Here is a 72089-nt window from a genome sequence, read left to right as displayed (position 1 = left end):
TACACCAAATTTGGGAAAATGGTAGGGTCTGGTACGCAGATCACGCTTTTGTTTAAATGGTGTAAATCCCTCCAGGAGTTGCTGAGAAAATTAAAGTTAAAATCAATGCTATATCTATAAGAGCGCACGGGTGCGCGCACCTTGCCGTGCACGAGCTTCATGCTGATTGGCTGCCACTGTCTGTCAACACTCTAAAACAGAAATTGTTGGCAGCCATCTTGTGCCTCGGTAGACTGAGGCACAGGAAAGCAGAAAAACCAAGGTGTAAAACTCAAAAAGGGGTCAGGGTAGAAGCACCCTGACCCCCTAGACCTGCTCAGGGGGTCCCACAGGGACCCCCAAGGCAAACATTTTATTTTTTATTTTTTGAAAAATCGCGGGGTGCCATTTTATGATTTGATTGTCCAAAAAAAAAAAAATGTTTTGCCTTAGGGGTCACTTACCTCCCTTTTATCATCCTCAAATCCCCTTCCCTCACCATCTTTCCATTTCTTTTACCTTCATTCCCCTTACCCTACTCTATGTATCTCTCTTTGTCCCTTACTCTCCTTCCTTATGTCCATCCTCACTCCCCTTCTGTCACTCCTCCTCCTTTACTTTCTTTTCCATACTGCTCTTCCCATAATTTTTAATTTCCCTTAACTCACTACCCTACCTTTAGACACCTTGGGGCAGATTTACAAGCCCCTTACACCTGTTTTGCGCCGCCGTTGCGTCACTTTTGTGACACAGCGGTGGTGCAAAAGATGCGCCATGGTGTGGGCTATTTACAACGTGACGCATCTGGTTCCGTCATGGTCCCGCCCGTTCTTCAGAACGTCAGCGCAGGCGCGAAATCAGCGCCGCGCAGGCGTGCCGGGCGGGCCATTACGGAACCACTTCGTCACCAGCGCAGCCCACCCGAGGGCTATGACGGAGCGGTTCCGTCATAAGCGTGGGAGGGGTTAAAGGATTGTTGTACATCAAACAGCCGACGTCCATCGTATATCAAGAGAGATGAAACTATGCACACATTCGACCACAATTGTACAACACACGGTATAGTTTGGAATTAGCATTTACAAAACCTTTGAAATTCACTGAAAAAACCATAGGTTTTAAACCCGTTATAGTTAGGAAGTAGCATTCAAAAAACCTATGAAATTCACTGAAAAAACCATAGGTTTTAAACACGTTATAGTTAGGAAGTTGCATTTAAAAAACCTATGAAATTCACTGAAAAAAACATAGGTTTTACACATGTTATAGTTAGGAAGTAACATTTACAAAACCTATGAAATTCACAGAAAAAACCATAGGTTTGACACATGTTATAGTTAGCTGGATATTTTACTCATATAAAACCAATGAAATTCCCCCGTTATAGTTACTTCAGCTAACTATAACTCACGCGCACGCAATGCACTGCTGATGACTTCATATATTGCATCACTCATGACATGGTCAGTGACATCACTCATGACATCACTGATGACATCTCAAATGACATCACTGATGACATCATCCTTGTGGAACAGTGGCAGACCTTCACTCACCCTAATATAACCTTTATTACACACACTCAAAAATAGAAAATAACATTTTCAATACAATAGCCATACCAATGCCACTTAGAACACACCTATTTAGTAATTTGAAGATCTATATAAACAACCACTTATTCATCAACAGACATATACAGTCACTCATATATTATATATAGTCACTCATATATGTATTCAGTCACCATATGTTCTTATACACTGATACATCCTGATCATCCTGTTACACACCGACACTCAACCATAGAGTTACTCACACATAACTTATATGTACTAGTTTAAAACATATGTACTTATTCAGAAATACACTATTAAAACAGTTATTCATTCACTTAGACAGTCATATATACACTCATACAGAAAAAAACAAATAATAACCTATATACCTACTCACCACACACACTCACTCACCCATACAGTCCAGCATAAATGCTGCCTACAACACATACAAACAGTAAGTCACTCATTCATGCATCTATGCACTACGTAAGATCTCCCAACGAAGCATATTGACACTTAGACACTCAGACACTCCAACTAATAATCAAACAAACAATAACCTATATAGACATTATGTATCACTCATATAGCTACTCACCAACACATGCAGCCACTTACACAGAAACTGAGAGACTGATACAGATATGTATATATTTAAACATTACTCACTAACCCATGTACTCATTAAGATATACTTAATCAGTCAGTTATACAATCTATTTTTCACCTAAAAAGCAGCCATTTATACACTTATATACTCAATTCTTCTTCCATCAACCTTCAGATAAACATATATAAAACATTTAATTTTCAGAACTAACCCATTCACTGGATGATGTCATCAGTGATGTCATGAGTGATGTCACTGACCATGTCATGAGTGATGTAATATGTGAAGTCATCAGCAGTGCATTGCGGGCGCGCGAGTTATAGTTAGCTGAAGTAACTATAACGGGGGGATTTCATTGGTTTTATATGAGTAAAATGTCCAGCTAACTATAACGTGTGTCAAACCTATGGTTTTTTCAGTGAATTTCATAGGTTTTGTAAATGCTACTTCCTAACTATAACATGTGTAAAACCTATGGTTTTTTCAGTGAATATATATATATATATATATATATATATATATATATATATATATATATATATATATATATATATATATATATATATATATATATATATATATATATATATATATATATATAGTTTTAATTCTTTTTATTAATGCATACACAATGAAATCATAAACACATACAATAAAAACACTGGGTTGCATCTTAACAAGCATTACATAAAAAGTATGTCCTCCTGATCAAAGAAATACAACAAAAATAGCAGCATACGGGTTTAGGGATCTTCCGACAATGCCGGAACGTCAGGTACGGCAGGTGTAGCGCATATATCCCCCCTATACACATTCCAGGGCCCCCAAAGGTTACCCCACTTCTTGGGTCTCCCCTGGCCACATATACCGCCCGCTCTCTAAACATACACCATTCCAGGTCTTCCATCCATTTCCCAATAGTAGGCGGCTGAATCGCCCCCATAATTGGGCGATATCACGCTTACTAATACCGCATGCCATCGTGGCCCACACCTTTCCGTGGGACGTAAGGTCCATTGGATCCCAAACATTCAGGAGACAACGCCGCGTCCTATGTGAAATATTTAAAGAAACTGGTGACCAACCCAAAGAGGCTGAAACAAAAATTCAATCAATTATGGTTTTGCATCTCCTGCCTTTATATGTTGGTGGAATATTCGATTTAGAGAAATTAGGCATTTTGTCAAATGTAAATATTACACCATGAGTGTGTAATAGACCATTCAGTTCAAGACCTTCTGGGGAGTGCCCCATATGCAGTCCCTCTGCAGTCGTGCATGTTTGCAGACTTTGCAAGTGTTGTAGAGAGTCTGCACAAGGGTGACAATATAAATCTCCTGCCACGATAATATTCAGCTGGGAGAAATCTTCTCCCCGTAATGAATGAAGGGCGTCACTTAAAGCTTATAAGCTTGAAGGACCTTGCTTCTTCCGTTTTGCATTATAAAAATTAATTAGTGTCAATCGTAGCGATTTTCCCACTACTAATTTAAGGCACTGGAGTACTTTAGAGTCCCCCTCAGTGGTTTCACTGTCCCGCAGTGTTAAAAGATTATGAAAATGATTAGGCCTCCACTTGCGCTGCCTACTATGGAGCCCACAGCTGGTAGAAAAAAAGGTCTTAAAAAAAAGGTCTTAAAACCCTCAAAAAAATATTTTTTTCAACTTCCCAGGCTTCCTGGAAGCAAATAATGTTAAAAGATCTAATACACAAAATCCACCTATCATCTGCAAATTTTGCCGCTAGACCAGCTACGTTCCAGGAAACAAAACAAAACAAAACTGATTATGGTTTAAATAAGGGATTATAGGATCTTCAAGCTGGTCAATAGTCATATTAATAGGTACCCCGCTGAGGTAATGTTCTACATGTTCACTGGGCAAAGCCTCCAAATCTGCCACATCCTGTGAGAGAGGCTTTAAGGGTGGAGGGCTATCATTATACTTCTGCTGGTATTCTCTGATAGTCAAAATCATTAAGGTCCGCTAAGGGGGATAAGGATTAGAGATTGCATGCAACCCTCCCATAGTACATTCTCCCCTGCCACGGGCCAAAAGATGATCACTACTTCTAGTGGTTTGAGAAGGTCTATCAAAAAAACTGCGGTAATGGTTTAATTTCAATTTGGTGGGGGAAATACTGGGATTAATGCCTCAGAATGTTTTGTACCATCCCAGGGTATCTAAGAGTAATAATCACACCATCTCCCTCAAACGTTTCCTAGAAGTTCCTATCCAAGTCATCCTCCTGGCCATCAGAATATGTCTATAATCTGCTGCATTACAAATGGTATGTCTGCCTAGCCAGTGAGAGACTTTGTTACACAAATGGTCCGTGCTTTCCTGGTTTGGGGAGCCGAGCCCTGGTACAACTGCCAAAACCAGGGCGTATGGGCAACAAGCTGGGTGGAGATTAATAACTGGTAGACACGGACTATTAATAGAAGCTAGGGATTCCATTGCTCCGTCAGGGATATCTGACAAGGAGCGCTGGCTGTTAGTAACTGGCTGGTTGTGACATGCTTAAGAATGAGTAGGTCGGGAGGAGGCATTCAAGCGATCAGGCTTGTGGCTTCTTGGTCCCACTACCATAGGTTTATAAGTATAGTGCTGATCTCTATATTGATAATCAGAGGGGGGCACCTCAATACTTGAAGCCTGGACCTGTGGGGTTGGAGAGGGGGAAACTTTGTATAAAGTGGACAAACCACTTTCGATTCCGACAAGTATGTCTCTGGAGTCTGATATCAACTTTCCAAATTTGTCCCAAATTGGGGTAATTAATCTGGTCAATGTGTCGATAATTTCGCACGTGAAAGTGTCCCAGAACTCTTCTGTGTCCACCATTTTACTTCTTACATGTTCCTCCCCCACCGCTTTTCGAATGTTTTGCATTTCATCAAGTTTTTATGGCCTTGTGTTTCCGCATGGGGGCTAGAGGAGCCTCCAGATCCATGCCTACCGGTGAGGCCTGGGTTTCCTTACTGTTATTGGAGCCAGAGATGAAGATGTTAAGACTGGGGCCATCTGGATCTAACAATGCAGCCCCTATGTTGCCCATAGAGGATTTCCCTAGATGATAATAGGGATGAACTTCCTGGTCCTACAGAGAGCCTCCTCTATGCCCGGTCAATTTCCTTTTAAATGACCCCCACCGCTTTCGCAAGAAAAGAGTCAATAGTTGTTCGCTTTGGGCCACTTGGAGTTGTAAGAGGTGTAGCCTTCTTTTTCCCCATTTTGCCAAATTACGGTGAACCCAAAAAAAACAGCAGAAGCGTGGGCCCAGAACCAAGACACTTTGCAGCGCTATATGATCTCTTACTCACTGCTTGAGCTTCTTAGGTCCTGGAAACAGGAAAGCGTCCTAAATCAATACAGCCGAGCAGGTTGAAGGGCTGATAAGTTCCCAGGCACCAAAATGAAAACCACAAGAGTGGGCCCAGCCCAGCCTCCTCCAACCACTGACGGGTGGAGATAAACCCGCTCTTGGCCCGGACACGCCAGGGCGCTTCCCGCTCAGCAGGAGCCCCAGATTAACTAAATACGCGCCTCAACCGCAGAAGTGCTGGCGTCAGCCACTGAGGCTTGTGGCAAGTGTAGTTCTGCCCCTCCTCGCTGTTACCGGGCGTCCCGCGCAGCAGCAGTTCCAACGTTGTCTTCGTATTTTTGGGTTTGTTTCCAATTTTACTGATGTAGCTGAATAGCCTGCTTGTTCATAAGTTTCTGTATACTTTCTGCGGCAAATGTGCATTTATATACACCTATATCTAAGTTTTGTACTTAATGCTGTTGAACAATTTTCTCAAGAGCACTCAACAAACAGACAGCCTACTGTTCCTTAAGACTGACTTCAACAGAGTTTGAATGCACGCTGGACCGACTGCCTTATACTCTGGCACTGAATAACCCTGTAATTGTAAGTTATTTAGATATTTTTTAATTAATTTTTAATCGTAATTTATAGTTTTGTACTAATTTATTTCCATTACATGTTATTTGCGGGTGGTTGGGTTCGTAAACGTATGAGTAAGAAGTTAACGAAGTAATAATTAGTAAACACGTTATTATTAATTGCTATTTAATTTTTTAAATCATGCAAAATATGTAATATTAATTTATTTTACTTATATTGTACTTGGAAGATGCCAGGTTAATTAAGTAATTATTAAATAACTATTAATTTTTATTTGTAAATTCATTATTTAATTTAATTTTATATATGTAAATTATAGAATGCCTATTTATTTATTGTATTTTAGTTGCTGGATGCTAGGTTTGTATGGCTCTAGCTTGGGAAGTTTATTAAGTAATGAACAATGAATTATTAATTGTTAACAGTTAACAGTATCAGGAGCTGTGTCCTTCAATGCGCTCCTGTGCTGTTCGCATTGCTTATGCCAGCGGAACAGACTAACTTGGAAAGTTTATTAAGTAATGAACAATGAATTATTAATTGTTAACAGTTAACAGTATCAGGAGCTGTGTCCTTCAATGTGCTCCTGTGCCGTTCGCATTGCTTATGCCAGCGGAACAGACTAACGTCAGTCAGAGCTGTGCGCATCCAGAATAAACAGCCGAGAAGTCACCCTCCGCGTGTATCACAGTGTACTGTGATATGCACACTTGGGGTATGAATTTAACCCGTTTTTTAATAATATTTTTGCTGTAATATTTATTTATCATTTTTTATACCAATATTTGACACTGGTGCATACATTGCAGACAAGCAAGACACTTTTACAGTAACATCACGAATTGTAGCATCATGTGTGTATATGTTTTTCACTTTATTGTTTACAATTTGGTTATGATTTGTCCACTTCAATATGGCCGACACTTTAATTCCTTTTATTGATGCAGTCCATCATTGATATCTAATACATGGTGTATAAATGCATTTCAGTACTTGCTCTCATTTATGTGAACAAGGCTGCCTGACGGCCGAAACGCATGAGGAAATAAATCCATTTGCTGTTTCTTCGTATTGTGTGTCTCTGAGTGCACACCTCATTTCATTTTGTGCTATATATATATATATATATATATATATATATATATATATATATATATATATATATATATATATATAGATAAAACACATCGAAATGTTTGTGTTTATATAACTATAGGTTTAGAAATTGTATTAAATATTAATGGAATATATTTATTTTACAATAGACTAGCAGCCCGTCCCGACGTTGTCCGGGTATGAATTGCTGCCGGCCAGTAGTATATTGTTTCGTAGGATTTCGTTTTGATAGCATTTCTTATCTGTGACAGGCCTGTGAAATGCTCTGATTCACAGTGCACTGTTGATGCACTTAAGAGTGCGCGTTCAGTATTGTGTGAACTCGAGTTTCCCTACTTTATTTTCCTTGCAATATTATATAGCGCGCACTCGACAACATGGCATGAGCACAATTTACATTACAGAAGAACACATTCATTTGTGGTTGTCCCACCCCCAGCACACACCCACAGCACAATGCAGACACGCCCACAAGGGACTACTTTGCTGGCACGGTTCTTTTACCTTTTAAATGTATATGGTGGGCGTCTGCATAGCCTATGTCCTTCTGCTGCAAGGGCACTTTCCAACGCTGTATTGAGTGTGAAAATTGGCGCTGTAGTTCCCGAGTTTACCTTGCCAAAAGGTGTCTGTTCTCTCTTTATAATAGTAGTATAGATTAAATGAATATATTAAAATATTCACCATGTACTATTTTAAGCTCTATTTGTATTAAAAAAATGATATTTATGTCTATATTGGAATGATATTAGTGACCATGATAGTTTTTTTCCTGATGTTTTGTGCTTACTATTATAAGTATAGGAGCACAATATTGTGGAAAACAATATTTTTTCAATGATATTGTTTACCATAATATTGTCTCTGTGACCCTCTGTAAGTACTGTTCCCAGGGATTAGTTTAACATGGTGTGCAGAAGCAGATTTCTGAAATTGGTTTGGTACACCTAGCACAATGCCATGAATCATATGCGAGAAAGAAAGCTGCTACCAGTAATTTAAGGTTTAGTACACTGGTTTCTCCCTAGCCACTTCCTTTTTATTTGTAAAGCATGTAAATATATTAGGCGTTCCTTGGGGCACAACATTTGAGATTTGCGGTTTAAAATGCAATACTGTGGTTGTAATCCCTTCATTATACAAAATTACTGCCATCCAAGCCACAATCTACTATTTCATTGCCTTATTCTTAACACTACAATGTCATTTTATAACATAACAATCATAATAACATAACAAACATAATAGCAATAATAACATCATAAACATAATAGTCTTGTTGTCCCTTACAGCACAGTAAAATGTTTGTCATTGTGCATTTATAAAACTTGTTCTCTGTTTACTGCATATAAGAAAGAATTTCAGTAAACAGCAGATCTGCCAAAGACACATTTATTTACGAACAAACGAGAGAAGACCGCTGTCTGCAGAGCTGTACAGCATACAGACAATTCTTCTGACAAGACATAGATTTTGTGGCATATTTGTACATGAGTTTATGATCAGCTCGTTAGCAATCATCAATGTACACATAATTTTGAGCTAAACATTATACAGGTGAAGAGGTGTCTTATCACAGATAAGAGCTTTCTTTCTATTTCTCAGGGGTCTAGTATTTGCTCATCAATAAAATAAACAGTGCCTGCATTTCTTGAAATATGTGTGAAGTGTCAAGTCTGAATATATCTTTTTCTTTCTCCTTCTTTGCTGTCATTGCAACTTACACATGCACATGAAGGGGCTGATTAAGATGTGGGTCGGAAAAACCTCCGACCTACATGGTAGGTTTGCATTCTGACCCCCAAATTATAATGTTGGCGGTCAGAGTGTAAACCGGCTGGGGAAACTAAGTGGGTTCTAACACGCTCAAGGAGCCCGACAGCTAGTCAGAAAGGCCACATAATCCCTTTAGGAAGGCGTTTCTGCATTCTGGATTATGATGGCACTATCCAACAGCAGTTCCATGTTGGCCTTTCCCTGCACCATTAGGTAGGCACTCTGGCAGGGATGTGTAAATACTCCTATTTCTCAATGGGAGTTTGTGCTGCATGCGGTTTCCGCCCGCAGCACAAGCTCCCATTGAGAAATGGGAGTTTGCAACTGCACCATGTGCTGTCGCATTGTGATATGGTGTGCAGAACCACACAATATGGTTGGTCTGTTCTCACATCGAGGTGGTGGCTGACATCGTAAATAGACCCTAAGTAGAGGGTGCGCAATCTGATTTTGTGCCCAGCATATTATCTCCACTTCCACATTTTACCCTTGTTGTGCTATGAAGCACTATCAAGCAATATGACCCATTCCATATATTCCGTAACCTCTCACTCCACTTGTGTTCCATCATTTCTTTCAAAGACAACAGTTTATTTTCTTTACATGGCATTTTGGTTCTGCAACACGCTTAGCTTGTTATGTATGGGAACTGGGCAATACATTAAGATCCATACTTTTATTGTAACCAGGAACCCCCAATCACCATAGAGGAAATAGGAATCACTCCATCAGTCCTTCGGTATAATGGAATCTCCAGTTTGTCCTTCTCAGTGAAGTATCCTTCTGATACCTTTAAACTTTAAATAATGGTTGATGATGAATGAAGGTCATAGCCTTTAAATTTGACCACAACCAATCCTTTGTCCTCCCAACTGCCTCCCTTATTTGACTTTGTAATTCTCCTTCCATTTTTGTGTAAAGAGTGAGGTGTGATAGGAATTTGCAACACTGTCTTAGTAATTGGCCCGGGTGAAAGGACAAATGAATTTCGAAGCACAAAGGGGACCTTTAGCTTTAGGCAAAAGTCATCCAGTACCTCGTACACTTCCTTTAATGACCACAGTCTTCTGTCTAGGAGTCCTCACAGTATGTGCCATTTCCTAATTACCTCAAAAGGGTCGTTGATGTATTTCAAACCTAGGAAGCATTCAATACCAGTTCTTTTGTTTCCACAACCTCAGCTTCCATAATAAGCCAGATGGATGTCAGTGTCAAGGCACAAGTGGAAATGATGGTGTACATGCTATTCCCCAAGTGCAAAAGATAAATAAGCGGTAGTTGCTCCACCAGCATGGTGGTGAGGAAATTTGTACCAAAGGTTACCTCCAAGCCGACGCTAGCTTCAAGGATGGCCATTTGCCCTGGACGGTGACAGGTCTAGAGAATGTGTAATCAAGCCATTTCCCTACATGTAGCCTAATGTGACCTTTTAAGCATGTTGAATTGCATGCTCTGAACCAGGTCATATGGTACTAGGTCTTCGACCAATTCTGGTTGGAGGACGGGAAGACCCCACCCCACCCCACCAAGATTGCAGTTGGTCTCTTTCATGGAACAATTGAAGAAACCTAAGGTTAAGTTTCCCATCATTAGTCAATCCACTAGCCTTCTTTCCTCATAGCATTTCTCCTCTGGCTAGCAGATCCTGATTGCCATCACCCCCATTCACTTCCTCATTGACTGCAATGGTGTTCACAGTGGAGCTGGCTGTTCCAAACACTCCCCTGTTAAATCTTCCCACACAGTCCACCTTGCCTAGTGGGTATCAGTAGTCCCCAACGCCCCTCTCATTCTGAGTTTTACTCAACTTAATAACTATGAATGATGTGAGGAATGTGATACACCTTTCCGCTCCTCATAATTCTTCTATTTAAGGAGTTATTTCCCAATCCTTCCCAATCCTTGTCTTAGAGTGTCATTCATGAGAATACTTCTTAACCCCATGTGTGCTTCTGTCGGCCAATGGCCGTCCCGCGCACTACCTTCGTAGTGCTGCGCATGTCCGTTGGCCGACGCGGCCCTGCCAACACTCCGCTAAACCGGGGCGGAATTGCCGCCGTGGTTAGACGGTTAATGTCAGAACACCCCCCACTCCTAGTTTTCACATATAGATGGAGTGATATTCACTGTCTTCTTTCATCATCCTATCACTTTCATTGCTCTAATGTATTGATCGTTTTCCCCTTTAGCAATCTTAATGTATCCCTTCTCCTGGGTTTGTTGTCCCATGTAAATCGCCCCATACCATATATGGTCCAGGCTGCTCAGTATAAAAATCTAAACAAATAATAAAATAAATGATGCAAAAGTCTCTGTCTACATTCCTCCCGCACTGCATGGAATAACGCTTCCAGCTCTTAGTGAGTTCCTACTCGATCTCCCAGAGGGGGAACTGTTAATTGAGGGGGACTTTAATGCAACTGTGGATGGTACCCTGGACCGGCACACTGCGGAGGCTCCTGCACCCAGCATATCCCGCCTTGGGAGTTTCATGGAAGCGCTCTGGCTGACTGATGTGTGGAGATGGTATCACCCCACGACGCGACAATTCACCTTCTGCTCTGGGGTGCACAATAGTTAATCCAGGATAGACTACTTCCTTGCTTCAGCGGATTGTTTAAAGAATATTGACACTATAGAGATAAGACCCAGAGGTATCTCTTACCACTCCCCAGTGGTACTGCAGTACACATACCACCACACGACTAGGCGACGTACCTTCCCCATCTTCCCTGGCTTTTTACAGGTCCCACAAATCAAAAAAGCCATCATCTCTGCGACAAAACACTACTTCCTAGAAAATGCTTTGTCAGTCGATTCCCCAACCACTTTATGGGAAGTGTACAAAACGGACCTCAGGGAGGGGTAGAGAGCGAGGCAAGATGGCGGCCGCGTAGGACGGCCGGGCAGCAGTGCGACTGGAGAGACGCCGGCTAAATCGTTATGCGGTAACCCGTAACCGGGATTAAAACCAACAACTACACGATCATGCAAACTCGTGGTTTGTAGTCGGAACATCTTAAGGATTGGATTGGAAAACACAGAGAGACTAAATTCGCCGTATGCCCCTTACCTGCTATCGGCCGCTCAGGCGGCTTCTACGGGAGCTTACACAGACCGCAAGGAGGGTTACGTCAGGAGGCGTAACAGGGGCAGGTCTGGTCGCGGAGCTCGCGGAGTTCGCTGAGTGGAAGCGGAGCTCACGAAGCGGGCGGCGCTTGCTCTGCAGGTCCCGGCAGCAGCGTTTGAGATCTAAGCGGACGAGTGCTCAGGTGCAAGCGGAGCATAAAGAACTACAGAACAAGCTGGAAGCAGTAATAGAGGCGGAGGAAAGCGACTGGGACAATGAAGCTAGCGGTAAGGAGCAGTTTGGGGATAAGGAGAGGAGAAAAGAGATTATGGCTCCGAAAATGAGTGCCAGCGCCAAAGCAGCTGCAAAAAGAAAAGCTGCTGCTGAACAGGCAGAGCTACTGTCGGAAAAGGTGGGTGATGGAACTAAAAGGAAGAATCAAAGCTTAATATCCCCAACTAAAAAAACAATACAGCATCAAGGAGAAGCTAAAGCTAACCATGGCACTACCCCAATCTCCAATATCTTTCAAAAGATAAGCAAGGACAAAGAATCTACTGGTGAGGCTTTGGAGGCAGAGTTAATAGAGAATGATAGCCCGAAGGGAAAAAAGATGGCCGCACAAGACTCAGCTTTACCGGTTCAGATGATTGATTCAGCAAATAAAGAGGGGGACAGTAACGGGCAGACACAGGTAGTGGAAGGAACTGAAACTACCACTCAGACTTTACCTACTAAGCCTACTAAGCCTGTACTAGATTTAGATATTGAAATTCCCATCCAGGAGCTGGAAGAGGAACTGGAGGAGGAGCTCATTGAGAATGCAGAAAACGCAGAAAATGCAGAAAACGCAGAAGATAAAAAAGAGGTCCCTAGTGAGGCTTTCTTCTCACTCTCAGAGGGGGGGGGGTGGTCGGATGAAGATGAGGGCAGCCTGGATCGAGAGGATAGTGGTTCAGCCACCGATAGCGAACCTGACAAGGAAGAAGATATTCCTCCGACATCTGCGGGAAAGTCCAATATAGGGTCAAGAATGTATGGACAGAGACGTGATCAACCTCAGCGTAACCCCTCAGTGGAGAGCCCTGGAGGGGAAGCAGCTCAAATGTCTCTTCTGGAGGTAATACATCAGGAAATATTGGCACATAGAGAAGAGCCCCGACAAGAGAGTCGCAAATCACAGGCTGCAGCCAGGAAAATACAAGGAGCGGTAAGAAAATTGGCAAGAGTATGTACGAACCTGGGAGAATGCGTTACCAACCTTGACGAAAGAATTGTCATGACAGAAGCTGAGACGACAGCTGCCTCTTGCAAAGTGGATCAACAAGGCGAACAGCTGATTGATGTGCAGTGGAAACTCGAGGCGTTGGAGAATAGAGCAAGACAAAATAATCTCCGCATTCTTGGGATACCGGAGGGATCAGAAAATACGGACACAAGGGCCTTTGTAATAAAACTTTTTGAACATGCTTTCACTGAGTTGAAGGGATGGGATTGGGCGAAGGAGATCCAGAGGGCACATCGTATCCCCGCCAAAATTCATAAAAATGCTAAAGAGGGAGACAAACCCAGAGCGATTTTAATATTTCTTGGTAATTTTAACCTGAAGCAGGCAATCTCAGAAAAGGCAAGACCGGACTCAAAAAAGAATGTTGATGGTTTTTCCTTCTTTGTCCGACCGGATTTTTGTCATGTTACGGTGGAGAGACGCTGGAGACTTAGACAGATGATAAAACCGTTTCAGGATAAGGGCATGCAAGCATATCTAATCAATCCGGCACAGTTGAAAATAATTAATGGGGGGAGAACCTTGTATTTTTCCTCTGAAGTTAAAGCAAAGGAGTATCTAGATACTCAAGGTTCCTAGGTCACTCCAAGGATGTGATTAGACAGAGGCTTGGTGGATATAAGTAAAAGGCCTTTAAAATTGGGACTTAGTAAGAATTGGCGGGGGTGGAATGGTTGAGGACTGGGTGCTGCACAGGTTGTTGTTGTGGTTGTTGCACAGGTTGAAGGAGATAAAAGGGTTGCAGGTTCCTTGGTGGCTATCATTTGAATCTCTTCAGTTAGCACTGTGAACCATCACATGCACAGACCGGTTTGTCTGAGCGCCTCTAGGAAGGGGGGGAGAGGAGCGGGGGGCAGAGGGGCTGAAGGGGAGGAGGGGAGAGGTTGGGGGGAGGAGGAGAGGGTGGGGGGGTGGTGGTGGGGCGTAAAAAGGGGGGAAAAATTTTGAGATGGAAAAGGGTCCGGTATTGGTATGTGGTAGATTCATGGATATAATCAGGATGGAGGTAAAAATTGACAATAATGTCAGACATTAAGATATGCACTATCAATGTAGGGGGCCTAAATGATTGGAAGAAGCGACAGAGAATGAGTCAATTTGTGAAGTTTAACAATATTGATGTAGTCTGTATCCAAGAAACACATCTACCTTGGGCGAAAAGGAAACTACTGAATATCCCCGGTTACAATTTGTTAGGCTGCTCGTCACAAACATCTACAACAAGAGGGGTTGCTATTATGGGGAAATGTAATTTGGGGGGAGTGAGACGCACTAAAACAGACGGCTCAGGTAGATGGGTCTTGGCTGAGCTAGACCTTGGTATCACTTTATGTGTAATATATGGTGCAAACGATGACGACCCAGCAGTATTTGATGAGATGGAGGAGGAACTGGCTAATTGGGGTACCCCTTTGGTGTTATGTGGGGATTTAAATATTTCGGCAAATTGGAGGCAAGCAGGCAATTATATGGGACGTAAACAGAAGGTATATAGAGCATTAAGTTCTCTCCTAAGGTCTCATGGTCTGTCAGATGTATGGTCTGAAAACGTATCTGGAGACCCGGGTTACACTTATTTTTCATTTCCAGCTCAGAAATACTCTAAGTTAGATTATTTTTTTGTCTCTACGAGTGAGTTATGCAAAGTTAGAATTACTAAGTTACCAAGAATAGTCTCGGATCATAACCCCCTGATAATGACATACAAATTAGATAACATACCTAAGAGAACAACTAAATGGACCTTTGAAAGGAAACTTCTAAATGATGATAGATTTGTTAAACATATAAAACAGTGGGCAAAGGAGTTTTTTGAAATAAATAGATATAGCTCGTCTAGGAATGGGGTATGGGAAGCTTTTAAGGCAGCTTTAAGGGGGGAGACGATCAGCTGCTCCGCAAGATTAAGGAAGGAGGATAGAAATAAGCTGGAAAAGCTCCTCTCAGAGTTAGCAACATCAGAGAATCGGCACACAGAGGAAATAGGATTAGGCAATGACGGGAGGGAAACAGCTAAAAATATGGTGTTGATTAAAGGGGATATCTTAAAAATATTTACGCAAAAGGAAACTAGAGCTTATCAGACTTCACGAGCTAAAAGATATGAGACAGGTGAACAAGCTGGTAGAGCGCTTGCGCTGCGCATAAGGCAAGACTTTAATAAAAATAATATCCAGAAGATTGAAGAGAATGGAATAGTACATACTGAACCAAGAGAGATAATGGGGGTCTTCCAGAGATTTTACCAAAAATTATATGATCAAGAGGGCAGTTGGATACCATCTAGACAAGACTCTGGAACCCCCTACCCAGTATTAGAGGAAAAAGACAGAGAGCAGCTGGAGAAGGATATATCCCTAGAAGAGATCAGGATAGCATTACAAGACCTTGCAGCAGGTAAAGCTGCAGGCCCAGATGGGATACCTATCGAGGTATATGAAATTCTTGGGGAGGAAATCCTGCCTATACTTCTTGATCTTTTTAATGGAATAATATGCTCAGGGAAGATTCCAGACTCATGGAAACAGACTAACATTGTGGTCTTCCATAAAAAAGGCAAACCTGAAGAAAACCCGGGCTCCTATCGGCCAATATCTTTGATAAATGCGGATACCAAACTGTATTCAAAGGTATGGGCAAAGAGGATGGGGGGAATCATTGGCCAACTTGTCTCTCCTTGGCAGCACGGGTTCGTCCCAGGGAGAGGTACGACAGATCACACCTCGCGGGCAATTTCATTGTTCGATGTGACGGCTGCCATCGGGGGGGGGGGGGAGATGGCCATGATTCTCCTAGACGCTGAAAAAGCCTTCGACCGAGTGGTCTGGAAATTTTATGGGAGGTGCTGGTTAGTAGGGGGTTTGGAGGAAAATGTATGAAAGCTATAAAAGCCATGTATGTAGATCCAGTAGCCCGAATTACAACTATGGGACTACAGTCAGATGAAGTGGTAATTAGGAGAGGCACTCGTCAGGGATGTCCTTGCTCCCCTATACTCTTCGCTCTTTACATTGATCCATTAATATGAAAAATCTTAGACTCAGATCAAATCTCCCCGGTTATAGTAAATGGACACTCAACTAAATTACTGGCCTACGCAGATGACTTGGCAATAACAACTACCAACCCGCAGACTGCCATAAGAGAATTGAGTCAATTAGCTAAAACATTTGGGATTCGTTCGGGATATAAGTTAAATGAAGGAAAAACTATAATAATTAGTACTAATAATATACATAAGGTTGATCGAAGCTATGTGGAATCAGCAGTTTATCTGGGGGTGAGGATCAACGCGAATGTGGAGAAAATTGTACAAGAAAATTATGTACCCCTGATTACAACAATAGATAAAGAGCTAAGAAGAATAGACGTTTTACACTTATCATTAATCGGAAGAGTGAATGTTCTGAAGATGTCTATGTTCCCAAAAATTCTGTACCTTTTCCGAGCCATACCTTTGCTTGTAGAAGAGGGTGTCCTCAAGAAATTGGAAGCGGTTTTCTCACAATTTGTATGGCAGTATGGGAAAATCCGTAGATCTCTGGCTCGACTATCAGCACCATTGGAGGGCGGGGGCTCGACTGCACCAAATTTGAGGCTGTATCATTGGGCCTGTCTAATATTACAAATGAATGTTCTGTTTAAATATGATGATAGTGATGTATTGAATGTCGTAGATAGAACTCCTACAATATACGAATTATTAGTAGGTAGAAAAGCCGTGGGTTTGCTTACTCGAGAAATAAATTGTAGATATTTTAAAAGGGGTAAGAGTAGAGTGATGTTGAGTGCCTGGGGCATATGGAAAGCAATAATGAGATATCTGAAGATCCCGAAAATTAATAGTATGATAGACATTTGGCATTCAAATCCTTTTGTGCACCTCGGACAGAATAGAAATAGTAAGATATGGAAGGAAGCGGGGATTAAGTGTCTGGGTGATGTCATGGCGGAGGATGAATTATTGGGTTTTGACGTGCTTCAACAAAAATTTGGCATACCAGCTAATCAATTGTTTTTATACAGACAGTTAGAAGAAACACTGAAAGCTATTAGACCTAGGATTTTAATTCAGGAGCTCAATCCAATTCTGAAATATGTGATGAATGGCGGTAAGAGGATAAAAATTGGTTACAGCTATCTTCTCCAGGGTTTGGGGGATGATATTGGTCAAATCGAATCAGATTGGGCGGAAAGAATTGGCGATTCAGATGTAGATATTGACTTTACCCTCGCAATGAATAAAAGGATTCTAAGAGCTTCGAATTTAAAGGCACAACATTATAAGACTATTTTTAATCTATATTATACACCTGCTAAGTTGTATAAGTGGGGTAAGAGGGATAATGATAGATGCCCCAGGTGCGATCAAGGTCCAGCAGATTTACCACATATGTTTTATAATTGTCAGAATTTAACTCCTGTTCATAAAAAAATTGAAAGATTTTTAACGGGGCTGTTAGAGAAACAGACCACTCTATCCTCTACCATGGTTTTGATCGGTAGGGATGCCAGTCTAAGGTTAGAATATGAAGATGAAGCTTTTATTTTCATTTCCATGGCTGTTTCGAGGATTTTAATTTCGGCTGGATGGAAAGATCCTGTAGCCCCTACCTTTCAGTTGTGGTTAACTAAATTGCTGGGGATCCATAACGTTGAGGAATGTTTGTACGACTTTAAAGGAAGGAGGATGAGGGAATTGGGTATTAAGATATGGGCTCCGCTCAAAAATTGGAGAGAAATTAGATGAATAAGAACTTAAAGATCAAGCTAAGATATTGAATCTATACTCTTATATACTATTGTATGTTATAATTTCTGGTCTGTTTGAATTCCTATGAATGTGTTTACATTATGTTATTTTGTATTTTGAATACCTGAACTGTATCTTGTTAAGTTATGAATTTATGTGATACCCGGAACCATCTCAATAAAAAAAGAATTAAATTAAAAAAAAGGAAAAAAAAAAAGAAAAAAAAACGGACCTCAGGGGACAGGCCATTGTCTCTGTTGCGGGCACAAATGGGAGAAACAGCAGGAACTGCATGATCTAGAACTAGTTGTACATGAAGCTGAAGCCCAACATTCTGAAGACCCAACACCGGCTGCGTCCCAGAAATTGTGTCTTGCGCAGCAACAGCATAGGGCATTTCTTGAAGACCTGATCAGGTCGCGATTGACGGCCACCCAGCACAGGATATATGAAACAGGGGACAAAGCAGGGAAGTTTCTGGCGTGGCTAGATAAAAGGGAACAAAGTAATAGGTGGATAGCAAGGATTCAGACAGAGGATGGACAAATTACAACAGACCCCCACACAATAGTACACACACTGGCACAACATTTCAAACAGGTATATACGCCATCCTCTAGGATAACAGTAGAAGAGGCATTGTACTATATAAAAGATATCAACATGCCCAGGCTCACCCCTGACGCAGCCCTCACACTTGAGGCGGACCTTACGATAGAGGAGCAGCAAGTGGCAATCAGGACATTGCAATCGGGCAAAGCGACGGGGCCTAACGGCATCCCTGTTGAGCTCTATAAGAAGACGGCGGGGACTATTGCCCCACAGCTACGGCACATGTATACTGACTGTTTAGAGCATGGAGAGTTGCCGCTGGATCAGCGAAGTGCCACAATAGTGGTGGTACCCAAGCCGGGAAAGCCAGTTGAAGAGCACACTTCATATCGCCCAATATCTTTGATTAACGTGGAGGCCAACATTCTTTCCAAATTGCTGGCGATCAGACTGACACCAAACCTCACGACCCTGATCCATCCGGATCAGTCCAGCTTTATCCCAGGCAGAAATACTGCACTGAACTTGAGGCGCCTGCACAGCGTGATGGCACGTATTCCATACCTTCAGGAACCGGCGGTCATACTCTCTCTGGACGCAAAAATGGCATTTGATATGGCCGAGTGGCCGTTCTTGTTCGCGGTGCTTCAGCACTTGGGCTTTGGCTCTAAATTCTGCGCATGGTTCCGTCTCTTATACGCCAAACCAGTAGCTCATGTAGCGGCTAATTGGCACATCTCCGACGATTTTCCTCTGACACAGGGCACCCGCCAAGACTGTCCCCTGTCCCCGCTGCTTTTTGCGCTGGTACTTGAGCCATTGGCATCGTGGATTCGGTGGGAGCCAATGATAAAGGGTATCCGATGGACGGGAGACTGGGAAGACTGCATCTTGCTGTATGCGGACGACATCTTATTAGAATATCACACTTCCCAGGCGTTCCATACTGGTCCTCCTGAACATATGTGAACACTTTGGGTGGGAGTCGGGTTACACTATCAACTGGTTGGGGGACGTTGCCGCTAACACTGTTGGGTAAGGCAGTGCTGTTTAAAATGATGGTGCATCCTCGTTTTGTGTATGCACTGGAAAATACGCTGTTCCCAGTGCCTCCTAGCTATTTTAAAGCCATAGCAGCCCAGGTCACCAGCCTGTTATGGGGACAAAAACCGGCACGCATTGCGCAAGCCAAGTTGGTTCGCGGGTGGTACGATGGAGGGATAGTGCTCCCGAATATACAGTTATATTACTGGGCGGCGCAATTGAAAGTAGGCAATCAGTGGATACACGCCCCCCCCAGGCAAACCCGGCATTTAAAGCAGACTGGGACCAGGGAATATATTGTCTGCCCTCAATGACAAGACACAAGCCAAGCTGCTAATAGGACCCGCGAAACATACAGTTACTATATGGCATGCTGCACAGGTTAGACTGGGCTGGCACGGTATAATAACCCAACTCACCTCCCTCTGGGATACAAAACAACTGGGATGGCTTAGAAATAGTAAGGGCTTTGCTCAGTGGGACGCTATTGTTATTTCCATGGTGGGGGATATGTGGCACAAAGGGAAAGTAGTAACATTTGAACGCCTTCAGCAGCAATATGAATTAGCGCCCGCAGAACTCTTTAGATACACGCAAATAAAACATGCTCTGGCAGCAGCTTTGCTACCAGGTACCGAGGTCCCGGAGGCTTCGCCTCTCGAAGATAGATTACTCACAGAATGCATGCATAAGAGGGCCACGTTGTTCACTTACCATAAACTAATTAACAATCTTCCAGATCCCATAGCAACCCTTAGGGTAAAATGGTTGCACGAGCTGGGTGACATTGACGACACAGCTTGTCAGGAGCCACTAGCTTCGCCGATGGAGGTGGGCATTCCTTCCCGCCTTCGGTTGCTACAGCTTAAAATTCTACATCGGGCCTATTACACCAGAGTCACCCTGTATACAATAGGTAGAACATCACACCCATACTGCCTGCGGTGATGCGGGTACCTTTTGCCTTACCATATGGCACTGCCCGAAGATTCAAGAGTACTGGGCAAAAGTGATGAGGACGATATCACAATCGACGGGGTGTCGTTAAAGCCAGAACCCAGGAGATGATTATTAAATATGTGGTAACCCAATGACCTTACACACCCTGGGCAGGATTGGGCCACGCTGGGGATAATGATTGCTAAACTAAATATTGCACAGAAATGGGGAGCAATGGAAGTGCCGACACACGCCGCATGGAGTAAAAAACATGGGCGCGACAATGGTGGCAGAAAAAACTGTATTTGTCAATCGAGGTTTCCCTAAAAAATGGAGCAAGATCTGGGGGTCCTGGAATATATTCAGGGGTAATATTTGTGAACCACCGGAGGAGCAGGCTGATGAAGGTTTGGGAGATGATTTGTAGGGAGGGTGGCGTTTGCAACTTGTGGGGTTCTGTTCTCGAAAATGATGTTTTAATTACCAATGAAACAATGTACTGGGTGTAGTAAATCCAAATACACAGATGTAGGTTCCAAGAAGGTTTATTCCAGAGGAACAGCTTAACAACCACAGGTATGGAGATAGGTCTTAACAGCTTCAGCTCCACAGCAATCCAGTAGAAGTCAAGGCAAAACATTCTGAGAAACATAGAGTAGTTCCAAATGACATATGATAATTCCAAATGACATAGGTCATGGAATACCACACACCTCCCCCCTTTTAAAAAAAAAAATGAAAAGAAAAACAAAAGGAAAAAAAAAAAACAATAAAAGTAACATATGAGCAATATTGGTTAATACTTAAGATCTAACATAATCCTGAACTTGGAAGGAACACATTTGACACGCTCACTACGTCTTAAGGAAGTCTCCTCAAAGTCAGCATTCAGCGAAGAATTATCAATTTCTACAGAAGAACTAGGTAAAATGTCAGAATGAGTCCCTAGATTAGAACTATTTACAAATTTATTCTCTAAATTGTCATATACCTCATGTGTTCCAGGAAACCCATTTGAGCTATGGTCTAAGTGGAACTTCTCAGTAACAATAGATTTTTGAGTGGGAGGAACAAGTGTAGTACTGGTCTTGCATAAAGAGATTCGCCTCAAGTTCCATATTTTACCTCCTTCCACCCTGACAGCTTTGCTAAAAATCTCAATGACCTTGACAGGATCAGACCATTTACATACCCTCCTGTGTGGAAGTCCACCAGACTTTACTCGAACAAGGTCACCAATTTTGATACTACAAGAATTGTACTTTCTTTTTTCAGAATGTTGGATCATTCTTTCTTGGTACTTGCCAATTTTATCCTTCAATTCCTTAAAATCTACTTCGTAAGAAGAGTTACTTCTTAGCCACCAAGGTAAAAGCCTAGAACCTGGTTTCCTACCACGTAATAGTTCAAAAGGAGACAAACCAGTCACCGTATTGGGAGATAAGCGATAGGTCAACAAGGTCGCTTGAAGCGCTCTTCTCCACTTCAAGCCACTTTTCACAGCCAACTGGCAAGATTCCTTAATGACCCTGTTGAACCTTTCAACTTGGCCATTTGCCTGTGGAAAGTAATTTGAAGTTCTCTTGTGTTTGACACCACAATTACTTAGGAAATCTTCAAACTCCTTACTAATGAATTGTGGGCCATTGTCCGAAACAAGTTCTTCAGGTAGACCTTCTCTAGCAAAAATTTCATCAAGAAATTCAATGACATATTCTGAAGAAGTTCTCTCAACAATCTTCAATTCAGGCCATTTAGAGAAGTAATCAATAAGAACTAATGCAAACAACTCTTTTCCCGACTGGTAGCTAAAAGGTCCAATGATATCAATGGCTAATCTACGCCAAGGGCCATTGGCATATTCAATGGGAGTTGTGTCAACAGATACACTCTTAACAGACTTGTCGCTCAGAGAGCAGGGAGAACAATTCCTGACCCAATTATCCACCATGGCATCGACACCAGGCCACCAGTAATGTTCTCTGATCCTCCTTTTAGTAGTAGACATTCCCATGTGTCCCTCGTGTGCTAATTTGCAAATAGTCTCTCTTAGTTTCAAAGGAGGAACAATTTTATCAGATCTAACAATAATGTCTTGTGACAACATCAAATCATCCTTAACTTTGTAGAAGGATGCCAACTCACCAGAGAGTTTCCTCTCTTCAGGCCAACCTTTAATCAAGAAGTCCTTGACCTGAATTAAGACATGGTCATTCATCATAGCTTCAAACCAGTCTTTCTCAGAAAAACAGAAAGAACCTTCTTGATTCAAGATTACGTTGACATCAGCAAGTGAAAATGCAACATCGCAATCAACATTTTTACCAACAGTTACAGTTGCAGGAAAACGTGACATACAGTCTGCATGGACGTTCAGACGTCCTGGAACATACACGACCTCACAACGATATTCTTGTAGCTTGGCCGCTAACCTTGCTAAGCGAGCGGTAAGTACCCTACCACCACCAGCAGATAACATGGTGATCAGTGGTTTGTGATCAGTTCTTAGAGAGAATTTAGTTCCCCACAAGAATTGTCTAAAATGCTGGGATGCCCAAGTACAAGCTAGTAGTTCCCTCTCAATGGTTGAGTAATTTTTTTCAGCATCACGTAAAGCTCTAGAGGCATATGATACTACAAACTCACCAGATTTGTCTTTTTGCATTAATACAGCGCCTAAACCTACATTGCTAGCGTCAACATAGACGATACATTCCTTACCTACGGAATACGGTTTCAAAAATGGGGCCTCTACTATTTTGTGTTTCAGAATTTCAAAAGAATCTTGTTGTTCTTTTTTCCATTCAAACTTTGCATTCTTTTTCAGTAAAATCCTCAAAGGATGTACAATGTCTGAGTAGTTTTTTACAAACTTGCCATAGAATTCGGTGAGGCCCAAAAAGGAAAGGAGTTGCTCTTTAGATTGAGGTGCAGATGCATTCACAATACTCTGAACATGATTTACTTTTGGTTTGATGCCATTGCTCGAAATTTCATGGCCAAGGTACTCTACTTTATCCTGCCTAAACTTACATTTAGTGAACTTTAATGTGAGTCCCTTAGATTTGATTTTCTCCAAAACAGAAAATAAGTTCTTATCATGTTCAATGCAATCTTGCCCAAAAATCAAAATGTCGTCTTGGAAGGCTATGGCACCCTTGCATTCCATTAGTAATTCTTTCATTAGACGCTGAAATACAGAAGCTGCACTTGCCAAACCAAAAGGCATGCGAAGGTATTGGAACATACCTTCTGGAGTGACAAATGCAGTCAACTTCCTGGAGTCCTCATGTAACTCCACCTGATGGTAGGCACTGGCTAAATCAATGGAAGAAAACACAGTGGCACCAGAAAGCGCAGAAATAAGTTCATGTATGTTTGGTAAAGGGTGTTTATCTATCCATATTTCTTTGTTAAGACTGCGAAGATCCGCACATAAGCGCAATTCGCCTGTGCTTTTAAGAGAAATTACAATGGGCGAAACCCAAGGGGAGGATTCGATGGGTTCAATTATATTCCTTTTGACTAAGTCATCCAAAATTTCTTTCAATTTGGGTCTGTAGGCCAAAGGAACATTCCTCACTCTATGTCTTACAGGCAAAGCATTATCATTCAAGATGATTTTGTGTTTGAAGTCTGCATATTTTCCTAATTCATCACTAAAAATCTCAGGAAATTTCTCAAGTACTAATTTAGTGAAACTACTGTTGGATACATCTACTGTTAAGTTCACCATGGAATCAGTAATAGACTTTTGAAAACGAGGTTCATCAACATAGACTGGAGGATTAGCATTGGGATCTAATTTGATTCCTAGACAACGTTGATGAGGCCAACCAAGAATGGATACACCTTTAGTGGATACATAGACTTTTCCCATCATATCCCAATTCTTAAAGTATAGCTTAGCCCAGAAAAAACCTTCTAAGGAGATTCTTTGTCCCGTGTAACCACCAGGGTAAATGTCTGGACTTAATAATTCTCTATGACTCCACAATTGTTCAAAAATATTTTTGCCGATAATGGTGTACCAAGCACAAGAATCAGTAAAAATCTCTACAGGTTTACCATCCATAATAATAGTACAAGAGGGGAATTTTTGCTGAACACATTCATCGACAGAAAGTATACAGTTCAAACTGTTAAGAACCTCCTCTTCTTCAGGAGATATGTAGTTAATTCTCTGACCTGATCTGCATACATTACCAAAGTGCCCTTTTTTCTTACACTTTACACAAATTTTATCCCAGGCAGGACAGCCTTTGTAATTACCCACATGAGTGGAACTTCCACATCTGTAGCAGAGAATAGTATTCTTTTTGACAAAATTTCTATTGTCATAGGAATTTTTAACAAATTCTTTTTTAAAATTAGTTTTGTTACCAGAAAAACCTGAAATCGGCTGATTTTTGACAATGGCTACTTCAACATCAGGAATATTTGTTTTCTGATTTCTCCCTCTTATTTCGGATACGAATATTTCTGAATGTTCTATGCCTTTAGCTATGTTCACTACTGCAGATAATGTGGTTTCAGTCCCTAACCAAAGTCTCTCTTGGATCTTTTTGCTCTTAGTCTTCATCATTATTTGATCCCTAAGGACTTGTTCGTAAGATATAGTTTCGAATGCACAGGTGCAAGCAAGTGAACGTAATGCTGCCACGTAATCTTCAATTGTTTCATCAGGTTTCTGCTCTCGAGAATAGAATTTGAACCTTTCCATTACGGTGTTTATTCTTCTGCCGAATCGAATTTTCATTTGTTTGGCAGCTTTATCAAACACATCCATATCACCAGCATCATCTAAGGGTGGTAAGTTGTCGAATTCTTTAATTCCAGCACCCCCTAGACAATGTCTCAAGAGAGCGAGTTTTCTTTTAGCAGAACAACCATCTTTTTCTAATACTTCTACATATGCAATGAACATGGGATACCAAAGATCCCATTCTATTGAAGGATCACCTGCAACTTGAAGAAAATGAGGAGGAGCAGAAATATTAGACATTTGTAAATACAGATGAAAATAAACAATATAAGTAATTGAATTATCCTGAAACCTGAAAAATAAGAATATTAGTATAACTGGTGTGCAAATCACCGTAGTAATGGATTTGCTGAAAATGTCGTTTTTCTCTGTAAAATGAGGATTTGCTGAAAATGTCGTTTATTCTCTGTAAAATGACTGAAGTCTTTGCTGTTTATTCTATTGTAATTCAGAGTATATTTCCTTAAAGATCGCTTAAGAATGTGAGAAGAAGCAGGAATGAGTCTTGAGTAACTTTGAAATGTTACCGGTAATCGCGAGGAAATTACTTCAGCCCTTCACCAATATGGCCGCCAAGAGCGTCACGCATGCGCAATGACGTGCGCAATGACGCGTGTATCCCAGGATGCAACTGCGCGTCAATAACAATGGCAGGGCGAGGAGACTCGAAGAACGCCTCGTGAAAGAAACGAACTACGAGGTTCTCGAGGTGAGTCTCTTTAAAAATAAACAAGCAGGGAAACGCACTCCCGTGTAGGAAAATGAGAAAACGTGCAACAAGTATTTTCGGGTTTGTGATGCCTGGAACACACCGCTCGATAGGTGCGGTCGAAAAGGCAACAAATCGAAAGTTGGTAAAGTCAATGAAAAAAGAAAACTTACATTTGTTCACGTTTCTCGCGTTTTCATGAAACAGGTCTTCTGCACAATTGAAGTAAAAGTCTTGTCTCACGTTTCAAAATAAGCAGGTATCTCACACTGAGGATGTAGATTCTTTAGAGATTGAAAAGGATAAAAAAAAAAAATGACCAATCCAGGAGAAAAAGAAGTGAACGCTGTTTCCTTCTGAGAACTGGATCCCCAATCGTCGCCAGCAATTATGTAGTAAATCCAAATACACAGATGTAGGTTCCAAGAAGGTTTATTCCAGAGGAACAGCTTAACAACCACAGGTATGGAGATAGGTCTTAACAGCTTCAGCTCCACAGCAATCCAGTAGAAGTCAAGGCAAAACATTCTGAGAAACATAGAGTAGTTCCAAATGACATATGATAATTCCAAATGACATAGGTCATGGAATACCACACTGGGACTGTAATTTTGCTGGTTTTAATGGATATGTATGTCAACTGGAAGAATTTTGCTTTGCTGATGTTGCTTATAATAAAAATATATTTTTTTAAAGTGTAAATAATACAAGAAAAAATGTAAATTTTACATTGTGTTACGTTGTTGACACCATATATATTTTTAGCAAAACATGGCATTTCGTGTTATGCAAAACGTTTATAAATGCTGACAATTTTGCAGTGCAGACATATGAACCCAAGGAAGGTGAGAAGACGACAGCCTCAAGTGTTACGGACATTTCCAAACCTTGCCCCCATGGTAGAACATACTTCATACAAGAATTGACCAAACAACTTAGGAAGTACCGAATAAGATCTTTTGGGAGGACACACTCAATACTGTTTCACATACAACATGCATTTTTGTAATATGGAAGAAACCATGTTTGCACTGTTATGTATGATGCGAACACAAATTTGCACAAAATGGATCCTGTTTTTGTAACAGCACTTGATACCCTCATGGGTGATTAATAGGACTCTACAAATCAATTATTTCAACAATACTCTGCAGGCAAACTTTCAGACACTGGAGATTAAATGATTTGCCCAGAATCACAGGATGTTGAGCCTACTCCGAGGTTTATTTGGTATGTATTCAACCACTTTTCAATAACTGCAGGCCACTTAAGTGCCTAACATGCTTCTACAGACTTCCATTAAGTCACGCTCTTCGGAAAACTGCAGGTTACCCTCCAAGTAATATGTTTGTCTCCATTCTGGTTGCGATCACCCTCTTAGGACAGCGACGACGAAGTGAGAAGCTGAGGTCGTGAATCTATCCAGACTGACCTCGACAAACAGAAAAGCCATCCATGTGGACTGTGCCGTAGTATTTACATTTCCCCCACATTTTCTGTGAATTATTACGTAAAACCACGAAGTCCTCCGAGAACTTGGTGTCACAGCAGGAAAACGTTCCCTGGGTTAGAATTCGCTCGCCATATTGGATTGTCTCGTTCGCACCTTCACTTCCGCCCGTATCCCCTGCACCGCTGGTCTAGTCTTTCTCTTTCGTTGTAGGCGGAAGCGGAAAAGGCGGGATGATGAGGAGGAGTGGCGCCGTGCAGTGAGGAAGAAGCTGGGCGCGCGTCCTCCATTCAGCTCGTGGGCCCCACTTTGTTCGCATTCGAAGACCCACGAGGAGAGAGGCCCGTGTGGGAGGCCAGGTCCGCCGAACACCGGCGCACGGACGAAAAACGTACCTCTCCCAGAAGGACACGGAGCGGAGAGCAGCCGCGCACAGGTGCGTGGACGACGAGACCAGGGCGGAGCTAAGGCCTACGGCTGACTAGACGAGCAACCGAAGCACGCGGAGCCCCAACCCTCGAGAAAGAGAGACTGCGCCGAGCGAGAGACACGGTGTAGACGCCGACGGGGTCCAGAGAAGGAGTGTTGGAACAAACCGGTCGGAGCAGGTGATTGAGCGCGCGCACGGCCGCACCATCTTCCCAGACCCCCATGCGAAAGACCGGCAAGGGCCTAGGTGAGCAGTCGAGCCTGCCGCTGAACAGGACTGAGGGTGCGCAGGGGCGGAGTCTAGGCCACAAGCCCTGAGGTAACGAGCAACGTCCGAGGCAGAGAGCGGGAAAGCGCTTTAGCCGTTGAGGGAAGAGGCATTTTCCTTGACGCCAGTGCGCCACCTAGTTTACCGCCTTTCGTTAACTCGAAAATTAACCGCGGTTCCTGGGCAGTGAACCGGGGAGGGTTCTCAACAGGAAGCGGTGTTGGGAGAGTAGTTGGCGGCTTTAAGAGATCGGTGAACTGAAACTGTGAGACAAAGCAAACCGGCATTGAGATTTAAAGCGGAAGAAGGGTCATGAGACTTTGAGACTGAGCAAGGGGTGACCGAAGATTTAAAAAAGAATAACAGACTGAGTAAAAAAGAACACCTAATTGATCGTGAAAGGGATCAAAGTAAGAAATCGGATCCAGTTTGACCAAAAAATCACGAGACTGTTGTGAGAGGTAGAGGAAAAAGTTTGTAAATACGTTTCTATAGGAGTGCAACATGTCACGTTTTGGGGGGCGCTATTCCAGAGATGAATTTGGATCATCCAGCAGGCAAGGAGGGCGTGAACCGGATGGCGAACGCAAAGTGTTTGTGGGTAACCTGGCTGCTGGTGCTGGCAAGGGTGAGGTAGAGCGTGCCTTTCGTTACTATGGTCCCCTGAGAAGTGTCTGGATTGCTCGGAATCCACCTGGATTCGCCTTTGTGGAGTTTGAAGACCCGCGAGATGCTGAAGATGCAGTCCGTGGCCTGGATGGAAACAAGGAGATATGCGGCTCCCGTGTGCGAGTGGAGCTGTCCTCTGGCCGACCCAGACGGTCTGGGTATGACCGACCTCCAGCCAGAGGCGGCTTCGATCCTTCCGACCGATGCTATGATTGTGGCGAAAGGGGTCATTATGCGTATGATTGCCACCGTTTCAGTGGCCGACGTAGGAGGAGCAGGTCCAGGTCTCGCTCCCATTCTCGATCCAGAGGCAGCAGAAGGCGTTCCCGCTCACGCAGCAGGAGCCGTGGCAGGAGAACCAGGTCACCATCTCCTCGCAGGTCCAGATCGTCCCCCCGCAGGTCCGGTTCGGCTAAGAGATCAAGATCTCGGTCGCGGTCTGGGGGTCGGGGAAGAAGCAGATCTGTTTCCAGGGGTAGAGGCCGGTCTGCCTCCCCTGCCAAGAGCCGATCACAATCCAGATCGCCAAGTCCACGGAAGTGATTCACCTCGCCCATCATATCTTTCCAAACCCCTTCCAGCAGTGTAACTCCCACCCAAGAAATGAGTAGCGTTGTGTTAAATCGAATGTTTCGAATAAAGTTGTTTTTGTTTACATTATAAAAAGATTGGACCTCGTTTACCCCAGATAAGCTAATTGCAGATAATACATCACAGGCTGTACGAAAGGCAGCCAGATTTTAGTTAAATGTTAATACCACATTATTTCATTTCTCACCCAGTTAGGTCTGCTGGATGATAACAGGCATGGAGGGTTGTGACCGGGAGCATGCGTAAATTGTTCCCGTGTCGCAGCAATGGACATACCGGGACATAAGTTTTTTTTTTTTGTTAACTGTAATTGACGTGTCCATGAAGAGAGATCTGTCTTCATTGAAAGTTGGGCGTAATTTTGTCAGTGATTTGGTCTTTAGCAACGGCTCGTTCTTGTGGCACGTCGCCTACTTTGGTCATCTAAGGTGCATTCATAGTCCTGTTTTCTTCCCCCCCCCCCCCCCCCCCCCCTTTTTAAAATTTTGGTTGGACACAAACAATTTGGCTTTTGGGCTAGAACATTACTTCCGTGGCGGTGATTCTGGGTTGTGACTGAGCAAGTCTTGGATGGTGCCTTAGCAGTTTATGGGCATGGTAGGCAGTGATTTATTGTGGTTCTTTAACTGTTATGTGGCGTCATCTCCATGGCGAGGCATTGATTAAGGGATAATTTAGTTAAAAATATAGACTTACATGGGTGTGTATTGCTCGCTGTTGGTAGCAGTTCATCTATATTTTCTGCTGTGGTTGTTGACACGAGGGGAAATTAAGACAATGCCCATGTTTGGTCCACTGTAACTGTAGTGGGATTAAATTCTGGACACCTCGAGTCAGTGTCTACTGTTGTGACCGGGTCTTTAGTTCTTTTGGCACTGCTAGTAGGGGAACATGAGGTTACGGTTCTTGGTTAGGTTTGGAAGCTGTTCATTTGATGGAGTGGTTAGTGGATAGTATGGACAGACTAGCAATTCTTGGACTCTATGCCACAGTTCTAGGAGCAAGTCATCCGAGCTCACAGAAATTTTGTAACTGAAGAGCCAGCTGACGGCAATGTTATGGTATCACTCTTAGGTCCAGGATATATTTGACATGGATTATAAAGAAAAAATGCATTACACTTTGCATCAAATATTCGGAATATTTGCTATCTAGAAAATTGAATAAAAAGACTTCTCTGGTATGAAACCTAACTTACTTCAACCCCTAACCAGTGCCCTAACTTAATGTTAAACCCAAAACTGATTACAAATTAGGCCATGTATGTTAACCAAAACCTCAACCGCAGTCTTAACACTGACCTGAGCTTTTAAATAAAAAAACCTCTCGAAACTTAACCATGTAACACTGACGTATGAGAATTTATTATTTAGTGTTTATTGGGTTTTTCATTTTCTAATTTTCTTGCTTCTTATTCATTGGCTTGCCTTGTTCTTTCCATGGTGCATAATCTCCTAACATAATTTTGATTGCCTGACTTCATCCCATTTCTTCTCACAGCTAGGGAACTATTTTTCTTCGAGTGCTTGTGGTGTTCAACTCTCCCATATGTGTTGCTTACCCTGCCCCATCCACGTTGCTCCGCAATTGCTTTAACTTGTCTCCCTCATTTGCTCCTTTTTAGGTCGAGCCTGCAAGGTCATGCTCCTTCGCTTGTGGGGGTCTTGATTCAGTAATGGACCTGGGACCCCCACTAGTTTACCATTCTTTGGCATCATTGTTGCTATTCTTTTTTGCCTTCTCATTGGTAAGTGCTTGCCAGGTGCCATTTCCTTTACTTGCTGTGGTGCATGGACCAAGTACAGATTAATTATCTTTGCTTAGTGCTCCTCTGCTGCTTTCGCTTGAATCCAAGTGCTATTTCTAAGCTATGGCTTGGTCGACACTGTCTGCTCCATAATTATTTTTTTTTAAACCATATTTAACCCCACCCTCTTTCATGCCATCCCTGTTTCTTTTAAAAACCCTACCATGGTTTATTAAGTAAACACTCTACAACCAGCTTTCTCCCATGTAGGTTGCTGCCCATGTACCCCTCTAAGCAGTTAGTCTTTTGTCGCACTGCTCCTCCTGTCGTGTTCTTCAAGCAGCCCGTTTCTGCACCCCGTCCAATCCCCCATACTTGTCGATTCCATCAATGGATTCTCTGCATAGTTTTTGCAGCCACATCATCCATGTCACTGGCAGCTCTTGCTGTTCCAACTGGCTATTCCAACCGCTGCCTATGATAAAGCACCTGTCTGCCGATCCCCCTTCGGTCACTCAGCTCAGTAAGTTTTTCTTATACCCTGGGACACCGTTCACACATTGCGTCTGCTTTAAACATCCCAATCTGTAATAAATGCTCTACGAAAGGTCGATCGCTTTCAGTTTTGCCATTGCCTGCCACTAAGAGACATCCATTGCAATGGGTATCTGCTGTTATGAAATGTAGGGCTGACTGGGGGAAAACTGTTTAGTGGGTGGAAATGGCCAACAGAATGCCACAGCAGCACAAGTGTTCATTTCACTGCTCTTTGAGGCCTGCGTCACAAATCTGCTGCCATTAAGTACTGCTCATAGCACCGTCCGAAACGCTACTGTCACTGGCAGGGCCTCATGATTTTTGGAATTATTCAGTAGCCGTGTCCAACTTGCAGTGTCCAGGTTGTACCCGTGTCTGTAACATGCGAGACAACTTGCTCCCAGCCCATTTTTTTATTTTTTCCACAGAGCGTTATTCACTGTACATTTTTTGATATTTTCAGTATTTTAGATCCACTTCATCCTTGGTTTAGTTACAAGGTCCATGGCACAGCATAATTTTTATTTACGTGCCAGTGATCCTATTACTACTATTTACTCGCTTTCGAGGAATCATGCGCAGCACCATTTATGTGAAGAGCTTTGGGTGAGCAGTGCTTTAGTGACACCCTTTACTGCGCCAAAGATCACTGAGTTAATAGTGTGTGCATGGCAGGCGAGCCTTAAGTGCAGCCATGATTTTCCTTGTACATCATTGGAGTAGCTCATAAGAGACAAGGGTGCAGCTCTATTCACTCATTTGTAGGTCCAAAAGCTATTGCATAGTACTATTCATTTTAATTCATCTTGTCCCGTTCATGCAAATCTGGATTTTGTGAGAAGAGTGCTCCCTTAATCCAGCCCTCCTAAACTGGATATGTGTGGCACCTTTGTCAAGCAGCAGTGCATCCTCTGTCTAGCACGCAGTGCCTCTGTTTCATTTTTCAGTGGCTATTTCTAAGTATCATAGGATGTCGGGGTGTAAAAAATACAGCAAACACACCCTTCAGATCCAGAACTATTTGGCAGGATCCTGGACAGTTCAGCTGTCAAAGAAACAAGTCTTGAATTTCTCAATTGCCAGTTAGCCTTATGCTACCTGTTTGAAGAATGCAGCCTGAAATGTCTGTCCTGATGGGCCATACTAGTGGCCTGCCTCCCCAAAAAGTAACTTTTTGTGGTCCAGCGGTTGCAGGAAATCAACAATATGAGTAATGCATGTATGCACGTAATATCTTAAATACTTAAATGCTCCTCACTGACTACTTTCACGTAAAGGTCCTCTCTAACAATTTCTTCAGTATCACGTATGATTTGAAGGGCTCCATCATTACTGTTGCAAATGTGATAACGTTTACATCAGTGATTCTCTCCAGATAGAATCACCAATCAGTGATTCTCTCCAGATAGAATCACCAATGTAAATAGGGAGGCACATGCATGCATTTTTTGGCAGTAGTGCCTTGTCCTTTAAAGCTGTGACTTTAATCCATATGCATTCACATTGATGATACAGCTACAAAATGCACAACACAATTTTGCCACAGGCCTTCAACGGAGGGAGGCTTTCCTTTACTAAATGGGTTTCTATTAATCTATACACTTTATACACAATTATACCTTTCTCATCAAGTATGAAACTCTAGGCATTTTATTTCTGGAAATGGTATGTACTGTTTCTGGAAACCATGGATTACCTCTACAAAAATCAGTTGGCAGAACAAAAAGCTAATTTTTTAAAATGTTGATTCTGAAGCCATATACTGCACAGCATTGAGAATACTAAAAGGCTATAAACCATTGGCAAATCCAATTGACCAGACCCATTGGCTTTGCCAATTCTTGTGTCCCCCCCCGGTAGGGTACATGACACCCACCACTCGTGCTCCCTTCTCCCAGTTAAAAAATATACTCAATCACTCGAAGTCTTGTGCTCCCATTCCTTCATTGCCCATACTTATTTATGTTGAAAGTTTTATATAGCGCGAACAAGATCTTTGCAGATATCAGAGCGCTTTACAAAAAACAACCTGTAGCAGATGTAGGCTATGCAGATCTCATTGCAGCTAGGTTGCTCTGCTTTTAAAAATGCTCTTTGCACAGGAGGGATTTAAAAAAAAAAAACCGCCCCAAGTGGATTGTTAAATAACTACATTGCCCCCTGTATTGTTCAGTAAATACATATGTCATCTGATACCGCACTGCATTGGCAAAGCCTTTAGGGGACAAAAGCAAGATGAATTTGCTTTGCAACTGCTTGTTCCTTTTGTCCTAAATGACTTACTCATTTTCACTTTTTGCTACTGGGAAGAGGTTACTGTGGCTGGGATGTTGATTCTCTTGGAAGTAAGTAGCCAGCCAAGCAGCAATACTCTATACGGTAATTTAAAACCATATAAAGCCCAAAGACTTGGAAGCAAGTAATGAGTACTGTCTGGGCAGTTATTTAGAACCGGGATTATTAATTGATTAGTGGTGATTCATGCAAGTAATTAATGGTAAATTAGATTTATTTACTTTCAAATATTGAGCTGTCCAAAGCCTGCCCTCTTGGGCAGTTTGTAATCTCTGAGAGTAATACGGTTTAGGCTATCATGAACTGTATGGATGCAGGTTTTAGACTGGTGCAATGTGTAAGCCTTGAATGGACAATTTTAAGGAAATTTTTGATTATTAGTAACATCTGATTATAGGTGTGCTGTAGAAAGATGAGGTGGTGCTGCCAGTGAGAAGCAAAGGTGGACCTTCAAACTTTGCAGTAGCTCTTTCAGAAAATCTGCAGCGACTGAATCTGCACATCTAAATTCAGACCACAGTTAATTACAAGAGGTGCAAGCGGTATAATTCATCCTCTGCATTCTGACAACCTCATATACCCAGAAGAGCGAAGAACATGAGATGGGAAGAATAGGGAAGGCAGCAACGTTGCGTCTTCCTCTGAACCATCGAGAAACAGCTTGTGGGGCTCATGCCCCTGACTCAAGAAGTGAGCGGAGTAGCAGAACAAGTGGTAAGTGATCCATATTGATGTGATTATCCCGAAGTGGGTGGTTTTCTAATCTCGTCAGAAGTAACCTGAATTTAAACTACCTCCATGTGAGGATTAATAGTACAACTCTTCTCACCTACACCTGTCCTAAAACAAATTGGCCAATCCTGGTCAAACGAAGCACATTGGTAAAGCAGATGCAATGCTCCAAGCTCATCCTTTGGTTACAACTTTTAACTGCATTCCAGTTTTTTCCCTCTCCACTATGCCACTTTAGAAAAGAGGCCAACAATATTCAATTAAGACTTGGCCCTTCAAAGAGATAGGTGCAGCATAAAGTTAATGGCCTGATCTGCCTCCAGGAAGGAATACAGACTGTACTAGACAGTTTGAACCTTTTTCTGCCTCATTGGTAAGGTGAAACATGAGCCTAGTAGCATGGCGGGTAAAACAAGCATTTGCAATGCAATGGGTCTTGCAGTAGCAAAGTTTAAAGTTGTTGGTATTGTAAATGGCATTGTTTATTTATTATCTGCTTTTTAAAGCAACAAATATATAAAAAGTTATTTATGATATTAGTATGTGAAGTTGGGGTAAATGTGATATCTACGGTATTGTGACCAACGCTATGAAAGCGGAAACCATGAGTAAAAATGTCTTCCTCTAACCAGCGCCAGATGAAAGTCTGTATTGTGACAAAATAACACACAAAAGGCTGTGTGATTTTCTGTGACACTCCAGATACTTGAGAAACAAACCAGCCAACTGAGAGATAAGAATCCATTCCTCTGCAGCATCTGTGAGATGCAATTAATCACAGCAAGATACTAAAGTTATTAAGGCAACAAAGGTGAACACAAAAAATTAGATATGGGAACCTGCCTGCTGACTTTCACAGTGTAGAGTCAGAGCTATGGAAGGGGATAAATGGTCTTTGAATGTCCTGCACATTTTTTGCAAAGTCAGACAGCACCTCAGCAAGGATGGCTGCCAGCAAAAGTTATCGGGCTGCTGGCAGCTGCAAATCTCGCAGACGCTGCCATACTTAATATGCAAAAACAGTTGATGGACAGAATGCAGAACAATGTCATACATTCACCCCAGTACAGAGACCTGGGACTAAATCCATGTTTTTTTTGCTCACCATGCCATTCCAGTTTGAACCCAGCCATATGCAAATCAGTTTTGACACCATGCCCCATGGGAGCAGTCCAGCCCGAACTGCCAAGGCAGGTCCTCCCTGGATTGGAAATAAGCACCCTAGGACTGGTTTCAGGTTTCAGTCCTCATCAGCCAGGATAGCTTGATTCCAATGGCATGGAGAGCACAGGACTCGCGTCTGAACATACCCGTCCCACTCGGGGTGATAAATGCAAATCGCCATACTTGATATGGGCACCAGAGAATCTTACAAGCAATTTTAGAGCACCAGGTTCTCTCCTAAAAACACGCTCTTGTGAGGGGACGGATAATAGATTGTGAGCAAGATTGGGTAATTTCCTTATACAGTGTAGGCCCTACAGAAGTAATACAGCAAAGTCCTAAAATACATCGGACTAGCATGGGGGTGGGGAGGGGGGGTGACCTCCATCCTCTCAGAATAAACAATACAGAATATAAATTTTAAAAAAGTGTATAAAAAAGAAGAAAATGAGACTAGGTGGGTTTTGTGCGATGCAACAAGTTGATATACCCTCAAATACTCGAGAGTATGAACTAAAGCGGTATAGGGAATACACCTCCATCTACCCCTGTAGCAGGAAAAAGCCAGCATATGACAAGTAAAGGCAGCGTGAGGACAGTGTCATGTCAGGGACAGAAATTGAAGCGGATGGGAGCTCATTAATTTGTCTTAGTGCTGGTGATAAAGAATTCTTCTTACCCGCACCTGCTTGGGATAGTTTCCTGGATTACGATTGAAAAGGTGCATTCCTGGTTTCTTTGTTGGTAACAAAATGATTTAAAAAAAAAGTTGTTTTCAGGCAATCTGCCTTATATATGCGCAACACCCTAAGGTACTCCTGTTTCTTTCCAAATACGTAAATTATTGTCCTATGATATTTTTATTTTGTTGCTCAATTGCAAAGCAATTACTGAAGGTGAAATTAATACACGACCAATATGCTGCTGTTTCCTTTTGAAATTAACAGACCTACACCTTGCCCCCGGCCCGCCATCTACCTCACTTAAATTCGAAATGACCATTAAACAGCAGCACATACAATCTCACACTGTACTGAGAGTACCGCATGAGCACCCATTCCCCCTTTTCTCACTATAACCCCCCTCTCCCATTGATCCCCCTCCGCACCCCCTCACTCCCAATCCCCCTTGCACCCAATCAGCCCACCCATTCCCCTCCCTATGACCCCTCCCTCCGTGTCCTCTTTCACTGTCTCCCCTTCCATTCCTCCTCGAACACCCCCACTCCTCCTCCCAACTCATCCTCTCACACCGTATCACAGTACTCCCCACCCAGATTCCCCTTCCTTTCCACCTCCAACCCCCCCTCACTACTCCTATCCCAACTCCTCCTCACACCCACCGAATCACAACACTCCTCACCCAGATTCCCCTTCCTCCTCCACCCCCTCGTTCCTCCCCTCCCAATTCAGCCTCACACCTTCTGAATCTCACTCCCCCCCCCCCCCCCACACACACACACCTCTTCTCCCAACTCATCCTCTCCCTCGCTGAACGATATTCTTCTCATTCTCCCCCCCTCTCACACCAATCCACAACTGTACCTCCTTGCTATCTCAAAACTCCTCATCCACAGATGTCCCTTCTCCCCCCTACCCCGACATGCCACTCCTTCTCCCATACAACTACAGCCCTCCCTGCTCTCCTACCTGCTTCGGCTCTTCTCCTTAGATCAGGCCTCCTGCCTGCATTTGCTCATTGCCTCCTCAGAGCAGACCCCCCTCCGCAGCTAACTCTGAACCCAATTTGTCCTCAGCCCCCCCCCGCCCACCATATTTACCCCCTCACTCTTATTTCAAACTCCCTTCGCAACATCGAACTTAACCTCACCACCCTTACCAGAGATCTCCCTCGTCTCAGGAACAATGTCCTCATCCTCAAATCCAACGACCTCCCTCACTGAAAAAGCACCGCCAGCCCTAGTCTAATAAACCCCACCGCATCTAAAACGTGGAAAACAAATCCCTTGCTTTGCTGGGCTCAAAGACCACTCCGCACCACTTGCACCCTCTCTCACCAGGAGATTTCCGACCTTCAAAATTCCTACCCTCCTTACTCACCAACCATGTACACGCCTCCCACCTTCTCAAGCATCCCCTTCATATTGGGAACCAGTCGTACTCCCCCCCCCCCCCCTTCACCTGTCTCACCTAGACCCCCTCCTCATCTCACCTCCATTCATACCCTCCCATCTCCCAAACCCCTCACCTGCATGCTTAACTGCGGCCCGACATGCCATAGAAATCTCTGAAACCATCTATAGTGAATCCATCGACATTGCGTTCCTTACAGAATCCTGGCTTAATGAACACTCTACAAGCATTCTTGACCTACTCTCACCCCCGGGATACTCCATCATTGGGAAAGATAGACCCATCCAAAAAGGATGTGGTGTAGCTATCATCTTCAAAGACAAACTACAGCTCTCCCTTATCAATAACGCCGAATATGCCTCCTTTGAATACCTTGTAGCCGAACTCAAAATACAGGATTCATCACCCCCCCCCCCCCCTCCCCATCCGCCTTCACAATATATAATCCGCCTGGAAATCACTACCCATTCATCGACGCGCTATCTAACCACCTTACGCAATACTCAATTTCCAAATCTAAAAAAATCTTCCTGGGAGACTTTAACCACCATTGGCATGATACTAAAGATCCCTCAATCGACCTCCTGTATGACCTTCTCGAAATTAATGACCTAAAACAAATCTGTCAAGTCACCAACCCATTCCAAAGGAGCCACCCTCAACACTATCATTACCAACAAAGATATAGCCCTCCTATCTAACATCATTCCTATTGACTGGTCCGACCATCACCATATCCTGTTCTCAATTAACAAATCTGCCTCCACCCAAAACTATTAAACCCATGAAACTGATCAGAAATCTTAGTCATATCCCTCCCGACTTACTTGAATCCAAACTTCAGGCCCAACTTCTCGCTATCCCTCCTTCCCTCAACACGAATGAACTAACCGAACAATATAACAAAGCTGTCACTGCTACCCTTGACCTTCTAGCACCACCCAAACTCAAAAAACAAAGAAATATCCCCTCCAAATCATGGTTTAACACAGACCTAAACATTGAAAGACGTAGACTCAGACTGACTGAAAGATTATGGAGACGGCACCCCTCTCCTTCTAACCTGGCCACCCTCCGACTTGCTAGATCGTCCTACAAAAAACACATCTTTAGACAAAAAACTTCCTTCCTCAGATCACAACTAGATCGAGCTCAGAATAGGCCAAGAGAACTATTCAACATTGTGCGCAATCAAACTGCTTCTGCTCCCCCTGTCCCACTGGCCTTGAAGACTAGATGTGAAGAAATAGCTCGCTTTTTTTTCCAGACAAAATTAAACTAATTGAGCAATCCTTCCTCTACTGCGATCCCTACCACCAATCCGAACACCTCTCTTAATATCCCACCCACTTCCAGCCAGTCACGGAAAGAGACGTCCTTAACATCATTTCCAAGCTCAAGCCTTCCTCCCACACCAAAGACCCTCTTCCCTCCAAACTTGTCCAAAACCTCAAACATATCACCACCCCTACCTGGACCTCTATTATCAACAGCTCCCTTGCCACCGGTTGTGTCCCCAACTCGTTGCAACTAGGCCAAATCACCCCCATTATCAAAAATCCTTTGGCAGACCCAAACGACCTCTATAACCTTCGTTGCATCTCCAACCTCCCCCTTCTTTCTAAAGCCCTGGAAAAATGTGTTCGTCTCCAACTAGAGACACATTGAACACTTAAACTTACTAGCCCCCTTCCAATCTGGCTTTAGGAAAGGATGCAGCACTGAAACCGCCATGCTAAACATTGTTGATGACATCCACCACTCACTCGACAATGGTGAATGTAGCCTTATGATATTTCTTGATCTCTCTGCAGCGTTTGATACTGTTAACCACTCTACTCTACGTTCTTAGAGATCGATTCGGCCTAAATGGTATGACACACAAATGGTTCGTCTCATACCTACAACACCGTTCTCAACAAATCAAAATACAAAATTGCCTATCTAACCCTACCTCCATCTCCTTAGGAGTTCCGGAAGGATCCATCCTCTCTCATTTTAACCTTTTCATGGAACCCCTCACACTCATTCTTTAAACAAGCCGAGATCAACTACCATCTCTATGCCGATGACACCCAACTCTATTATAAGATTAAAACCCATGCTGACATCCTTCACCTCGAACACCCTCATCAAGATTCAAGCCTGGTTCCACACTAACCACCTCAAACTCAACCCTGAAAAAAACCCTGAAATAATTATTTTTCCCCCGAAAAACAACCAGCTCCCTATTCAGAATTGGATCTCTGACCTTAATGCCCTCAACTGCTCCTTATCTTTATCCTCAGTGAAATCACTAGGTATCTCACTTGACGACCTCCTAACCCTCAAGACACACATCAATAATTCTGCCAAAGGAGCACTCTTCACTCTCCGCCACCTTAAGAAAATCAAGCCCTTCATCCCGATCGATGATTTCAAACTAGCAGTCCAATCCCTTGTTCTTTCTCGTATCGACTATGGCAATTCCATTCTCACTGGAATTCACAAGATCCACCTCGCACCGCTTAAATCTGTGATGTACCTTGCAGTTAGGCTTACCTTAGACTGCAAGCGATTCGACCACATCTCCCCTACCCTTAAAATCCTTAAATGGCTCCCCATTGAAGGTAGATCCACGTACAAAACAGCCTGCATTACACACACAATTCTCCATCAGAATACACCGACCTACCTCGCTAACAAACTCACAAAAGCCGGTTGCTCCAGTTCCTTGAGAAGCACAAACACCTTCCTTCTTATCCCCCCCCCCCATTTCAAAAAAAGAAAACCACCCAGTCTTGGTCCTTTTCCGGCAATGCTCCATGCATTTGGAATGCCCTTCCAACTGACCTTCGTTGCAACTCTTCCTACCCTTGCTTCAAAAATGAGCTCTAACTACATCTCAACAAATATTGGGGACCATAATCCATATCTGCTATCTTCCACTGGCCACATCTGTCCGACCTTGGATACATCCGCGCCCTTCCTCCTCGCCACTTCCACCTCCCTGTTTACCACCTTCACTCCTCCCTGCACCCACCCCCCTCCCTTGTCCTCCATCTGCCCTCATTTCTGCCCCTCCGCCTCTCGTCCTTACAAACCCAATCTGACCACCAACCTCCCTATTCTCCTCTGCAATTTTCCGGCTCTCTTTTCAATGTATGCCTGGTTATTTTTGATGATCACATCTCCCACTTTTCGGTGTTCTTATTTCCCATATTTATCATTTTGAAATATGTCTGGCGGAGACTTATATGTTGTTTATACTCATTTATGCTATGTATGACCCATGTCTTACTGACCTTCTTGTCTCAAAGATGTACAGCGCTCTGATACCCCTGGGTCCAGCCAGCGCTATATAAAACCTCTAAATAAATAACACAAATATTTGTTTCAGCTAAATTACATTTAAAGATGGGATCACTAGTCCGGCTGCATGATTGTCTCAATATGAAATACTCGGGATGGCTTAAGTTTTGTATCATAAATGACAAAAAGACTTTTACTGGAAAGTGTGACGTTACCGAGATGTGCACAAGCTCGCTCTGCTGTGAGTAAAATGACAGACACAATGAGACTTTACTGCACCTCTACTATTCAAACAGATTGGGGGATGTGTGTGTGTGTGTGTGTGTGTGTGTGTGTGTGTGTGTGTGTGTGTGTGTGTGTGTGTGTGTGTGTGTGTGTGTGTGTGTGTGTGTGTGTGTGTGTGTGTAGGGGTGGAACAAGACTTTAGATTTATAACACTAAAAATTGTGATCTGTGATGCAACTTAATATAAAGAACTCTACACAGAAACAAAATAAAAACAGTTCGTTGCGATTTTCATTTTGGAAGCGATCCGGAGGATACCTCTTGCCTTCGTGTAGCACAAGTGTACCAAATAGAAGGGTTTGCGGACTTCAGTTACCCGGGGTCCTCTTTCACTCTTGTAAAAGTGTACTGGAATCCAAACTAACCAGAATGTACATCGTGTACGAACAGTATACGTAAGTGGTTAAATACCGGTAATCACTTCGCCGTCTGAGGCAGTTCGGACCTGGGGCACAGATTTTGCAACAAGGTGGGGTGCCAGACAGGTAGTTCTATCCGTTGTGGCCGCTGGATATCAGCACTCCATAAACTTTGCTGTGTCATGGCACCCATGTGACAGAACAGGCAGTCCTGCCCTGCAGTCAATACTCTATTTGCGTCACTCGTCGTACTAACGTAAACCTTCTATTTTTGGAACACACAATACTGACCTGAAGCTACTGACAGACTTTTAAATGACTGTATACTGAGAACTCTGCCTTCAGAGGATAACTCACACATGCCAGCAAAAAGGGGGGGGGGGGTGAGGCTTGTGCACACATGCCAGCAAGGATGGGGGGGGGGGGGGGGCTTGTGCACACTCACATGCCAGCAAGGAGTGGGGGGTGGGGTTTGTGCACACTCACACATGCCAGCAAAGGAGGGGTGAGGCTCCTTCACACTTACACATGCCAGCAGGGGAGAGGGGGGGGTTCAGGTGTGTTCACACTCACGCACACATGCCAGAAAAGGGGGTGAGGCTCGTGCACACTCACATGCCAGCAAAAGGGGGGGAGGCTTGTTCACACACACACATGCCAGCAATGGGGGGGCTCGTCCACCCTCCCGCACATGCCAGCAAAAGTGGGGGGGGGGAGGGTGTCCTGCCCTGCAGTCAATACTCGATTTGCGTCACTCGCCGTACTAACATAAACATTCTATTTTTGGAACAACCTATACTGAACTGAAGCTAGTGACAGACTTTTAAATGAGACTGTATACTGAGAACTCGTGACTTCAGAGGACAACTCACACATGCCAGCAAGGAGGGCTGTGGCTCGTTCACACTCACACATGCCAGCAAGGGGCGGTGAGGCTTGTGCACACATGCCAGCAAAAGGGGGGGGGGGTCAGGCTTGTTCTTACTCGCACATGCCAGCAAGGGGGGTGTGTGAGGCTCGTGCACACTTACTCACACATGCCAGCAAAGGAGGGTGTTGAGGCGCGTTCACACTCACGCACACATGCCAGAAAGGGGGGGGGTGAGGCTCGTTCACACTCACACATGCCAGCAAAAGGGGAGGCGAGGCTTGTTCACTCACACATGCCAGCAAGGGGGATGAGACTCGATCACCCACTCTCCCACATGCCAGCAAGGGGGGGTGTGTTAGATGCTTGTTCACACTCACTCATGCCAGCAAAGGGGGGGGGGGGGGGGGGAGGCTCGCTCACAAGGGGGGTGTGTGATGCTCGTTCACACTCACACATGCCAGGAAGGGGGGGGGAGGCTCGCTCACAAGGGGGGTGTGATGCTCGTTCACACTCACCCATGCCAGGAAGGGGGGGGTGAGGCTCGTCCACGCACATGCTAGCAAGGGGGGGGGTGTCCTGCCCTGCAGTCAATACTCTATTTGCGTCACTCGTCGTACTAATGTAAACGTTCTATTTTTGGAACACGCAATACTGAACTGAAGCTACTGACAGACTCTTAAATGAGACTGTATACTGAGAACTTCCGAGGACAGGGGGGTGAGGCTTGTGCACACATACCAGCAAGAGGGAGGGGTTAGAGGCGCCTTCACACTCACGCATACATGCCAGCAAAGCGGGGGGGGGTGAGGCTCGTTCACACGTCACTCTAAGCTAGTGACAGACTTTTAAATGAGACTGTATACTGAGAACTCACACATGCCAGCAAGGGGGGGGGGTGAGGCTCGTTCACACTCACACATGCCAGCAAAAAAGGGGTTGAGGCTCGTTCACACTCACACATGCCAGCAGGGTGGGGGGGGTGAGGCTTGTTCACACTCACACATGCCAGCAAGGGGGGGGGGGGGGTGAGGCTTGTCCACACTCGCATGCCAGCAAAGGGGGGGTGAGGCTCGTCACACTTACACATGCCAGAAAGGGGGGTGTGAGGCTCGTTCACACTCACTCACACATGCCAGCAGGTGGTGTCAGTTCGATCACTCTCCCATGCCAGCAGGGGTTGGGGAGGGTGTCTGCCGGGGATACTCACCTTCCTGCGCAGCTGCAGCTGGCCGGTAAGGATCGCCAGCAGGAATATCTTGAGCAGCAGGGCGGCTGCATAGAAGGCAAAGCAGCAGAACGCCCTGTTCTCCATCATCGTGGCCGGGCGAGGGCTGCTGTCTGCCGAGGATCACCAGGGAGTGCGGAGCTGTGCGCGAAGAAGCCACTTAAAGAAGGGGAAGGGGGGAGAAGAGGGACAGGCGTAACGAGTCCGTGAAGGAAGGGAGGCAGGCGAGGACCTCCAGCAGGAGATTGAGAGCGGGAGAGAGTGAGAAAGTGAAATAAGAGGGAGAGGAAGAAGCAAGGAAGTCAAAGGGGGGAGAAAGACGAGGGGGTCGAAGAAAAGTGGAGAGAGCAGCGACGGAGGAAGAGAGGGGGCCACAGCGGGCGGGAGAACGTGAGCGTGGGTTGAAATGCCGGAAGGGAAAGCGAAAGCACACCATGCACGTGTTGACTGGGACGAGTACACGTGCACTGGCTGGGTGCGGCTGATGCCTGTGTGTTGCAGGACGCGTAGAATTCTGCTGAAGTTAAGCAGGTGAGGGCGGGCCGAGTCACAGATAGTTTATCCTGCAGTTGGGGTTGGGTTGGGGGGGGGGGGGGTGAATGATAGCTGTCTGGTTTGAATTGTAGGCTCTGAAGTGTTTCACGGATTCCTTTAACACTTTTATAGAGCTTGAGTTGGGAGAGGCCGCCATCCTTTTTGAAGTACTTATAGATGGACTCTTGAGTGGCTGCTATTGTGGTCTATCTGTGTGGGCATCTCGATTAATCATACGGTGTAAAGCGCTATATGGAGGATTTCTTTCAGCTTAACTGTCTGAGCGTGGGCCAGAAAGCGAAAGCACGCCATGCGTGTTTAGGGAGACTAGCTGGCTTGCGGTGCAAGCCAGCTATATGTGCACTTATATAGGAGTGCACATCTCCCCGTTTAACCCCTTCCCTGCTCGGCACATTCCCCTGCTGTGCTGGGGGAGGACGAGCTGAGCTAGTCACGGCCGCACCTGTTTCTTTAGAACGCTCAGCACAGCAGGGGAATTAGCCCAGCGTGCGAGCGTTCTAAAGGCCATGATGAGCTGAGCTAGTCATGAGCACTGTAGCTCATGACGAGCTGAGCTCGTCATGAGCGTGCAAGGGGTTAAAATAGCGATTAGCAACATGGGCCGTTCCAACGATGGGGCGAAAGTGAAACTGCATGCTGGTTTGCCTGCGGGTCAGGAGGTGTGTGCTTGCCTGTACGTGCGCATCCACAGACCTCAATCGCCGCGCGTGCCCCAGTCTGTCTCCCTTGAGAGGCTTGACGCTGACATTAAGTCTCGCTGGCGACAGGGCTTTCGCGCTGCAACGCCAGGCGAGACCTAAAAAGCAATGACTGGTGAGTGACATGTGGCAAGTTCCCTTGGCTGAGATTAATTCAATCGTACATGCTGTTGATGTAGAGTGAGCTTTCTGGGTCTTGAATCAACCATGCTGTGGTGAGGAAAGTACAGAAGGAAGCACTGAAGTTCTAAGGTTCTGACATAGCCTTGTTGAGTCTGGGTGAGGCAGGTTAAAAAAAGGGCTGTCATTGTGGAACATCAATAGGTAATCTACTCATTTGGGTCTCCGCCCCTAGTTTTTAGTAGTAAATATTCGAGATTTTTCATTTCTATAACTTCATCCGACTCCAACTAAATAATAGAAATAGCAGGTTAAAAAGATTGAGTGCATATTCAAGCATACAGACGTTGCTCCAATGGGTCTTAAATTGTCTCTCTTCCGTACGCTGTGAAATTAAGTTAACATTTTCAGGGTAAAACGCAAAACAGCTCTTTTTCAACTTCAAGTATCAAGTACAGAGGTTGAACTCATAACATGTTATGGTTACTAGGATACCAAAAGATTGTCCCCTCCAATACATTAATTGTTCAACGAGGATTGCCTGCCCTGGTTGTACATGGCCCTTGGTAAGTCTTTCTCCTTCACCCTCTCAGCATGCAAAGGTCTCCTAGATACAACCTCGCATGGTACTCTGCTAAAAGGAATGAGACTTGAAATGCAGTCTGCCACCTATCCTTAAAAGCACTGGACAGTTGTGTACACGTAGCTCTAATGGCCATTTTGTCTCCTTAAATGTTGGGTTACAAATACTAAAATGGTAGCAAGTGCAGCAGAAGGTCCTGAAGTGATGACTGACACACCTTAGTGTAACTTGAACTGGGTGCACAACCGTTACTATCTATATGCAAAAGCATTCATGGAAGTTTTACACATTGCTTTGGCATAGCTCCCCCCTCTACTTCTAACCATATATACGCACAGAGTGGCAATAGCCACTCTTTAGTTCTAGTTAGGGTGACCAGCCAGGTGGAGAGATATATTTTTTTGGTACCGAATAACTTGACACTCGTTTGACGAATATTTGTGAAACTTTCCAGACATGCTACCCATGTTTCATTGCCTGGTAATGAAAGTTTTGCAACGTTTGGTCAAAAGAGTGCAAAATGGGTGTAAAATCCAATGCATTTTCATAGACTTTTGTATTTTGCGCAAAACGATCAGTCAGGTTTTCACTAAAATTGACAGGATTATTTATGCTGCTCGGATGATTCTGTGGGTGTGCGATAGGTATGTGCAGTGAGTTTTTTTTTTTTTACTGTTTTAAACTTCGTTATATCTTTGGCCGCTGTACTACTGAGGTATGAAGTGATGTCCACTCATTAGCTTACTGCCATTACAAACAATAAAGGCAAGATTGTTGGCAGCCCGAGCTTCCCTGCGTTCTGTTACCCCATGCAATATAGGTAAGCATTAGGTTTGGTATTTTTCACATACCTATTATGACTTGAGTAAAGTGGTAATAGGTAAGGAAAAGTATGTGGAGTACTACAAAAACAGAAATTTATTTAGAAAAATGGCCCATGTAGAAATGTTTTGGGTGGTACATAGGTAGTACTGTGCCAGTTAGTATTTTTGCAAAAAAAAATATAGAATACATATATTGCACTACCTATTGCCACTTTACTAAATTGTTGGTAGGTAGGGCAAAAATATCAAGCTTAATTCTTACCTACTTCTTAAGGCGTAGCGCAAAACACACCCAAAGTGCACCTATAAACAACATGCTTGTCTTCAACGTATGTCATTAGCTAATGATTTGTCATCACTATGCTCTGTGGGAGTAAAGCAAAATACACTCGCATTCGCTAAAATACAGCACAAACAGCTCTCACAAAATTTAAATAAATGTAAACTTTTTAAGTAGTTACACTACTTACCTGCACTACCCAAAATAATCATATGCGCCCTATAATATGTAACCCTGCTAAGTTTTAAGACTTCGCTATAGGCAAACTACAAAAGTGTGCAAAATATACTGGATTTAAGCATATTTTGGGACCACTCCCACATCATATACATATTAGAATATATATTTAGGAGCTTTAAGGTTGAGATTTTCACCAACTTTAATAGTAAATTTACTTTAACATGCTCCACTTTAACGCACTCCCCTGTATAACTGTTCAATTTACGACAGACCTGTACGCTAATTAGAGAATGCTACTCCAGTTTACAACACTTGAGTATACGTCACTACATTCTGTGCTAAATCACTGTACGTTACGCCACTCCAATCTATACTGCTATACATGACTATTGTACCGTTCCCCAAGCGCACCATAAGTCTTATCACCTCACTCGCCACACTATATTAAAAATAACTTGCCACTGTACCATGCACTCTGGCAAATATTATAATTTCCGATGTCATAACTTTTAATTACTGCAATTCTTTCACATGATATACATTTGCAATATCCAAGGGTATAGCTAGTGCATGGAAAAGGGGTGAGTTACTGTTAATATATCGTGGTGGGCGAGGTGACGACTGAATGGAGCTGCATAAGTTATATTAATTTGAAGATGGTGCGTTTGTACAAATGTGAGTTAAAAGTATGACTTACAGTAATGTGAAAGTGGTGCGCAAATGATAAATTCACCAGATAAGTATGCATTTCAATTTATGATTGTGTAGTTTAAAGTGTGTTTGGCACAAATAAGATATAAATAAGTGTGTGAGTGGTGCAGAAATTCCTACATTTTAGAGTTGACGATAACTTTAGAATGTCTAATGTTTCGTTTAAGTTGGGTTCATGAAACAAAGTTTTCCTAATTATAACTTCATTTTTTTACCTTTTTGGTTTTTGTTTGATATATCTATATATCTCTCCTGAGTTTTTTTCAGTCTGCCTACTGAAACCATGTTTTGGGGCTATCAACAATCCTGCTTTCCAAATTCCTGGGATACTGTAGAAATATACACAATGTATAGGTAGAAAAATACCTTGAGAAATCAGCAAAATGTTTATGTGCTGGGATGAGGGCAAATAGCTTTCTAGGCCAGCACTTCCATTTTTCTTCTTGGATCCCAAAACAGACGTATACCATGCTCACACAGTAACTTGGAGCCTCAAATTGACTTCAGAAATAAAACACTGCAAATTTGGTTTATAAATAACCATCATTGATTTTGAATATTTAATTGTAAGTGAACATTTCTGATTAGAATGCACCTGATTACATTTGAGAAGACGCCTGGTGTCTGCCTCAAGGTTATAATATAACTTGGTGGCTCTCCACTGCCCCGCCCCTATGACCTGGTTGCAATTTAAACCTTATCCCAACTTCTACTAGCTAGGCATCTCGCCTAGCAAGGAGTATGGGCTGTGGAATGGAGGGCCGCTAGCTGTGTTCTAGGCAAGCCAATCTGGAGGGTGATTTTGTCAGCATGAAGTGACTATTGCTTGGGGGGCCTTTATAAGATGGTGCCGTGAGAGGAAAAGCTTTTAAGAAGGTTTTTAAAAAAAACCTTTTTTCATTTTGTCATGACATTCAAAAGCAACATTACAGCATATAGCATTACGTAAGTGCCTTGACCACGGATTTCCGAAGCTGGGATCACCATGAAGTCTTTTAGAGACACAAAAATATTGGCCAACAGTATCGCAGCATGCAGCACACCAGTTAAGGACATTTTTGCCTTTGGCAAACACTCGTTACATCTATCCTCCCTCCCATGGCTTTCCTCTCAGCAAGTGTTACTCTGGCTTGTCTGAGGCACTTGACTCCATCTTCCCCCCCCCTGAAAGCCCTGTACTGCTCAGTTTTCTCGCTCCCGTGAGTTCTGCCTGTAGCTTTTTCTGGGCTTCTCTGCCCCATCCACGTTATGGCTACCCTATGTCTGGCCAGGACAAGCATCAACTGAAGTAGTTTAGAGGGCAGTATCTGAAAGAGACACGTTAGTGATAGATTCCTTACCTTAGAATATCCCCAGGCGTCAGACTGGATCCGGAAATTTTTGCGTAGCAATACCCCTGCGCGCTGGTAGGCGTCGTCTGCGGCTCCGCGTCCGTCGTCGGCGTCGTGAGCGCCGGGATGACGTCATCGGAGTATATAGACGGCGCCCATGCGCGCTGACGTCAGTTCTGATAACACAGTTCTTCTTTTTTCCGCGCCAGCTAGCGCAGATCCGGAAGAAGCTCTACCCCCAGTCACTTTTTGACTGAAAACCTTTTTGATCTTTTTGATCCTCTATTTAGTCGCTTCTCGACTATCGGTGCCAGGGATGCCCGGGTTCAAGCCTTGCTCGAAGTGCGGCCGACTCATGTCGGTCACGGACCCCCATCGCCGGTGCCTGAAGTGCTTAGGCCTCGACCACGACGATCGAACCTGTGACGACTGCCGGGCCCTGTCGTCGAAGGCTAGGCGGGAGCGGTCCCGCAAGCGTCTCGAGCTGAGGCAGTCGGCCCCGCGCCGCTCCAGGTCCCGGTCCCGGTCCCACGGGAGGTCGAGGGACAGGTCGCGAGGTCGGAGTCATCGACGCTCCGGGAGTGGTCACCGATCGTCCGGTTCCAAGTCCTCAGGTAAGAGGCATGAGAGGTCGGAGCGACACCATCGATCCTCCGACCCGCCCCGTCGCTCGCACAATGCGACCGGGGACTCGGGCGACACCGCCCACGCGGCTCCGCGGGAGTCGCAAGCGTCGCCGCCTGCCCCACACCTCCGGGTCCCTGGGCACGGCGTGTCGCAGGAGGAGGTCGAGAGGTACCTCATGGCCATGAGGGCCCTCCCTCCTCAGTCGGTTCCCGTGGCGCCTTCGGGCCGATCGGCTCCGTCTGGAGGTCCTTCCGGGTCGGGCGCTTCGGCCCCGACGACGTCGGGTGCTTCGGCCCCGGCGCCGCTGGCGACTTCGGTCCTGGCGCCGCGCGACCTCGCTGGATCCGGCTCCGGATCCGGGACCTCGCCGGTCGACCTTACGACCTCACCGGCGCCGTCCCTTCAGGTGTCGTCCCCGGCAGCCGATGTGGTTGCCGACCCCAATGCTTCCTACGGTCCTACTCAGGTGTCGGAGGGGCGCCGCTGGGCGCCGATTCCGTCGGCCTTCGGAGAATTCTATCTCCACGAGGAGGCCCTGGCTGTTAATCCTGGTCTCCAGGAGCCAGGTGACGAGGAGCAATGGGAGGGGTCCGAGGACCCTCTGGCACGTGATTGCCAGTCGCATCAGGACTGGACATATGAGCTTGGGGAGGCCAGTGGTATTGACACCTCGCCAGACACTGGATTTACGTCGCCCCCGACTGTGGCTTCGGAGGCGGGTTCTGCTTACAGCGTAGTGTTGACGAAGGCAGCTAAGGCCTTAAACCTTCAGCTCCCCGTCGCGGCCGTGAGGACTAATCTCCTCACTGAGGTCCTCAAACAGCAGTCCGGTTCCACGGAGCCCCTTCTGCCGTTCAATGAGGCCTTGTGTGACGTTCTGCTGGGCACTTGGTCCAAGCCCGCCACAGGCCCCCCTGTGGACAGGAACGTGGCCAGACGCTACCGCCCGGCACCGGGCGACCCATGCTTTTTGTCCACCCATCCCACCCCCGAGAGCCTGGTCATCCAGGCCTCTACCTCCCAATCCGCATTCCCGTCGGCCCCGCCCGACAGGGAATCCAAGAGATATGAGCAGTTCGGGAAGAAGGTCTTCTCGTCTGTAAGCCTGGGGCTACGGTCAGTGAACACCAACTGTCTCTTGGGCCGCTACACCCACACTCTGTGGGACACGGTTGCGGAGGTGCTGCCACAATGCCCTGAGGAGGTCAGGGCTAAACTCAGCCAAACCCTTGCGGACGGCCGAGATGCGGCACGCTTTTCTATCCGGTGTGGGCTGGATACCACGGACTCACTGGGCAGGGCGATGGCAACGACGGTGGCGGTTCGACGCCACGCCTGGTTGAGGTCCGCCAACTTCTCGGCCGATGTCCAGGCCACCCTCCTGGACATGCCGTTTGATGGCCGTCGCCTCTTCGGCGACAAGGCAGACCATGCGCTGGAACGTTTCAAGGACTCCAGGGCCACGGCCAAGTCCTTGGGCCTTACGGCCCCACGCCAGCAATCGGGTGCCTTTCGCTCCTTTCGTGGCCACGGAAGGGGCGCCCCACCACGGACCGCCAGCCACACGCCGCAGAACATCCAGCAGCGCAGTGGCGGACGTGGGAACCGCCGTGGCGGTGGTCGGGGTCAGCGGCGAGGACAGTCCACACCTCCCTCAGCAGCCCCCGCCTCAAAACCTTCCTAGTCCGAGTTTTCAGGCCCATGTGACACCTGTGGGAGGCAGGGTTCGCCATCACCTCTCCCACTGGCATACAGTCACTTCGGACAGGTGGGTGCTGCAAATTGTCCGAAATGGTTTCTCCCTCCCCTTCGAGTCTTCCCCTCCATCCATGCCACCTCAATACCACCGTGTGTCGGGGGATCACTTGCAACTTCTGCAGGAGGAAGTTTCGGCCCTCTTGGCCAAGAGGGCCATCGAGCGCGTTCCTGGGCCAGAAGTAGGACGTGGTTGTTACTCCCACTACTTTCTGGTGCCCAAGAAGGGCAAAGGGGGCCTACGCCCTATCTTGGATCTGCGGAACGTCAACGGCTTCCTCCGGACGGAGAAGTTCAAGATGCTCACTTTGGCTCAGGTCCTGGCTGCCCTGGACCCAGGAGACTGGATGGTAGCGTTGGACTTGCAGGACGCCTATTTCCACATACCCGTCCTGCCGGCCCACCGGCGTTACCTGCGGTTCACGGTAGGCCTAGAGCACTTTCAGTTTACCGTGCTCCCCTTCGGCCTTACCAGCGCCCCACGGGTGTTCACGAAGGTGATGGCGGTGGTCGCAGCCCATCTGCGCAGGCAGGGGGTATCAGTCTTCCCCTACCTCGACGACTGGTTGTTGAAGGCGGGCTCGCCCCAGACAGTCGTCAGCCACCTCCAGACTACGGCCGACCTCCTGCACTTGCTGGGGTTCTCCATCAATGTGCCGAAGTCGCACCTGTGTCCCTCTCAGAAGCTCCTTTTCATCGGAGCGGTTCTCGACTCGGCGCAGTTTCGGGTTTACCCACCCGAGCAGCGGGTTCGGGATATTCAGGCTCTGATTCCTGTCTTCAGACCGTTATCCCGAGTCTCGGTCAGGTTGACGCTGCAGCTTCTGGGACTGATGGCCTCCTGCATCCTTCTGGTGCGTCACGCCAGGTGGCGGATGCGGGCTCTGCAGTGGGACCTGAAGTTTCAGTGGGCCCAGCATCAGGGCAACCTGTCCGATCATGTCCTGATCTCGGAGGGCACTGCGAAGCAACTGCAGTGGTGGCTCACGGACCGCGAATGGGTCAGTGGCAGACCCCTCTCCCTACCCCAGCCGGAGCACGTAGTTGTGACGGACGCGTCCCTCCAGGGCTGGGGAGGCCACATGGGAGAGGCGGAGATCAGAGGCCTCTGGTCTCCGGCGGAGTCCCGGCTCCACATCAACCTTCTGGAGCTGCGGGCGATTCGTCTTGCACTGAAGGCATTCCTCCCCTCTGTCAGGGGAAGCGTGGTGCAAGTGTTCACCGACAACACCACCGCCATGTGGTACTGCAACAAACAAGGCGGTGTGGGGTCGTGGACCCTTTGCCAGGAGGCTCTGCGCCTCTGGCAGTGGCTGGAACATCAGGGCGTGACCCTGGTGGTTCAACACCTGGCAGGCTCTCTGAATGCCAGGGCGGACGAACTCAGCCGCCGGTGCATGATGGATCACGAATGGCGTCTGAACTCGGACGTGGCGCAAGGTCTCTTTCGACAGTGGGGAGAGCCTTGGTTAGATCTATTCGCCACAGAAGAGAACGCGCAATGTCAGCAGTTCTGCGCGTTGGAGTTTCCAAGGCGGCACTCGCTCGGAGACGCTTTTCGTCGCGAGTGGAGCTGCGGTCTGTTGTACGCCTTTCCGCCTATACCACTTCTGCCCAGAGTGCTGAAGAAGATCAGGCGCGACCGGGCCCAGGTCGTCCTTGTGGCTCCGGACTGGGCACGAAGGTACTGGTATCCCGAGCTACTCAGCATGTCAGTCGATCCCCCGATTCGTCTGCCTCTTCGGGAGGACCTTCTGTCGCAGCAGCAGGGGACGGTCCTGCACCCGAACCTGTCCAGTCTCCACCTACAAGCTTGGAGATTGAGCGGCGGCAGTTGAGGCCATTTGACTTGCCTCCCGAAGTCTGTGACATCATTCTGGCAGCCAGGCGTCCCTCCACTAAGTCGGTATACGCCTGCCGGTGGAACAGATTTGTGGCATGGTGCGCAGCAAAGGCTGTGGATCCCCTCTCTGCACCCCTTTCGGAAGTGCTGCTCTTTCTTCTTTCCCTTGCCCAGCAGGGCTCTGCTCTGGGCACTCTTAAAGGGTACCTTTCTGCTCTTTCAGCCTTCTTGAGGCTACCAGATCAGCCCTCTTTATTCAAGTCCCCTATTGTAAGTAGATTTCTGAAGGGCATCACGCATATGTTTCCTCCTGTTCCCTTCGTGATGCCCCAGTGGGACTTGAATCTGGTTCTCACCTATCTGATGTGTGCTCCCTTTGAGCCACTTCATAACTGCCCTCTTCGTCTCCTTACTCTAAAGACGGCATTCCTGGTTGCCATCACCTCTGCCAGGAGGGTGAGTGAGCTCCAGGCTCTTTCTTCTTCTCCACCTTTCCTGTCTGTTCATCCTGATAAGGTGGTGTTACGTACACGGCCTTCCTTTCTGCCCAAGGTTGTCACGGCCTTCCACATCGGGCAGTCCATTACTTTGCCAACCTTCTTTCCGCCTCCGCATCCCTCGAAAGAGGAGGAGAGGCTCCACCGTCTGGATCCAAAACGTGCGCTCTCCTACTACCTAGATCGCACACGCCAATTCCGGGTGGATGACCAACTCTTCGTTGGTTACGTGGGCGCGAAGAAGGGAAAGGCTGTGCACAAGAGGACCATCTCAAGATGGATCATCTTGTGTATTCAAGCGTGCTACTCCATGGCGAGGAAGGAGCCCCCGGCTGGATTGCGGGCTCACTCCACTCGGGCCACGGCAACGACAACTGCCCTGGGCCGCGGTGTCCCCCTGCAGGACATCTGTCAGGCAGCCACGTGGGCCTCGCTGCACACGTTCGCAAGACACTACTGCCTGGACAGTCAAGTCCGGAGGGATGGCTTCTTTGGCCGTTCCGTCCTCCAGGACTTTCTGGTGTGATATTGGTTCGCAGACCCACCACCGGGGTTGGTATTGCTGGGGTATCTATTCTAAGGTAAGGAATCTATCACTAACGTGTCTCTTTCAGATGCACAAGTTACTACTTGTGTAACGATATATCTGTAAGAGACATTAGTTAGTGATAGATTCCTTACCGCCCTCCCATCCTCCCCGTTCTGCGAACCGATATTTAGGGTTAAGGTCATCCCCTTTCAGGGCCCTAGTTTCATGGCACCAGTGTTGGTTCTATCATGGCTCTGCGTATCTGGCGCGGAAAAGCTGTGTTATCAGAACTGACGTCAGCGCGCATGGGCGCCGTCTATATACTCCGATGACGTCATCCCGGCGCTCACGACGCCGACGACGGACGCGGAGCCGCAGACGACGCCTACCAGCGCGTAGGGGTATTGCTACGCAAAAATTTCCGGATCCAGTCTGACGCCTGGGGATATTCTAAGGTAAGGAATCTATCACTAACTAATGTCTCTTACAGATATATCGTTACACAAGTAGTAACTTGTGCTTCAGTTTTTTAGGTCTATGTATGTGGCCCAACAGGCATTGCAGCGGTTCCTCCCTTAGCGGACCTATGGCCATGCGCACCTTTTCAAACACAAGGAGTTGATGGACAGACACTCATCCCCAGGCACAGATCTGGGTTGAAACCATCATCTTTCTTTAGCTCACTTTGCCACCCCAGTTCAGAGACCGCTATATGCAAATCAGTCTTGACCCTGTGCCTCATGGCAACAGTCAGCCCGAGCTGCCAAGCCATGTCTTCCCTGGACCTGAAGCTAGCATCCTGGGACCAGTTCTGGGCTAACAGCCATCATCGGCCAGGCTAACTTGAATCCAGTAGTAAAGTGAGCAAGTGACCCACGTCTGGGCATACCCTGCCAACTTACAGTGAAGAAAGCAAACACAAGGAGATGATGGACGGAGTGCTGAAACTTTTCAGACACTCTTCCCCAGTCACAGATCTGGGTTGAATCCATCATCGTTCTTTAGCTCACTTCGCCACCCCAGTTCAGACCCAGCTATATGCAAATCAGTCTTGATCCTGTGCCTCATGGGAACAGTCCAGCCCGAATTACCAAGCCATCTCTTCCCTGGACCGGAAACAAGCTCTTCGACGAATGAGCTCTCGCCCGTCACACCGAGCTCGAGCCTCAGTGTACATTATATGCACTCACCAGCAGAATCTGGGGCCCATCCCCACGACCCTGGGGGCCTCCAAGAGGTCCTCCTAGTCAACTGTGTCGACTGCCTCAGTCAGGTCTGTAGACAAGAGTACCATCTCTTCCTCTCTGTGTCTCTCACTTCTTGCATAATGTGGTTTAAGGAGCGCAGGTTCATTGCGGTGTTGTGGCCTGGTATGAATCCACATTGGTCCTCCAGTATGAGGTGCAGCATGTGTGGTTACAGGCGGGAAGCTAACAGTTTGCAAAATATTTTTGTTTCTGTATTGATCATAGTGATTGGGCGATATGATGAGGGTTTGCGGCTGTCCCCTCCCGGCTTCAGGATCATGCAGATTTCGCCCTGTCTCATAGTAGAAGGGAGGATACCCTTGTCGAAGGCCTCCTCATATACTTGCAGGAAGGCTCGGGTCAACAAGCCTGTGTAGGCACGGTATAACTTTGGGGGAGGGGGGTGTATCTGTGATTTGTCCCCCTCCCTGTGTATGCGGTGTCGGTATTGGCTAGGAGTATACATATCTAGCCTGTCCTAAATATTGTACATGCGTGTCTGAATGTCCCAGTCTCCTCTGATGGGGCATAGCGGTCCTGAGTTTATGCCTCTAATAACCAGGCCGCCTCCTCTGCCCTCAGCTCCCTTTGGAGTTGCTTGCAGACCCCACCCGTTAGATAAGGCAGGCTCCTCTCACCACTGCTTTTAGGGTCTGCCATTTTGTAACCCTAGACATGTTTGCCCCACCCCAGTTTAGTGTGAGGTAGTCTACCAGTGCTCACTCTTTGTGCTGTTTACCTATTGGATCGCCCAGCACCTACTACTGCAACCGACAGACCTTCTGGTGTCGTTCTGGGGAACCCTAGTAGACCGTTCAATCGATCGGGTGGTGGTCTGAGAGGAACCATCCCTGATGGGCCACCTCGATGGACAGATTAGGAACTGGGTTTGCTACCAGCACCCTATCCAACCTGCTGTGGGTGTTGTATGTGTGGGGGAGTAGCTGTGTGTGTGGGGGAGTAGCAGGTGTATAACTTTTAGGTGAGGAGTCTCTGGTGCCAAATGTCCTGCACCCCATAACCTCTCTGGGTGTCTCTGTCATTCATGGTTTTGTCCCCCCTGCGAGGTGGGAACACATAGAGCTAGGGGTCCAACTCGGTTAAAATCGCCTACCCATATAAAACGCACCTCCAGTTCCGAAACTAAGACTTGCTGAAGGGAGTGGTAAAAGTCCAGGTCGTCTACATTTGGGGCGTATATGTTTGGTATTGCTAATTGCCCTACCATCTATCTTTGCTCTTAGGAATATGTATCTTCTATTGATGTCCAGCTTTTGAGAAGTTTTAGTTGAAAATTGGTTTCTTGGCCACCTGTGAGACGTACAAATTAAAGTGGAGCAGTTTGACAATTTTAAAGCCAAGATGTTTTATTCAGGTGATCTTTTTGGGATGAGGCAGGAAGTTCCTGTTCTTTGGGAAGAGAGGGAACTGCATCTTGGGAGGGTTCTGCAATAGTTTTGTTGGTTTCATTCAGTTCTGCATATCCTTAAGGGACGTGATACGTTGCATGCGCATTGCAGTTTTCCATTTCAATGTTTAGACGAGTATCATCAGCATGTTGTACAAAGGAGATGCCATGTGTTTTTACACATTGCTTCCCTAAAGATTAAAAAGTAGGTGGTCGAGGGGGAAGTTGCCCCCCAGAGACACTGAAATGATTATAAAAAGATTTATCTTGATAAGTTGATTTCTATTAGACCCTAAACCTTTTTGACCCTTGCTTCACTTCTCAATTACATTTTTGGGGGGGGGAGGGGGGGGAGGAGTGTATTATGATTAGGGCTCCCGGTTTTATGCTATTTATTTTCATGACATTTCCTTCTGTATTTATCCATATTTATTTTGTTCATTTTATCTGTACATATCCATATTTGTTTTCGGTTTGGTAGAAAATTTACCTGAAATTAGTATATTTCCATATTTATTTTACAAATAAATATGCACTTGTGCTTGAATCCCTGCCAGGTTTCAATACTGTGAACACCCGCAGAAGATAAATCAGTGCACTTTTATAAAATATGTGCATTTCAGTATCACCCTTGTGCATATCTACTGGTATTAAAGCCTCTTTACTAAAATTCCTTTCTTTTTTAATCTTCTTACCTGTCAATTCCCACAGCTATTAGCGTGGCAGTCATGGCAGACAGTACTAAGAATTACTCAAAAAGCAACGCAATTTCCGTTTTCATCCACATTTAAAAATAAATACAGACAAGAAAACAAATGTTTTCTGTCTGTATTTATCTGTAAAAATCGGTGCAAATGCAAGACAGGGAGCCTTAATTATGATTAACGGTATTGAATTCTGCTTATTATCAGGAAGAATTTCCTTTGTCATTGAGAAGCGAAGCATCCTCCACAGGTTGCAGGTTTCAATGAGATTCGATTCCAGAATGGGACATAGATGATTTTGCTTTCTTGATGGCTTCTCTAGCAGTCTGGCTACAAGCCATAACCAGGGCTTTAAAAATAACGAGTTCTGTGTTAGAATTTTAATTTTCCATTGTATTTGGGTTTGAAAAGGGGAAAACATTTGCTTTTATGACTGAATACAGGAGAGACCTTGCTCAGGAAGGCGTTGCTGATTTGTAGGCAGCGAGGGTAGAGGGTTCCAGAGTGATCTTTTCTTCTAAGGGTTTGGGATTGGAACTGAATTAAATGATATAACAGCCTGCTTAAAACACCTAAAGGAAATTTCCTATGGGCCATTAGTGGTGCCCAGACATTTTAGTTCTTGTCTGTTTGGTTCTCTCAATCCACAGTAGGTTCTTCTGTGCTGTTCGGAAACAGTGTTTAAAACCAATTGACTAACAACATTCCACCTTTTTCCATGAGGTCCCGTCCGAAGCATTCCTATTGCTGCTTTCTCAGATAGCATGTCTGTTCTGAAGCAGTGACTACCAAAACCTTTCTCGCCAAAATCACAAAGAGACACTTAAAAAAAACGGAATTGGTAAACCATTAATGCCATTTGAACCGCATGTATGTGGAAGCAAAAGGATCCTTGATTTGTGTCTCAAACACTGCTTTAGTGCCTTGCCTGTACAGACCTTCCTGTCCTTGTATACACTTAGTGTGGTCCATGCACCTCTACTGCTTTAACTGCATGGGAATGTTAAAAACTATCTGTTATTCATCAGTCCAGCTGAACAATATGGCCTTGAATCTTAAGTGGATTTCCAATAGACTCAGTAGGATTGACCAACACCCCATTTCTGATGCCCCCTTTTTTAGCTATTTTCCATGGGCTTGCTCGACTCTGAAAGAATCCCATACCACATCAGAGCATGACAAAATACGAGTTAGCTGCTACACTCCTGGAAAGCCAGTGTGCTAGTCTTCAATACACTGTTTTGTACCATCTTGTGCTATGTTATCGGTTTCATTATTGTGCAGTATCCCAAGTAGTCTGCTATCCTACTACTAGAGCACTCAATAGTGTTGCACAATGCCTGGAGTTCTTGTGAAAGAGATGGGATTTGTCTCTGCTACGTGCCCAAGTTGTATAAAGTACCTTTAATTTATAACAAGTCATCTGTTTCAGTTTTGTAACCCTCATTAAACTTGCGTAACTGAATTGATTTCTGTACTTTAAGGATATTCATACCCCATACTGACTGATGTTTATAACTTGCATTGTTGCCCAGCTCTCTGACCAAAATTGGTCATTATTTCCAGTTTTTTTTCTATAACCAATTTTAGTGATTTCAGAAGTGTGGTACAAGAATACATAAAATACACCCTCACTGCCCAATTACACACATGACATTTTGGAGAGACCTACGGACAATACCTTTAGTGCAGTGGCCCGCAGGTCTTAATGATTAAGCCACATCCCCCTTATATGTTCAAATGTATTGGGGCATCCATGTGCCTCATGTACAGGGTTTTCTTGTGCTGCGCCCCAATACATTCCTTTCCTCCACTCTGCCACCACAGGCACCATAGCCACTTTCTATTTTCAGGCAGGGTCCTTTTCACTACCCCTGTGGCCATTCCAATATGGTAACGTTCTTCTCTAGTATTCCCAAGATGGTCCAAGACCCCAGCAGAGTCTCCTTTACTGTCAGCGTGTGTATCCTAGGATAAGAAATGTGCAATCTGTGTCCAGTATTCCAAGATTAGGGAACACAGCCACTTCATATTGAAACCGTCTGCATCTGGGAAAGGGCAGTCAAAGCAAGTGTTTGTGTGTGATTTCCCCGTCTGCCACAATTTTAAGGGTGTAATGTATGTGCAATGAAGGTAATTCAATTGAACGAGGCCTATACATCAATATTTCACAGGGACTGGACAGGCCACCTGCCAATTACCATCTTACATGGAGCTTATTCAGGCCTACTGCTTCTTCATCAAAGGGGCAAATGCATCAGGGGCAATGTTTATCTTGGTACAATAGATTTGTGACACCACCCCCATTGTCAGCGCACCCATCAGTAGGTGAGCTTCCATCGGACTATGGTTCGGGAAAGCTACAAGGCCATCCTACACAGCGAGTGACTGCCTGATCTTTAGGAATTTATTGAATTGGGTTTTAGAAAGGGCATATTGTCCCTGATGGTGCTAAAAGTACCTAGGGCCTGATTCCAACGTTGTCGGTCCTTCAGTGGGGGTGGCAATGTGCTGTCTGCTGTAGGACTTCCAAAGCTGTGGTGCAACTGCCTGCGAGGTTAGGAGTCAAATCCTGGTCTGGCAAGTGGTTTTGTGGCAGTCTGATGGCGGCTGCTTATAGGCTCATAGAAGAGCCTACCATGCAGATCGCTGCCTTCGGATCATCAACTACACCTTCCTGCACAGTTTCCTCTCCACCACCCTTTTCATGGCAGGCTTAAAGTCATGAAATGGTTAGTGGACAGGCAATGGAATGCTTGCATATTGCTGCCACTGTCCGCAATGCTGCTCCGGATGCTCACGGAGCTGTCAAGCTTATCGCCTCACTCAAAATACTTCAGGAGTAAACCTGCAGTGTGGTGGTGGCTGGCTTGCCACCGCGTGTACTGACATATTCCTAATCAGGCCTTTAATGTGGTATCCTTCCTAAATGTCACTTGGGGTTGTAATACCTATGTAGTCCCATGTTTGAACCCTCATTAGCCGGAGACATGGTAGAAACAACAGTCCTGCCACAGCGTCATCCTTATGGACTTTTTACAGCTATTTGTTGAAACTGTACACGCACTGTTTTAGTTTTGACACTAGGATAGCGACTATTAAAATTGTTTAATATCCTGGTAGTCAATTTTAACATCACTTTTTCATACACACCAAATCACATGCACTGCACCAATCACTCCTTGAAACAAGGATTTCAGCTCCTCATTCTGGGATCATAGTGGATTCCATCTTCGGCTACTCAATAAAACATCTGTGAGCTCCCTTCTACTGTTGAGAAAGTTGTAGCCCTTGGTTGCACTAGGATTTGCAGCCAAGAGGAGATCTCAGATGATGAAGCATGCCACCTTGGTGGGTGATGGGATTCCATCCTCTTTAAAAGGACTCCTTTAACCTAATCAGTTTAGTCTGTTGCCTACATTTATTTTTCACAAACCAATGGATTCCCTTGTGTTATGTAAGGTTTAGTTTGGGGACAGAATACGGTTTGGTCTTTAAATATTTTCCCTACGAACCCCTATTTGAATATTTTGTGATAAGCAGAGAAGCATCTTAAAAAGGACTATGTGACCCAAGACGTTAAGCGGAAGTTGAGCCCAACACTGCAGGTCTTGTCTCGCTCTAGTGAGGAGAGGTGGGTTGTTGTACATCCAGGTCAATTCGGGGATAAGGGAGTTATGAATCCCCAAATATTTGAGGCTCAGTCTTTCCACCGGTATAGAGGCTTGCCACGGTCATCGCAGCATCACTGTGGACTGACACTTGCAGATTTAGTCTGGTTCCCTTGTAGGCCTCTTCGTGCAGCTCTAAGATGCGAAGGTATCACTGACCTGTTTGACTGCGGTACAGAAGAACGTCCTCAGCACAAAGTGCAATTCTGTTGTTCACTGAGCCATCCCAGCTCAGCATTATCATGCACTAGTTGGGTGAGGGCAAATAAAACGGGCGACTAGGGTGGGTCCTTCTGCTTTAAGAAAGGGATCGGAGAGTATCCCAGTAAACAGCCCATCCTGGTCCGTAGTCTTTACAACATCCATGTCCACAGAATTTAAGGCCTTCTCGAAATCAAGAAACGGGAGCGTGCAAGAGTCTGGTATCTTCTGGACTTGGACCAGGGAGACCAGCAGTCAGTGTGCACAGTGCTGAGTGCCTCGTTGAGCATAAATCCACACTGGGGGAACCATGCTGGAGTTAACCTGTTGGAGTCTAGTGGTAATGATTTTCGACAAGATCTTTGTTTCTGGGTTAATGAGGGAGATGGGGGGCGATAGAAGCTGTAGTGAGGTGAGGGTAGGCCAGGCTTTTGGATCATCCGATGGTGGTTGTGCATAACTTCGTTAGGACCCAGCCCCTCTGAGCTGCGTCTATATATAGGGTGAGAAGGTGGTGTGAGACAAAATCTCAGAACTTTCAGTACTGTAGCAGATAGCTGTACCGCCCAGGAGTTTTCCTGGAGGGCTACCTGGATATAGCTTCCTGGATCTCCTCTATGGTAAGGGGTTGTCAAGAGCCGTCTGTTTGCTGTGTGATAGCCGTGGACATGGTATATCATTCAAGAGATGTTGACTATGCTCAAGGTGTGGGCCTGGACACTACATACAGCTCTCTGTATTACTCAACGGATGTCGCTGCTGTTGCGATAGTTGAGACGAAGGACCCCGGCAGAGTCCAAGAGACTATGTATTATTTAAGCAGATGTGACCCTGTTGGCGTACTAGTAGAGGAATTCACCAGACTTGTCTCCAAACATGTACACCTGCTGGGTAGAGGCCCTCCAGATCTGTATGCTTCTTCAAGGGCTGTCTGTTAACCCGTTGAGTGATGATGACGGAACCGCTCCGTCATCCGCTACGGGTGACCTGTGCTGATGACGGAGCGGTTCCATCATGGCCCGCTCGGCGCGCCTGCGTGGCGCCAATTTTGCGCCTGCGCTGACGTTCTATTGAGCGGGGCGGGCCATGATGGAACCGCTCCGTCACAAGCACAGGTCAACCGACGCTGGTGACGGAGCGGTTCGTCACCAGCATGCGGCCGCCCCGCCCCCTTAGCACTGCGGCGGAATAGCCGCCGCAGTGAAGGGGTTAATGGGTGGACCGGACCAGATCCAATTGACGTTGGGTGATCTCAATAGGATTATTGACATACTGTTGATCCAGGACAGTGGCCTAGATATCCAGGTTTGTCATTATCTGTTGGTCGCTTTTTTCCTCCCTCACCACTCTAACTCTTTGCAATCCCATGCATTGTCTCTTTCCTGGCAGCCCAGACGATGCCTGCTGATTCAACTGAGCCATTGTTGCCCCTCAAAGTATGCCTGTAATGCACTGACAAGGATGTCCGCACAGTCCTTGTCCTGTGAGAACCACACGTTCAGGCGTCACATGGGGCATTCTGTGGGCCACCAAAATGGAGCTTCTTGGGGGAGTGATCGCAAATGCCTCTAGCGAGGATGTCCACCCGGGTCACATTGGGATTCGGTAACGGGGACCAGAAGGATTTCTATATGTAGGTGTCTTGTGAGATGCTGAGGTGGGTATAAACTCTTAGGGATGTCAAATCCTCCATAAGTCACAAACCCACCGCCCTTGAAGTTGTTACGATCACGCTAAACAGTCTACCAAATGATATCAATTGTGATGATAATAGATTTAAGGCTTGAACGTCATCACCTAATATCAAAGCAGTCCAATTATGCCAGAGAGCTGTCCTTCAAGATTTGCCACCCCCTAGTGTGCTTTGCGGCGGTCTGGTTGAAGGTTACAAAATTGCATCGTGGAATGCAGGTGGGCTAATGAATAAACAAGGCCTAACTGGTTGGTCCAATGTTATTATTCGGTCTTACGACCTGCGTTGCACTGCAAAGCAGTGCTGCGCGAGGCATTTTGTAATGGAAAAACGGGGGTTTATCACTGACTCGCTTCTGTGTCTTTACTGCACTGTTTGTTCCACAGCCTCAGTCCTCTCAGTGTGGCCGATGCCGCAGCCCCCCCACCCCCCTGCCTCTTTTGGGTATGCTCATGCCTCCTGCCTGGGTCTTCGCAACGCTATTCATGCCTCGCACCTGGACCCTGGCAGTGCTGGTTATTTCACAGCCTGGTCTTTGCAGCGCTGTTGATTCCTGCTGCCTGAGCCCTCGCAGCACTATAATGTCTCGCGCCTGGGTCTTTCGAGCCCGGTTTATTCCACAGCCTAGATCTCTTTGCAGCGTTGTTCATGCCTGCTGCCTCAGTCCTCGCAGTGCTATGTTAATGCCTCGCTCCTGGGTCTTTACGGCACTGTTTGTTCCACAGCCTGAGACCTCGCAGCATGGCCCATACCGCAGGCCCCACATGCGCCTCTCGGTCTGCTCATGCCTCCTGCCCGGGTCTTCGCAACGCTATTCATGCCTCGCACCTGGGCCCTGGCAGTGCTGGTTATTTCACAGCCTAAGTCTTTGCTCAGACCCTCCAGCTTATCGCGATTTCGCGATTTGCAAAAAAATCGCGAAATCGGCCGATCTCTGGAAATGCCGCGATATTTGGCAAAAAGCCCGCGGAATTTGCCGTGTTCGCCGTCTTTCCGCCCGTTTCCGAGAAGAGAAGGAGCCAGGAGGTCGAGGACGGCGGCCGAGAGAGGGAGAAGACCATGGCAGCCGAGAGAGGGAGAAGACCAGCACCACACCAGCAAGAGGGGGAGAGAGCACGAAGCGGCAGCGACGCACACGAAGACTCTTCCTCAGAGACCAGGGAAGTGGACTCTGAGCAGGAGGAAAGCCGGCCGGCGAACAGAACACAGACAGGAGGTACGTCCGTCCTTCACGCTGGTGGGGGCTCGCCGCACACATAGGGAGATAAGCTAGGTAGGCAAGTTTTAAGAGTGTAAAACCAGCTTCGTTAATAAGAAGCACTGCCCGGGTGGGAGGGGGGCAGTGGAGATGTGGCCGACCGGCCCCCAGGGCTGCGTGTTTATTGATAGGCAGTAAAAGGCCACGGGTAAAACGTCCAGGCTTCTGCCCTAATTGCAAGCCCTGAGTGACTCGGCAGTGTTATTTCCATGCTGGCTGTAAGGCTCTTTGTCTTCTTTGGGCACTTCAAGCAGCCCAGGTCCTGACTGGTTCCAGAGCTTTCAGCTGCGTGTTCCTGTAGTGGGTCATCGTCAGAGATTCATTACTTTATGGCATTAGTCTTTCTGGGACCAATCAGAAATGTCAGTGGCACCCCAGAATTACTGGATAGAATTAACAAGAATACAAGAGTACGCAAGGGTAATAAACTCCTACACCTCAGTTTCTTTACTCTACAAAGCGTTGTGAATGATTGATAGCATTTGTAAAGCTTTCCCCTAAATGGCTGTTTATTTTCTACCGAGTGAAGAGCTGGAAACGGAAAGTTAGGCTCTTCGATGGGTTCAGGGGGGTTTCAACTTGAGAGGGAGAGCATGGAGCGGGGGTGGATGTAGGAATAAAGAATGGAGGGAGATTAGTCACAAGATGTTGATTGGAAGAACTTGTCGATGCAGCGGAGGCGGAGAGAGAATTATCTGTGCAAACATAGAATAAAATAGATGTTATGACTTCTGGCTGAGGGAGAGAAAGGTGAGGTCTGTAGTGGGAGGACAGGGTGGAGGGTATGGAAGTGGGACATAGGAAGGCAGAAAGTCGGGGGGTAGAGCAGAGGGAGGTGGAGAAGGTGTGCAGACTGGGTGTGGTGAGTGTATGGGGGCTGGAAACATGCACAAAAAGGATGGTAGCCCCAGTTGGTGGTTATAGAAAGTGTAAAGATCTGCTAGGTTAGGCTCCATGTTGTCAAATAACCCAAACAGTAAGATATCTATGTTTGGTGTTGCAAAAAACCCTAAATAAAATGCCGCTAAATTTCCATTTTTGTGCCGCTAAATTTTCATTTTTGTGCCGCTAAATTTGCCAATCCATGCCGCTATATCCTGGGGGGTCTGTTTGCTCTGCCGTTGATACCTGCTGCCTGGGTCCTCGCTATAATGTCTTGCGCCTGGGTCTTTCGAGCACTGTTTATTCCACACTAAATCATTATCTTCCTGCCTTTCTATCCCCATATGTCTTCGATTATCGTGCCCAGACACGGGCGCGATAATTGAAGACATATGGCTCGCAGTGGCGGCGAGCGCACCACTCTCGGGTGTTTTTTTTTTTTTTTTTTTTTTCCCAGTGCCGCTTGTTTTCATTTGTACTACCGGCGCTGAGCTCGCAGTCCTACTGTAATGTGTGCCCAGGTTATCCTTGAACCGGCGGGACTCCCGAGATGCATTTTCTCTAGTTCAATCGCTTGCTGATAGTATGAGGGCAAAGGTTTGTTTTTGGGAAACCGTTTGGACTTCTCTTAATAATTTTCTATCCTGCGCCTGGAACAGTGAGTGCTGGGTGTCTTCAAAGTATTGTGATGACCCATAGCGTCTCGGCGCTACTCTGGCTTTTTATAAACCCTCCACGAATAGCGGGTAAGAGGAAGGGCTGGCACGTGCCCCCCTTATCCCCACCAATTCCGCTTTCCGTCCCTGACTCGAGCTCCGCTGCCTGGTACAGAGGAGAGGAGACGCAGGAGCAGCTCCCATTGTACAGAAGCCAATTTCAGCCACTTCAGCAGACTCACGTCGGCGACATAAAGTGCCTTAATTCGTGGCTTATTTATTCACACAGCTGCTCCCGCTGCACAAAGGGGAGGGGAGGGAGCAGGGAGAGCCGGGCGGCTGGGCCCCGCAGAAAGCATAATGGCAGAACCCAGAACCTGCATAATCACAGGTGTGCGTGAGGCTAGCATAGACGCAGGCACTGATTGTGTACTTTGGGCTCTGAGTTGTCTCGGTGACTACCATTCATCTATACAGCCATCCGTGTTTCCACTCACTCGTCCATGCATTCATTCTTCCTACCACCCATCCAGCCACTCCCTGAGCCATCCATCCATTCCTCCACCCACCCACCCTCCCTCCCACCCATCCATCTGTCCGTCCGTCCATCCATCCATCCATCCATCCATCCATTCGTCCATGTATCCAGCCACTCACTGATAGATCCATTCATCCTTCCATCCACTGACTGATCCATCTATCCACTGAATGATCCATCCACTCACTGAGCCATCCATCCACTCACTGATCCATCCCCTCACTGATCCATCCACTCACGGATCCATCCCTCCATCCACTCACGGATCCATCCCTCCATCCACTCACGGATCCATCCCTCCATCCACCCACAGATCCATCCCTCCATCCACTCACGGATCCATCCCTCCATCCACTCACGGATCCATCCCTCCATCCACTCACGGATCCATCCCTCCATCCACTCACGGATCCATCCCTCCATCCACTCACGGATCCATCCATTCACGGATCCATCCACTCACGGATCCATCCACCCTGATTGATGCTATTGCATGTGCAGCCAGTTGTGCTAGTGGTTCCCAGAGCATTTTTCAGGGACCCTGGTCATGCGCGCAGCTGGTCTGTCTGGGATAGCTCTATTTTTTAGACACTTAGAGAGTCCGATAAGACTAACCAAACAATATCACAAAACTAATTTTAAAACAAGCATTTGCAATGCAATAGGTCTCGCATTATTAAAGTTTGAGCTATTGGTGTTGCATTATTTACCAATGCCAATAGCTCAAACGTTAATAATGCGAGACCTATTGCATTGCAAATGCCTGTTTTGATAGTATGTGCATCAGCTCCTATTTATTTCGAGGGTTTTTCATCACACTGGCTCGCGGCTAATCTTCCGCCATCTGGTCGGGGTAAAGGTGGGCTTTTGGTTCTTATATCAAACTCCCCAAAAAATTAATTACAAAAAAATGTATTGTAGGTCTTCATTCACTAATACTATGGTTAACATATGAAGGAGGTCTGGATGTGCTATTAGTAAACTTTTAGAATAACATTTTTGACTCAACCCGCTGTAAGGCCATCGCTGCGCTTGATAGTGGTTTAGATAAATTACTTCCCTCTGCCCCCAATAGTTTTCTATTTATTTGGCCTGGTGACTTCAACATCAAATCCTGCCCTTTGTCTGCTACACAAGTCCGTGGGCACACTGATCAGGCTGGGTCAGTTTATTCGCATTTTTCACATAATGACTATGGGGGGTTTATTGAACATCATGATAACCAAGCTGGACCTGCACCTATTAGAATGTGCCTGTGATAATAATGGTAAACAGATACCAACCTTTATAGGAAAAAATGCCTCGACTATTATTGACCACATACTAATGTCAACTAGTACAAGTAAATGGTGCTCTACCCCCAGGGTCGTCATGCCGGATCTAAGTGACCATAATTGTATTGATCTTCCTTTGGGAGAAACTAAGCAATATTGTGCCATATCTTATTACAAACATCATTCCTGTAAGACCTAAATGGCTTCCGTATTAAGTAGGCGAGAGTTGACCCAACCAAAATCATACATGATATTTTTTATTCCTAAGGGCCCTACATATATCCTTTACTGCCTAGAGGATGAAGTGGCTCCTGACCAGTTATTAACTAGTCTTGTTAGTGTAACTAATATAACTAATGACCTCCTGACTTGCCTGAGTAACTCAGGCCATAGCCAACCGCATGACTGGTTTAATCATACTTGTACCATAGCCTCCCTTGAACTGAAACTGTCTCTTCGTCAACCAAGAGACTCTAAGTTGATTAAACCCCTTAGATAAAATTGTTAAAGCCCTCTGTTAGAAAAAAAGAGCTACAAGAGGAGGCCTGGTATAACTTAACTCAGGTTGCTAATAAAGGTAATAAACTCTTCTGGAATACTGTCAATTCTCCCTTTTTGAAGAGCGACTCCTACCCGGAGCTGCTATCGCATGCCGCACGTGGTACCTGGGTTTCCCACTTCACCAACATTTTTAGGTTACTTGCTACAAGGGAGGGGGCTAGAATAAGGGGGCAGATGAGCCTTTTTTTATTGGAATTTTATTCAACAAACATTTAAAGTGAAACAGCAGTCAATTGAATATTATGAGTATACATGTACTCAGCATTATGATACATAACATTACAATTCTCAACAGATAAAAAGCATCACATGGCATGGTCGAAACAGCGAGTAACATTTCTTTATCTGTGTTTTGTTGCAACAAACTAGGATCTGGGACGTTGTGACATGTTGGGCCACCAAGCTAATGCAAAGCTACGATCAATATTACAAAACGATGGGCCCATCTCAAATACACACCAGACGCCCTGGCCCCTGAGGTATTATTTCCTGAATAAAAAAATACCAAGATCACTCATTGGGTGTAGTCTGAGTTCCTGTAGTACCCCCTCCCTCTCGCCCTGTGAGTTTGCCCACATCAAAAAGGGGTCCCATATATCTCTTGATTTAGATGAGGGCGGCTCCAACTCCCAGAATGTGGCGAGCTCTGTGTGGCAAAATAATACATCCCGCAGCCAATCCTCAATCTTGGGAATCCCCTTCTACCCCAATGTATGGCCACTCTGTACTTGGCAAAAAGCGTAAGCGTAGCATGCAATTTGCAGGTTTTCACCGGTGTTTCCCTCACATACCCCGACAGGCCTATGCGTCGCTTTGGTTCCACTGATGTGCTTTATCCCATTAATCGCGACAAAAATCGATGTCCAAAATGACACCAGCGGGGGACATTTCCACGCTAGATGCATGAAATCTGACGGAGCATGACCGCATCTCCAACATCCCTCATCTGCCTTTATTCCCATTTTGTAGCTGGGGGAAAGAACTGTCAATTGATTGCAACAGTAGGACCACTGTTCCTCTGTCAGTGGGGCAGGCAGTTCTGAATTCCAAGCCTAGGAACGCTTTAGGCGTGGTTATGGGGGCAGTGTTCTGCATCGGACTATAAAGTCTAGTTATGAGTTTCCACAGGGATGCTGTTTGAATGACATTTTCGAGTGCCTGTAGTGTCGGTGGAGGGGTAGGAAATGTCTTTGCTTGCAGGATGCCCTGAGTTTATAGTAGAAGAAAAGCTCAAAGAAATGATTTGGCCGTCCCTCGACTGAGCCAATTGGCTCTAAGAATTTATCTGCGGGATATATATATGTCAGCAATGTGCTCAAACCTAGCTTCATAGCCTGAATTCTATTAGCCTCCTCAGCCATGGCAGGGATCATGGGGTAATGTGCCAGCAGGATGGACGGTGCATAAAGGATCGACAATTTGGCTCTATTTCGGAGTTTTCCCCACGCCCACCTCAGGGTCTTAACTGTGTCTATACCATTGCATGGCCGTCTGTGTGGCTTCTATACTTCCACCTGAAGGGGAGTTGGTGCTGCAATATCCATCTCCACCACAACATGTGGCTGAAATGGGGTCGAATGCAGCCAAAAAAGTAGAAATTGTGCTTGAGCACAGTAAGCGTTTAACTGAAAATCAGGCACGCCTAGCCCCCCTTGTGTTAATGGCAGCGTTAAGAGTTCCCAAGACACCCGAGCCTGTCTGCCCGCCCAGACCAAGGAAATTAGTAGAGCGCGGAGTTTGAAAAAAATGCCTGAGTGAGGAAAATCTGAATGTTAACAAATAAGTATAGGAATTTTGGCAGAACTACCATTTTGGCAACTGCTACCCTACCAGCTAGGGACAGAGGCAGCTTAGCCCAAGGGTTAATCTTGTCTTCAAACCACGTGACTGCATGCCCGAAGTTCAGGGCCCAGAGTTCCTGCCATCCCTACTTAGTCATATTCCTAAATATTTTACTGGTCCATTAGCTCACTGTAGTGGGTAGTCAGTGGAGAATGGAGTGGTAGCTTCTGTGAGCATAAAGAGACTGGATTTCGCCCAATTGATGGAGATAACTGATAACCAGCCAAACTTTATTAATTCACTGAGAATGGGCGCAGTATTCCTAGTAGGATCAGTTATATACAGTGTGATATCATCTGGGTAGAGTGAAATTAATAGTTCCCGCCTGCTGAAGCCCAACCCTCTCCCGGCATGGTGCTGCTTGATCCGTGCCTCTAATGGCTCCATCACTATAGCAAAGAGAAGAGGAGACTGGGCAACCTTGCCTCGTCCCACGTGTAATTGGAAAGGGATCCAACAACATGCCGTTTAACGTGATTCGGGCAGATGGCGCCGTGTACAACAGGCGTATAAGACCCAGGAAGAGGGGGCTGAAACCCATTCTCGCCAAGATGGTAAACAGATAGGTCCATTCTAAGGAATAGAAGGCTTTGGTAGCGTCCAAAAATACGGCTACTGCGTGTGTGTCAGGATGTTAATAGTGTACTACAGTGAAAAAAGTATGTAGGTTATGCGCTGTTGAGCGTTCGGGAATGAAGTTTGACTGATCAGGCCGTGCAATTAGTGGGAGCTGGGGTTGCAATCTCTGTGCAAGTAGTTTTGCCAAAATGTTGACGTTCACATTGATCAGAGAGAGCAGTCTATATGAGTCCACCTCATCAGTTGGTTTCCCGGGCTTAAGCAAAGTTATAATAATGGCTTCGTGCATTTAGGGTGGAAGGACAGCAGAGGTCTGTGCCTCTTCAAATACCGCGATACGGTGCAGGCCAGCTCTGTCGCTTCGGTTTTATAAAATGTTGTAGTGAGACCGTCTGACCCAGTTGCTTTATCTGATGGAAGTCCACGTATTACTTGAGTCACATCCTCAACAGTGAATGGGGCATCCAACTAATATCTATGCCCCCCCTACCCAACCCCAAGAGCTCCAGGGATTCCATAAAAGGTTGTAGAGAATCTGGTATCTTGGAGTGAGTGGAGTCCGTATAAAACTGTGTAAATCTGTCTAGAATTTTTAGGGGGTATCTGGTGAGCGTCTGGTGTTCCCCTTTTACCTCAGTTACAAATGTTGCGGTATGTGAAGCGCAGAGCATGTTGGCGAGTGTTTTACCTGTTCTATCCCATTCCCTGTAGGGTCTAGCCTGCGTGTATTTTCCCAAAAACGTACCCTCGCGCTGCGCCTCCTCCTCAAATTCCAGCAGTTCTGTCTTTAGTTGAGCTAGCAAGCCAGGGTCCCCCTTAGTGTAGAATTGTGTCTTAGCTCCCTGATGCAGGCCTCCAATGGCTAACGTGGACCTACTCGACCGCAACACCCCAGCCTGACGTGCAATGCACTTGCCCCTGATGACCACTTTAAATGCCTCCCTCGAGGAGGCCTGTCAC

General features: G+C 45.7%; 1 pseudogene; it reads left to right on the top strand.

Moving 5' to 3' along the window:
- The first annotated feature begins 28575 nt into the window (after positions 1 to 28575).
- LOC147683375 (serine/arginine-rich splicing factor 7 pseudogene) lies at positions 28576 to 29558 on the top strand (annotated as a pseudogene).
- The last annotated feature ends 42531 nt before the right edge of the window (positions 29559 to 72089 follow it).

Source organism: Lissotriton vulgaris, chromosome 11 (assembly GCF_964263255.1).
Source record: "Lissotriton vulgaris chromosome 11, aLisVul1.2, whole genome shotgun sequence".
NCBI lineage: Eukaryota > Metazoa > Chordata > Amphibia > Caudata > Salamandridae > Lissotriton > Lissotriton vulgaris.
This window is presented reverse-complemented; position numbering and strand designations above follow the sequence as displayed.